Source organism: Sturnira hondurensis, unplaced genomic scaffold (assembly GCF_014824575.4).
Source record: "Sturnira hondurensis isolate 20B ecotype Veracruz unplaced genomic scaffold, ASM1482457v3 Scaffold0010428, whole genome shotgun sequence".
NCBI lineage: Eukaryota > Metazoa > Chordata > Mammalia > Chiroptera > Phyllostomidae > Sturnira > Sturnira hondurensis.
Window position 1 is genome coordinate 24,683,635 of NW_028083059.1, and position 72,089 is coordinate 24,755,723.

General features: G+C 36.2%; 1 protein-coding gene across 1 annotated transcript; it reads right to left on the reverse strand.

Annotated features, from left to right (window-relative positions):
• Nucleotides 1-4,445: 4,445 nt before the first annotated feature.
• Nucleotides 4,446-53,319, reverse strand: SAMSN1 (SAM domain, SH3 domain and nuclear localization signals 1). Its single transcript, XM_037059039.1, has 8 exons — nucleotides 53,164-53,319; nucleotides 33,095-33,166; nucleotides 29,681-29,830; nucleotides 25,634-25,763; nucleotides 23,405-23,556; nucleotides 20,351-20,557; nucleotides 18,072-18,222; nucleotides 4,446-5,330 (listed from the first exon to the last, which is right to left on the reverse strand). The coding sequence occupies exons 1-8, from the start codon at nucleotides 53,218-53,220 to the stop codon at nucleotides 5,134-5,136; spliced, it is 1,116 nt and encodes a 371-aa protein (XP_036914934.1). The 5' UTR covers nucleotides 53,221-53,319; the 3' UTR covers nucleotides 4,446-5,133.
• Between the last annotated feature and the right edge of the window lie 18,770 nt (nucleotides 53,320-72,089).

The window sequence follows — 72,089 nt, forward strand, 5'->3', positions numbered from 1 at the left end:
GTCATCCAAGCCCTCCGACAATTTGCGTCTGAAAAATCTGAGACTACTACAAGTCCGTGCCTGTGCTGTGGTAGCAGATGCCTGTAGTGGTGCCTCCACTTCATGTTCAGACATCAGTTTTTATGCACAATCTGCGGGCATTGTGCTGAGTGCTTTGCACACATTATTTAATTTAAGCAACATAGTCATATGAAATATTATTACTACAAGTATTTATAGTTTGTAGAGGAGAAAAATAAGCTCAGAGCATAAGTAACCTGCCCAAAGTCACGCAGTCCTCAAACCAGGACCTCCAATCTGTGTGTACATGTCAAAATTGGGTGTGATCAGATGAATTCATTCATGACATAGGAGGTAGCATAAAGTGAGAGTTACTTGAGTCTTATTTCCATCCCCCCAAACAACTGGACAAATTTACAGGCTGTTCTTTTGCCTATATTTAGCACTTATTCTTTTTGCTCTCAACTTTTACTTAATTTTAGCATGACTTCCCACTTCATGAAGGAGTACTTAAAGTCTGCATGCCGATTTGTTATACAATTTCTTTGCCTGTGGGGGATGGAAGTGCGTGCATGTGTGGGACGATGGACTATCTAAAATTTCTTCATATTATTTTTCTCAGAACTTATGCTTCTAACGGAAGTTTCTCAACATGAAATGTCATCAATTTGGTCTCACTCAGGAAGTTGCAAGGCACTTGACTGTAACCTCAGTGAATTGGATGTTCTCTAAAACCTGATCATCTTTAGCTGCCTATCATTTTTGAAGTTTTAAAAGCTGTTTTATTTCTTAACTAATTCCCTTGGCAATTAATTGATTAAAAAAAACTTCAGGGTGAAGATATATTTGTGTTTATATTAGCATAGAATGGGGGGAGAGGAACCAGAATTTAAATGATCTGATTTTTTGCTTTTATTAAAAATGTACTATGAGGCCCCAGCTGGTATGGTTCAGTGGATTGATTGTAGGCACATGAATCAAAGGGTTGCTAGTTCAATTCCCAGTCAGGGCACATGCCTGGGTTGCAAGCCAGGTTCCCAGAAGGGGGCACACGAAAGGCAACCACACACTGATGTTTCTCTTCCTCTCTTTTTCCATCCCTTCCCCTCTCTAAAATAAATAAAAATAAAATCTCTAAAGAAAAGTACTAAGAGGATTTTTATCTATTTACCTGAAATAGAATTTCTATAACCATGCATACTATCATAGCATACCTGAATTTGAATATTCCTGAAATCAAAATCATCATTGCATCCCAGCATGATTTTATAACTTTCTATACTGAAAATGTCAGGTGATTTCAATGGAAAGGCTGCAGGGAAATTTTAATGCAGATTATCTAATCCAAAAGGCCTGTATTGGCATAATATTGGGCAGCATATATGTCCCATATCTAAATGTTACTGAGTGAATAATAAACAAATGAGAATAAGACTCTCGCCAAGTTTCAACTAGACACACAAAGCCATTGTAAGCATCTTTAAACATTAAAGTATCAACCCTTGGGCCACTTTCACATTCACCCTTAAACGGTTCAGACTCATGTCTCTCAGCCACATGCCATAGAAGGTCTAAGTTCCTGAACTGCTTTACAGCTTTCGCTAAACTAGTCTCTACCTTCCTACTCCTTTTTATCCATCTTTCCATGGCCAGGAGAAAAATCTAAAAAAATGGTGAGGCTGGAGCTGCAGGGGACCAGTTGGCACTGTGAAGGCAGCAGCGCTCCCTGACTGTGGTGCACCTCTGCCTCACCTGCATCCTCTTCAGTGCTGAGCTCTGATGCGGCATCTCTCCACCACCTTGAACCCTGTGATGTCTCCACTTTCCTCCCTCCACTGCTCTTCTCGGGAGTCCAGTCTCTCTTCTTCTGCTTCCCTTTCCTCAAGGCCTCTGCAGCACTTCTTCTCAAAAGCTTTTCCCTGGATCCTTGACTGCATATCACATCATCATTTTGAAGGGATTGAAATTGGGGCTGAGTGTCATCACAAGAGATTTCCACCACTTTATAATCAACTAATTCTTTAGAACCGAAAATTTCCTGGCATCTTCATAACTCAATTGTACTCTCTTGACCTTCCTGAGGCAGCAGGTTGAGTAAAATTTAAAAATTATCGTCAGTGGCCCTGGTGTGTCCAACACATCCCTAGAATATTCAGTTTGGAGCGGTACCATAGCAGGAGGGGGCACAATGAAGACAGCATGTTGGAAGTTTGAAATCGAAACACTCTTTCCTGCTGTGGAGAGGGAAGTAGGCAGGTGCTTTACTCCTGACCTGGGCTCTGCCTATGGGATTAAAGCCCATGGATGTAGAAAAATACATTAGAGATTTACAGTATAATGTTGTTCCCCAGCACTTGAATAACACTTTGTGTTTCCTGATTTGTCCTAAGATCTTATGTCTTATTTATTAAAAAACAACCTTTCATGGAATGGAAAGTATTCACCTATAGGTTGAGTAGGTTGATCAAAATATAAATATGGAATGTGTTATATGAGAGTCATTGTTATATTCTAGGTACTCCAGTAGACATTTACTAAATGCTCACTCTGTACCCAGTGTACCAGACACAGGGATTAAGGAGGCTAAACAAAATAATGTCTGCCACAGTGAAAGTCACCATCTCATGGAGGACAAATGTCATACAAATAGATAAAATATAATGTGTAGGTGCTATAGTCAATAGATATACAGGTTGCTCTGGAAATGCAAAAAGGAGAACATCAAAGGAAATCCTGGAGGGCTTCACAGAATAAGTGACTTTTGTGAACCTTAAGAAGGAAAACAGAGGGCGGCTTCTGGATGTAGAAAATAGCAGCAAGCATTCCAGAAAAATAGATAATGTAAGAAAATTCACAAAAGAAATGGTGAATTTTCAGGGAATTGCAAGTAGATTGTTAGGGCTGGAGAGTGTAAAGTGAGAAGCATGAGAAAAAATTGTATGACTTATAGATGTAGGTAAAAGTGACTGAGAAGGACCTTGTATATCCTGGAAGAAAGTTTAAATATTATACTAAAGACAGTGAGAAGCCATCAAAAGATTTCAAGCTGAGTAATACATGATCTGATTGGCATGTTGGGCAGGTATTTCTGTAGGATCTGGGGATGATGGATTAAGAAGAAGGACGCTTGTAGAACAGGGGTCAGTTGGAAAGCTATTACATTATTTCACACATGTAATTGTGAGGTTACAAAGCAAGACAGCAGTCGTAGGAATGGATAGAAAGCCAAAAATATGAAAGGATTTCTAAAGGTGAGATGCATAGAACTTGATTACTCATTGAGTCTGTGTGAAGAAGATATATGTGAAACAAAGTGAGAAATGATTTTCTGCTTTTGGTAACTGGCTGGGAGTAGGTACTATTAAAGAGAGGTAAAGTAATTCTGGTGAAGATGGTAGGGTATGTACATGCAGTACTTGCCTCCTCCCACAACCACATCAATATTACAACTAAACTATGGAACAACCATCATTCAGAAATACCTAAAATCTACCTAAATTGAAGTCCTACAACTAGGGATTTAAAGGAGAAGCCACATTGAGACTGGTAGGAAGATGCAGAACAAACTGGTCCCATACCCACGTGTGGCAGATAAATATCAGGAGGGATGTCTGGGCTATGGGGTTCACCCCTGAGAAGCTAGGGGTCCCAGCCCCATAGCAGGTTTCCCAGCCCAGAGTTCCAGTACTGAGAAAAGAAGTCCCCCAAACTTCTGACTGTAAAAACCAGTAGGGATTGAGGTTGAGTGAGATAGAGGGATTCTGGAGTCCCAGGTGGTCCCTTGAAAGGAACCACACATGTACTTACTCTGACTCACTCACTCAGAACTCCAGCACTGGGACAGCAGCTTGAAAGGCAGCAGGGACAGGAACTGAAGTGTCTGGAAACAGGGCAGGGTCTGGGGAGGCAGCTTTCTCCCAGAGAATAGAATTGACAGAGGCCTATGTTCCTGTGATGAACCCTCCTCCAACAGAGCCAGCAGGTAAGTACCATATCTGAGTCTCCATCAACCTGGTTGTCACTATTTGCCTAGTGATTCCTTGAGACCTCACCCCACCCAACTTGTGGACCCACCGAAGCTAGCTCTTTCTGCCACGTGAGGACCCAGTAAGAAGGTGCTATCTGAAAGCCAGGAAAAGAGCTCTCACCAGAACGCAGCCATGCTAGCAACCTAATCGTGGACTTCTAGACTCTAGTAGAACAGTGAGAAAATAAATTTTTGTTGTTTAAGCCACCCAGTTTATGGTATTTTGTTACGGCAACTTAGGCTGACTAATACATAGAAGTGTTCAGGAAGTTTTGGTAACACAGATCTGGGGCTCAGGAAACCCACTGATCTGGAAATTATATATATGATATATGAGAGAGAGAGAACTGATTATCAAACCTTGTCTGGTAGGAGATATTTTGTTTACATATCTAATATGAAAATAGTGACACTAGTCTGGAAAATACCAAGTGAACATAGTTCATTTTATTTTAAAAATTAGGAAATTTTAAAATTAAAATTATTTACACTTAAAGGTGAAACAACTGTACAATTGTTACAATTAGTTTTACTAAAACAGAATTGACAATATATTGTCTATACTTGTATAACAGATAACAGTGAAGAAATCAACCAAAAATTACTAAAATCCCACTGTGATTAGGATAAAAAATATCTCCAGTATTAATTCACACCTTTCCAGTAAGTATAAAAATAAATGTAAATGCTTCTTGGAAAATTGATTAAACAGACACAGACTCTGCTGCTATTCATTCAATAATAGATACAAATTCAAAACTGGCATGTATGAAGACAGGAGGAGATTGGTGCAGAATTTATCATTTTGCACTTAAAAAATAAAGCTAAATGAGCTTACATGACACATACCAAAGATTTATAATAGACCTCTTCTAATACATGCATGCAACCCATGAACATGTAGCATATAAAATAATAAATATATATATTATTTACAATAATTGGGAATTTTAGAGATATGAGCTTTTATATACAATCATTCATATTAAAACATGTTAACTTTAGGTTGTATTTGCAAACACTTTTCTTTTTTTCTTATTTGATCTTTTAGCTCACGAAGAGTTAACGTGGAATGCAGCTGCAGGTGCAGAGTTTAGAATATGTGCTCAGTCACTGGCTTCTGTGATAGCAATCTTCTGCACCACGGCAGCCAGATTTCCAGACTCTGGATCTTCCTTGCCATTATCTGAATTTTCTGAGGAGATATAGCAACCAGAGTCCCTTGGGCAGTCATGTAGCTGTGACTTACTTAAGGAGATGTCTGGGCTTAGGGACGCAGATTCATTTTCTTGCTCTTCAATAGCTGAAAATGAAAAAGAGAGCAGCAGTTAGGCAAAGCAAAGTTTTATTCATGCACTCATTCATCTTTGGGCTATTTTAAGGGTTCCAAGCTTGACTTCATTACAATAGAAACTTCTTTAAATGATACATTTGCATATTTGCTTATTATAAAAGAAGTATTTACAAATATTCAAACCACTATTTTGTTAGAAGACAGAGTTTGACCTTTGTTGCTCACTTGCAGTTTCATGGAATTCATGTGAACTGCTTGCATAAGCAAAGATCAATATGGACTCTCATTTTACATCGATGATAAGTTGCCAAAGAAAGCAGATTGTACCCACAGTGTGATGGATGCCTTGTCCAAATACTCCTTAAAGAAACATTAGATGTTGAGTTTTGTAAGTTTTTTGATAAATTTTGGATATTAACCCCTTATCAGATATACTGGTGAATATGTCCTCCCATTCTGTGGGTTGTCTTTTGAATTTGTTGATGTTCTCCTTTGCAGTGCAAAAAGTTTTTAGTTTGATGTAGTCCCATTTGCTTATTTTTAATTTTTTTATATAATTATTTTTCAAGTACAGTTTTCTGTCTATTACTCCCATCCCAACCCACACCTTGTTCTCCCCCCTCCCTCCCATTTGCTTATTTTTTATTTTGTTTCCCTTGCCTGGGGAGATACATCAGATAAAATGTTGCTATGAGCAATGTCTGACATTTTACAGCTTATGTTTTTTCTAGGATTTTTATGGTTTGAGGGTCTAATGTTTAAGTTTTTAATCCACTTTGAATTTATTCTTGTGTGTGGCTCAACAAAGGGGTCTAGTTCGATTTTTCTGCATGTGTCTCCCAGCACCACTTACTGAATAAATACCTTTGGCCCATTGCATGTACTTTCTTCTTTTGTTGAATATCAATTGACTACAAAGGTGTGGGTTTATTTCTGGCCTCTCTAAAAAAAAACTGGGGGAAGGACCTGAATAGAAACTTCTCCAAAGAGGACATGCAGCTGGCTAACAGACATATGAAAAGATGTTCAACATCACTAATCACCAGAGAAATGCAAATTAAAACCACAATGAGATACCATCTCACACCTGTCAGAATGGCTATCATCCGTAAATTAACAAGTGCTAGAGAGGATACAGAAGAAAGGGAGCCCTCACACAGTGTTGATGGGAATGCAGACTGGTGCAACCACTGTGGAAAGCATGGAGATACCTCAAAAAATTAAAAGTGGGTCTGCTTTTTGACACAGTGATCCTACATCTGGGATTATATGTGAAGGAATCCAAAACATTAATTTGAAATAACACAAGCACCCCTATGTTCATTGAAGCAGTTTTTACAATCACCAAGACATGGAAGCAGCACAAGTGTCCATCAGTAGATGAGTGGATAAAACGACAATGAAACATTTACACAATGGAATTCTACTTGGCCATGAAAAAGAAGAAAAATTTGCCATTTGCTACAGCATGGATAGACTTAGAGAACATTAAACTAAATGAAATACGCCAGTCAGAGAAAGATAAATACCATATGATTTCACTTAAATGTGGAATCTAATGAACAAATGCAACTAACAAGAAAATAGAAACAGATTAATAGATAGAGAGCAGGTGGCAGATATGGAGGAGGGAGGTTATAGGATGGAGGGACTGAGCAAAAATACAAAAGGACTGATGTACATAGACAACAGTGTGGTGATTGCAGGGGGGAGAGTATGAGGGAGACAGATGGTAATGAGAAAACAATAAAAAAATAAAAAATAAACAATAATAAAAAGTAACATTAGAAGAAATCATTTGTAGTTTAAATGTATATTCCACACTAGTGAATAGTGATCTTTATGAATAGTTCTACAATAGAATCATAATTATGTGGATTATTGAATAAAAGATAACTGGGCAACAAAGTATAGTCGGACTTCAATTAGTTGGAATTTAACTCATAAAAAAGCAGTCATGGGGATGTAAAGTGTAGTCTAGGAAATATAGTCAATAATATTGTAATAACTATGTATGATGCCAATTGGGTGCTGGGACGATTAGGGAACGCTTTGTGAAGTATACACGATTGTGTAACTACTATGCAGTGCATCTGAAGCTAGTACAAAATAATATTGAAAGTAAGCTGTAATTTTTAAAAAAGAATATAGTAGTAAAAAAAGGACTTAGAGTATTCAGAATTTTTCTGAATTCACCTTCGTTTGCATTCACCAGAAAAATAGACATAGAAATCAGGTTACATTTAGGTACTTAAACTACAACCATTTCCACTGAGTCTGCCTTATTTAGTTTGTCTTCTCTGTCTTTTTGTAGTTCTGAATAACAATCATTTATGTTCATATTGGTAATTGTGTCGTCAAAGCAGTATTCTAGATTCAACTGGCATTTTGAAGAAAATATTAACATTAGAGTCAAAACAAAAGATATTTCTAAAGTAACCCTATAAAGTTTCACTTTGCTCAAAATTTTTTTTAGCATCAGCACTGTCTGTTACTGTGAAGTTTCTTTCTTCCCCTCCCCTGACACCAGTAAATGGGTATTTCTCTGTGTTGTTAGATGAGTTCCTCGGAGAAGAGGAGGATCTTGGCCCACCACTTCTTAGGTACATCAGCGTGTTTTTGTTCAAATGCCAGGGCTTCCTCCACTTGGACATTTGTAGAGCTAAGACTGGAAGAACCAAACACATTCTTCCCAAGTGGGGCAAGACCTCTGCCCCAGATGTTATATACTTCATCCTGTTCTAGTCAGAAGAGCCTCAGCCCTGTCTTTAAAACCTTTGGGAGAGGGAAATTGTGTAACTTTCCTCAATAAACTCTGATAATGCAAAAAAACTTATATTTAGGAAATCCACCCTTTATCTTGTCTACTCATCTGCTTTCTAAAATCATCTTCTAGACTCCAGCTAACTTGCCAACATTAGTTTATGGTCTGCTGTGTATGCACTTGTTATCAACCTTTGTTACAAGAGAGAATGGAGCCCTGTTGCCCTAAAGCATTCTTATATGTAATACACCGACATCTCTTCAATGTATCTAGAGTGGTACTGGTTATGTCCCACACACGGAAGAACTGGAAAAATAGTCACTTAAATTATTTTCTGTATTCTGTGGTTTGGATGAGCAACAACAGTTGAGAAAGGCTGGAAAAAAATGATGAAATCATTTCTTAACTCTACTCATCTTCAAAATGAATCATAATAGTCCTTTTCACCTTTTCCTTAAAGTGTTCATTTGCAACAATGAAACCACATTTATGCCATTTTCTGAATCTTTAGCAGATTCGACACAATTTTATTTAACTGTGGATTCAATGATCAGATGTTTAAATCTAGTGATGTTATAGCTAGTACTAGGTATAAGGAAGCTTAATTTTAATATGAATCTGTTGCATTTCTTATTTTAAAATTTTAGCTATCATGAAGCATTTTCTCTTTATTAGTCAACAACCTTTAGGTTTGGGAAAGTCTGCTTAATATTCATTAGTATTTAGGAGTACCTGTTTTACTTTTGTTTCCAAGCCCCCTTTGTGTGTGTGTGTGTGTGTGTGTGTGTGTGTGTGTGAGAGAGAGAGAGAGAGAGAGAGAGAGAGAGAGAGAGAGAGAGAGAGAAAGCAGCTCTGAAATGGGACTTCATTGTTTGAGGGAAAGCTGACTCCCCACTTTGGCCTGTCTATCTTAACTGCCACCAAAGTGAAATGAGCCAGGTTTGCGTTCTACTATCCAAGCTTTCCTGGAAAAGACCAGAGGCATTTGTCCTTTTGTACGCTTTCTGCTGCATCAGCATTGCTCACCATATCTGGAGTGTGATCCTCTTAGAAAGGTTTGTGGGGATAAGGCCATAGATTATAATTGGAGCCTATCCCTTAACACAAAATTAGCATTGCTGAGGTACTTCCCTTCAGACTGACATGTAAATGAGACTTGGCACAATAAAAACTGCTCCCAATAGCATGTTCAATTAGGTTGATTACTGATTGTGGGGTTCTCTTCTCAGTACAAAACTTAGGCTTAAAGTGCTCTGATTTCCAAAACTAGCTGTTTTCCTTTCTAAAAATAAGTACTTAGCTTGTTATTTTACCCTCAGAAGTGTTTATGCATTTATCTCAAAAAGTAAAAAAAGTAAATAAAATAAGTGAAAACCTGACTTTAGCAGAGAACATATCATTTTTTAATATTAGTAATAAAAATGTATTTGTTTTTATTCCCATCTAAGAAACAGTATGTCGTGTTCTCTAAATTCTAGGAATTGGTTTGTTTTAAATACAGGTTATTTATTGTGGAAACCCTTTATCTGCAATTTTTATGGAAAAAGGAAATAGTTTCTCACTATGCGCATTATGCAGCACAGTGATTTACAGAAGAGCAGCAATTTGCTCAGTGATTTCCCAGTGAAGAGAGAACACAACTACGCCTCCTCATGTGCTTCCCGCCAGGCTTGCCATGACTGCAGGCAGGCGATCAGCTGGAGACCCTCAAACGTAACTCTAAAAAGAAAAGGCAGGTCCTTGGGTTACATCATGGAAATAGAAGCTATATAGCATTAAATTTTTGTATTTTGAGGGTCAGGATTTTCTTTCTTTTTTTTCTTTTTTCACCCTGACACTAATGACAGAGATTGGCATAAACCTAGAACTTGTGTTATGGGTGGATTTTCCTGCAAAGGGGATAAATTCACAATAATGCATCCACATTTTCTTTCTAAGTCATTTATCCATTTCATGCGACCATGAAATAGAGTAAAGCTAACTGACCTACCTAGAAATGGAAACTATAACCTTTATCAGCTTTGTCCCATGGTCCAATCATCTGAGCTAACCAGGCAAGGAACATTGGAATAAGAAACAGTCTGCTTCCAAAATTGCACACTTGCCACCTTTTTTATGCCAAAATGTTTGTGATGTGTTAAGTTTGAAAATTAGTGTAGCTAATTTACGTATTCTATATGATCTCACCTATAAGTGGCACCTAATCAACAAAACAAACACAAGTAAAATATAACCAGAGACATGGAAACAAAGAACAAACTGACAGCAACCAGAGGGCGGGGGAAGAGGGATAGAGGGGGAAAACAGGGGAAGGGTCATCAAAGAATGTATATAAGGGACACATGGACAAAGCCAAGTCAGGCGAGATGGGAGGAAATGAAACCAACTGTACTTGAACAACAAGAGTCACCAATGGAGATAAAATGTAGCATGGTGATTAAAATAAAAGACAGCTGATATAATTATTCATAAAATAATTATATTGGAGTTGCTACACTTAATTAAGTATAGGCAATCTCAATTACACTAAATGTGAAGAAAGCTTAAAGGAAATCTAACTAGACCCTTATTCTGGCAAAAAGTCCTCATAACTTAAGGAGATAAATCTGTCCTATATTCACCTATGAGGAAGGGAAAGGTCCATTAAAGACATAAACTACTAGTTTTTGCTTGACTTCCCCAGGTTTTTTACCCAAATATTCTAAATATTGACTTTAATGTTTGCCTTAGGTGTGAGGCCTCTATTTCTTTGGGGCCAGTACCATAAAATAATATAATCCAGAAGGCATAAGAAAATGCCTGATCAACAAAAGTGGTCAATAAAGTATTTTTTAATTAAAAGAATATGATATTTAGATTAATTAAAAGGAATAGGAACCAGAGAAGATCAAATAGGGAATTTTGTTGAAACTCAAATGAAGATGCCTCTCAGCTCTGAATTCTCTTTTTCTCTAGCCTGGTCCCATCTCTCTAGAGGAAAAACCAGGCATAAGCATCATAAGATGGCTTAGAACCTCAGCCTCGTGTTGCAGCCACATTTGAGTTACTCAGACCAAAACTCTATCATTCTCCTGCTAACTCTGGCTGTACCGCATTTGTCCACGGGCAGTGCTGTTGGTGGAGGAGTATTCAGTAGACAATACGGGCCAACACCTAGTTATTTCAGTCTTGTCTTAAGTGCATCCTTAAATGATGTGAATACTGTAATTTTCTAATTATAATAGTTGGTATTAAGTTAATTTGAATACTGTCACATCCTTTGAAAAAACAACAACAAATAAAAAATAGGAATCTCTTTATGGAAAACCAACCAGTTGCTGTTCTACACCTTTCTTTGCACATATCTCTTTTTATCCCAGAATCATAGCCTACCCTCTAATGCGATGTGTGCTGGGGAGTAAATTGTTTTGCTCGCACCCACAGCAACCTCCACTCCTCTGTGCTGTCTGCTTCAGGAAGGACCCAGAGGCACACTCGCTCAAGAGCACAAGCACTCAGCACCCAGACAGACGGCACCATTGGGCTGCCACTCGGCCCCACCATGCACCCCAATGGAAGGCTTCGGTCCCAGGAAATGTGTACCCTCAGATGAGTTGCCTTATTAGACTGCCTACTTTGAAAATGACCAAATAATTTAAAAATTATCATTTTGTATTACTTAGAGACCTTGGGCAATCAAGTTCATAATTCTTTTTTTAAATTTTTAAAAAATTTTTACTTATTTATCTTTAGAGGGGAAGGGAAGGAGAGAAGGAGAGAAATATCAATGTATGGTTGCCTCTCATGAGTCCCCTGCCAGGAACTGGCCTGCAACCCAGGCATGTGCCCTGACTGGGAATCGAACCACAATCGTGTGGTTCGCAGGTCCACACTCAATCCATTGAACTACACAGCCAGGGCAAGTTCATAATTCTTATAGGTTAAATTAATCCTATTTACTTGATATGGCAAAAATTAATCTGTTATTTTAAAAATTATTATTTGACAAAGACAATTATTCTGCATGTTACTGATCTGCAGTTTGCTTTTACTATTAATTACATTTTGAACATCATGTCACATCAGTATGTATTTTATTCTCTAAATGTTGTCATACAGCTTCATGATTCACACACATTTATTTAAACTGATTAACAATGGAAGTTCATACTGGTTTTAGTTTTTAACTACAACTACTAGTAGTTTAGCTAGTATTTTTAGACATTTGTATGTTGAAGTTAAATTAATCAAATTCTTAAAACTGGAATTTTATGCACATCCCCCTTGATTAGTGTGGCTCAGTAGGTTAGGCTCTGTCCCACAAAGCAAAAGGTTTGACTCTCAGCTGGGGCATATGCCTGGGTTGTGTGTTCCTTCCTGGTCAGGGTGTGTACAGACAGCGGCAGATGGATGTTTCTCTCTCACATCACAGGTTCTCTCCCTCTCTTTCTCCCTCCCTCACCCTCTCTCTAAAAACAAATAAAATCTTTAAACTTGTCTGCACATTTTAAACTTTGATAGTTTTTACATTGTTGCCTTCTACAAATAACTCATTTAAATGCTGGTACAGACACATGCACACATGTTGAACACATGCATGAAACAACTCAAGAACATGCACCAACACCCACCTGCCTGTTAAAAAAACATAGTCATGAAGTGAGGTGGGTTGCAGGGGACTTTAAATATTATAACAACAACAACAAAGTCTTGTTTACTGTTTGACAACCCCTTCACTCCCTCACTTGACACTTACTAATCCTACAAACACTTGTTAGGGATCCTCTTAATGCCAAGCACAGAACTCGGGGCTGTGGGAAAGCCCATTGGAATAGAGGGCTCAGTCTTGTTTTCCAGGGGAATCATCACAAAGCCACACCTAGTACACAATCACAGGGCAATACAACAACACGTGCAGAGTGCCCTGCTTGAACAGGCAGTACAAGTTTTCTAGGTGACTGAGGCAAACAAACATTTTATGAATTTACTCTGGGAATCCTTCTCTGGTAGAAGAGTAAAAAGGCTTATATTTTATTTTACTTGGTTTTGTATCACACAAAATATGACATCTATCACAAATTATATCTTAGAAGTAAAACCAAAAAGAAATTTGAAGAAATTAAATTGCATAAGGCCAAACAGCTATGACTAGACACGACTATCAAATGCATGTTTGTAAATACAGCATAGTAAAATGCCTCTATGCCTTCTCTGTTCTTTGAATGTGGATGGTTAGCTTCTCTTTTTCTTAAAAGCAGTATGAATGTTTCTTGAATCCAGATTCAAATCATATGGCAAGCAAGTTGGAAACACCAGGTACACATGTCAGGGCTAGGGCACCAGACTACCCTGGCACACTGTCAGGCCAACTGCTGGACTGTTGTTTGGCATAACTACAAGCCTCCCCTGCTGGCGGCTCATGTTCCAGGTTCCTGGCTGGGCCCTGCCATTTGCCCTGCATCGTTTTGGGCAGGGAGGCAGGCAGGAAGGCACAACTGGGGATAGTTGAGCAATGAGGGGCCGCTGTGACCACAGCTGGTGCCAACGGCCTGGCACAGAGCCCTCCCTCCCCCCTTCCTCCTTATTGAGCACGGCAAGCAAAGGTTGCAGGTACCTTCAACATATACAGGATCTTGTACAGTTTACTTACTTAATTACTAAGGTTTTTTTCTTTCAATTTAAAATTTAATTATTGCTGTGTTAAAGGGAAAACAAGATATTTCCATCACCCATTTTCCCCAAGGACAACATTACACTTTCTCATAGACACTTAAGACGCATCAAAGTGTTTCTAAATGTGGGAAAAGAAGAACAAGTTCAGAATAAAGAGAAAATATTTGCTATTAATAGCAGTTAATTTATTCTAAAGAGACATTTCTCAGCAAGGCAAAGGGGTCTTGAGGGCTGTGTTTATGTAGCAATGCGCACACAAACACACACACACACATATGCTCTACTCTCTTTTTTTACTTGCTGGGAATATTTATTTTAAATAAACAGACCATTTTAAAATTCAGATGATAGAGAAACCTTAAAGAGCACAAGATAAACAAATTCTGCTCTTTGGCCTCTTCAAGAACTGAGTCTCGCCCCAGTGCTTTTTCTCCTTCTAACCTCATCTGGATCCCCCACTGAAAGCCAGTGACCTAGTTCTGCTCAGTCTAGTGCAGCTTGGGAGCGAGTTCAAAATATCCCTGTACTGGTCTCGCCAGGATTTCGGACCCCCGAAGTCATTCACCCTTAGAGATAATCCTGTGATCAGCTCAGTGCTACTTGCCAACCCTTCTGTCAGCTTGGGGGAGAAGCATCTTTACCTCCCGTACAGCAGTAACCTATAAAAAGTTTAATTCAGTTTACCTTTTCTATGTCAAAGTGAGTGCAATGCTATCCACTTTGGCCTAAGAGAGAAAGAAAAGGGCTCACTCTAGGTCTTCGGTGTCTGTTTCTGTGCCTCCCCCACCCCCCGTCCTCTTGGTTCCTCTATATGTACAAAAGGCTCATGTGGGGCTGTGGTCTCTCTACATTATCTCAACATTTTAGTTCTTGTTCTCAGCTCAGGCACTCAGTCTTTATGCTGAATGATTAGCAAATCAAAACATTCCAGTTCCCAACCCGAGAAGCCATGAAGCTCTAAACTAGGAATTTGTTGATGTTCCCAAGCTGATATCATCCAACGATCAGAATAAAATGCATATGTAAAATTCTGGCCAATTTGCATACCCCATTCTTCTACACACACACACACACACACACACACACACACATATACACACTAACTATTTTGAAGCTATGACTGTGGCATGTATTTGTCTTCCTTTTTTTGTATCCATATATTTAAGGTCTTTATCATTCAAGGTAAATGAAGGTTGTGCGTTTAATCTTGAACATGGTTGTAGGAGATATGATTCACAGAGTAGAAAATAGATAAAAATAAGCACATGGCAGTGCGGTGCCAAATCATCAGAACATAACATCTTATCTACAAATAGAAGTCATTCTTCTTTCTTTCTTGAGCAAAGCAGTTTCATATAAAATAAATAACTTTCAGTCAGAATAGCCAAACATGCAATATGCATCTTTTTGACATGTATATTCTAATAGTACTTTAGGCCATAAGATTACAATAAGGAAAATCCCTGTGTTGTGTATGGACAACAAACACTAGTTGAATCTGCATTTTTTTCCATTTTTCATCTCCCAGAACCTGGCTCAGTGAATGTATGTTTGTACTTGACTGGCTATTATTAAATGATCAACTTTTAGGGACTTTCGAGCACTGTTTTCTAAAGTTTTATAAGGGAAATAAATTGAGACATTTGTACTTTTTATAGAAAACACTGAATTTCACATTATGCTTTGAAGACCTTGTTTTGTTTCCAGAGATCAAAGTATAATAATACGTGCTTCCAGCATCTACATTTAGGAGACTAGATTCTAACGTGTGATCTTGAGAAAGACACCTACTCAAGTTTCAGTTTCTCTATCTTGCAAAGGAAAAAATTGGGTCAGATGGTTTTTTAAAATCACACCTACGTCTAATATGATTTCATGTACAAATCATAATTCTTTTTGTTAATCTAGAAAGTAGATGGGTATAGAGGGAGTGGGCTGAAAAAATGAAGGGCACATGGCACTGGACTGGTTTTCCCTCTGTGGGCCTCTGCTGGAAAGCCCTGCTGACCCCAGCTCTGGGGCCCCTTCTAGTCACTAGTGCAGGGAGTCAGGCTGTTCTGAGGTCTACGTTCTCACTTAAATACTAACTTCCACTTTTTGTGATGGAAAGCTAAATTGAAGCTGCTGAGAAAATTGGAAAAGTAGAATTTTTAAATGTTCAAATATTTATTATTCTTTTCATATGTACTAGTTTGCGTGTGTGGAAGAAAGAAGCTGCATTTTTATAGCAAACTGCCTGTGATTAAAACTCCATCTCTGCTACTTGTCTACCTCTTTGGCCTCTTTGAAACTCAACTCTGAAACATTTTCTTATCTTCAAAACAGGCGAAATACCTACATGGGTGGAATTGTAGAATAAAAGCAATTATGTACAAGGGCTCAAAATGTGCTCATTCTTCTCCCTCCCTCTACATCAATGTCAAATTATTTTGGGGAGTATTGACAATCATGCTGAACATTATCAATTACAAAAAAATCTACAGAATCTATTTCTTAGCCTAATATTGCTTAGTGAGGACACATATTTTGAAATAACAGGATGTGAAAAAAAGAAAACTGCCTCATTTGCTTAAAAGGTATTGCTACATCAATGTAAGCTGATCAGTTTTGTTTGGGTTTTTACTGTTGAGCACACTGGGTACTTAAGTTTGATCTTTGTCTGCCCGTGACCCCGTTCCCTCTCTCTTAGTCTGCACAACTCCAAAGAATGCACATAAACACCTTGGCTGAAGGATGAAATCAGTTCTGCAGATATCAAATTAATCATACATATGAAAGCTTTTTGAAAAGGATGAAGATCTATGCAAATTCAAAACTGCAAGATAAAAAAAATGAGATACAGTTTCTAAAGAAACAATAATTCCTACTAGATAAAAAGTGAGTGTATATAGACACGTGCTGTGCAACTGTGCCCATTTTGTGGGACATAAGCAGAAAGGCTTAGGGAACACCATGAAGGGACAGTCAGGAGGCCTGGGTCCTAAATACAACTTTCCTCCTTACTCTCCATCTGAGCCGTGATGTGTAGTGATAGAAAGTATAGCATAGCATCACAAACACTGGTCTTGGCTCTCCAATTGCTAGGTTCCTGAGCTTGAACAAGTTGCTTACCTTCTCAATTTCTCACGATAAAAAGGGGGGATAATACTACCTAACTCAAAGACTTACAGAGATCCTTAAAGAAGGGAATGAATGTGAAGAATCCCACATGAAGCTTTACTCAGAGAACATGTCCCAAAAGAGTAATGATTATTTTTATTTTTTAAAGATTTTATTTATTTATTTTTAGGGGGAGGAGAAGGGGGAAGGGATGGAGAGGGAAAGAAACATCAATGTGAGAGAGAGACATCCATCAGTTGCCCCTCCTATGTGCCCTGACTAAGGATCGAACTCGTAACTCAGGCACCTGCCCTGACTGGAAATCAAACCAGTGACATCTTGCTTTGTGGAATGATGCCCAGTCAACTGAGACACAATAGTCAGGGCTATTTTTATTATTGCTTTTGAAAGAGAAGTTTGAATGAGATGATCTAAGGTTTTTTGTTTGTTTGTTTGTTTTCCTCTTCAAAATTAGACACTCATCTTTTGTTTTTCTAGCAAAATACTTCTTGCGAAGCTTGGCAGGCCCTGAACTTAGGATTCTGGGAGCCTGACCAGATTTAGTAAGAAGAGTATGCAGACTGGGCAATTGTAAAAGCCAAAGTCATCCTATCTCTACAAACCCAGTTGGTGTAGCCAGTTTTCTGCCACAAGTAATTCCGCATTTTTCCTCCATCTTCAGTTTATACTTACAAATCACAGAACCATCTCAGATAATGAAATTGAGTGCTGAATATTTTTGCAAGCTATTATTATAACATCTGAAAGAATATTATAAACGCATACAAGATGGGACTATATGGTAATGAAATGAATTTTCTTGTGTGGCACAAAGACTCATTTGCTTAAAGCCAGGCTCTGCACTGTTCTACAGAAGCTGCATGTGACATTTCTCACTAATGGCTCTTGCCATCCCTGTCTATCTGCCTCTCTCTCCCTCAGCCTTTGGAAATGCAGGCATGCACTTGCATGTGAATTAATAGCTCTGCAGAAGCTCAGTGAGAGACCCAGAAAATTTCATTTTCTGAGTCCAATAAGGATAGCAGGGTCCTCTTCCTAATTTTATATGTGACCAGAGTTATTTTCCGAAATATAAAAATAAAATACTTATTTTATAAAAAATAATGCATTATCTCATTCTCAGTAAACTAAATCCAGACTTTGTTTTTAATTATTTTACTTTTTACATTAAAATGTGATTATCACTAGGGAGAAGAGTAGGTGCACAAACTTACTTTCTTCATCAAGGAGATTTTCAGCAGCTGATAGTAACCTCATCCTGTCTTCTGGGTTTTTAATGTTTAATTCAATGAGGTGACTCTCTTTTATTTCCTTTAAATCTTCTAGGGTCTCATAACCATTGAGCAAAAGTGTTGATGTGTATTCCTGTGTGGGAGAAAAAATATCTATAATATGAGCTAGTCAGACTCAAATGCCTTATTCGTAGTTCTCTGTAGATTTAAACAAAATGTAGAAATAAATATAGAAACCAAAGGTGCCAATAAAACTTTTGCTTAACTTTATTTCACTAGTACTAATTTCCCACATATGAACTCTAGGGCCTTTAAAAAGCATGTATTGTATAATTCTAAGCTTCTGGAAAGACATATACAAAGAAGAATATCTTAAGCTATGCAATGCTAAGTAATGGATCAATTAAATAGTTAGACCATTCACTGTATTTGGCATTTTTTCATTCTCAAATTGCTAAATTGACAAACCTGGCATATCCTTAAGACTATGAACAAAATGTCTCCAAGTGGAGTATTTTACAGTAATGTTTTTGAATCTACATGTCTTGTTTTCTTGATCGCAAAAGAAAGCTATTCTCGTTAATTTATTGGGGTAGGTTAGAAATGAATTTGAAACAGAATTTATATAAAAACTGAATTTGGGATTTGGGTTATAAACCAAAGAGATCCAAGACTTTCTATTTAATTAAAAGTTTTTTATTAAACTTTACAAAAGTGCTGTATTTGGGAAAAAAATAGTTTCCTTCTTTCAGCACAAGTATCTTGTCTATCATTTATATCAAGATATATTAGTTCAAAATTCATAGGCTTCTGCCCCGACCAGTGTGGCTCTGTTGGTTTGGTGTTTCCCCACAAAGAGAAGGGTTGCTGGTTCAGTTTCCAGTCAGGGCACATGCCTGGGTTTCAGATTCTGTCTCCAGTTGGGGCATATACGAAAGACAACTGTTTCTGTGTTTCTCTCTCACATGGACATTTCTCTCCCTCTTTCTCCCTTTCTCCCCTTCTCTTTAAAAATAAATAAATAAAATCTAAAAAAATTCAGAGACTTCTCATTTCAAAGTCTGCACATTATTTATGTAACCCCCGTTCCCTCTCACAGCATAAAAAGTCAAAGTGAGGTTGAATACTCTTCGACTTTCTCAAAAATTTCTCCCATTTTCCTTGATCATTGCTTCAATATCCTTATTTTAGTTATTAAAATTAAGTAAGAAAAATATAAAAGTTTTAATAATCAGGAAGAACCTATTACTAGTTCTTTATGTACCAAAAAAAAGGTGGCAATTCTTTAAAACAGATCCAAGAAGGAACACTGAATTAGACCAGAGAAAACCAAAATTCCCATTATGCCATAACCATCTACCTGTAGGTTCTTGACTAAGTTATGTCACTTCTTTAGACCTTGGTTTTCTCATAGATCATGGAACAAACAAGTAAGGGAGGCAAGATTCAAACTTGAACTTCCTCTTCCCAGGAGCACTCAGTTTGAAGGTACCAGTAGGAATATACAAAAACCTAGAGACCGTGTCTATCAACAGTAGGATATAGAGATCATTCAGGGCAAACAGTTAAGGAAAGTTTAATTGGATATTGCCTAATAAATTTCAAAAACTATCAAAGTATTACTGTATTAATTCTAAAATGGGTTGCAAAAATGTAAGTTGAGTGAGCTTAGGTATATTGGATATACACACTATTTAACAAGGTAGATATTTTACTAACATAATGAGAAAATAATTGGACTACAAATGTAGACAACCCAGTTTTCTCAACACAATTATTACATAAGCTTAATGGTTTCTGTTTCCTAACTAATTATATTTAAAACAATATTATTTACTTATTTTCACTCGACTCGCTTTTGATCTCTGCACTATAGGAAATACAATTTTCTTTTCATTATTTTTCTTTCACTTAAGATTTTTATCTTTAATCTTCACACTCTCCTTATCATTCTCATTTACAAGTTTTCTCCGGGCCTCTTATTTTCCTAGGTATTTTTTATTTTTTGCTACTTTTTCTCAACATTAATCTCTACTGTCATTGCTTAGTACCATTAGAGTTTAGTCCAGAGGAGGTTATATCAAGACTCATTCTTGAATAATAAAAATAACAAAGAAGAAATAAATCTGTTCTTGGAAAATAGATTTTCCTTTGCTACTAGTCATGTATTTTTTTAAAACAATTCTGTACAAAGACTGACCTACTCTCCAATTATTCTGTCTATATGCCAGGAAAATCAAATAAGCCACAGGTTTGCTAACCTGAAGGTGAATCTTCTCTAAGAATTCCTGCAGAGTCTTATATTTTTCTGTTCCACTTCTTCGGTGTGCCTTTATTTTCTTGGGGGCTGCTTCCTCTTCTGAGATGACATCCACATAAATAAATTTGAAGTTTCCCACCTTATTGTTTAACATTCCAGTCCACATCCCCATTGGCGTTTTGCAAATAATGTCTATGATGTCTCCTTTCTAAGGACAAAGAAATATGCAAATCAGATTTCAGAGCACTCTGGTGCCCTGACAATTGTCAGAAAGAATGTAATCATAGAAAATAGAATAATGAATGCATTGTGTTAAGGGATTCCAGGACAACAGAAGTAAATCTAAGGGGATGTTTCTTTTAAAAGTTTGAGGAAACTATTTCCTAATGATAATGAAGAAAACAACATGCTTGAAGAAAAACTCCTACATTTAATGACGGCTTTTTGTTTTATTATCATATCAATTTATCAACTTCATTTGTAGACCACAATGTAATTTTACATAAATTCATTTTATGCCCACAACACAATTTGTAGTTACCTATACGAGGTGTCATTATTACTCTAATTAATACAGACCCCCCCAAACATAAAATAGCTTCCCACAAGTTTATTGGAAATTAATGGCAGAAGCAGAATCCAAGCCTAAGTGGTTGGAACTAAAAAATGATTCCTCCTGTCAAAGCAACATATGTGTACTGAAACTCAAGCCATCCTTCCTAAAGTGGCTCTCATATGGGAGAGAAAGGAGAAAGAGAAGTCCGTGACTCTGTATTTCTAATTCATCTGAAAAATTTACTTACAGTACAAAAATAAACATATCTGAATCATTGCATTCATCTTACATAGTGAAACTGTGCAGAACTTTGTAAAAATCAAATACATAATAAAAATATGTGTGTGTACTAAGGATAAATTATTTTCTTAATTATTCTAGAGAAGACAATTCTTAGATTGAACTCCACCACAAAGTCTGAAGCACTAGTTGGCCTTTTTCTTTATTCACATTTGAGACTCTACTTGGCTACAGGCTGCCAATTATAGGCAAAAGTAGAAAACCCAATAGTGGTAATTATTTGTAAAGAAAATTGATATCTATGCAAATACAGTGCCTACATTTTAGAGACATAGTTATTCTATTGAGACTTATAACTTTCTACCCTAGATAAGACATTATGCTTTCTTATAGTTTTGCCATATTAAGGATCTACCCTCAAATGAACAAAGCATTAAGTTGGCCTACTAAAAGTATTTTTTCCTGCTGTTCTGGTCTTTCTGATTTGTAATAGCCTGCCTTTCAGACCATATGAGCTGTTCATCTAGTTCTTCCTTTAACCATAGGGTATCAAATCCTAGGTTCAATGGGATCAGCCAAGCAGACCCAGAAAATCCTGAGAAGCTCAAAAGGGAGTTTCTAAGCATGGCAGCCTTCTGCTGCATTCTTCCTATTATCTTTAACAGTTATAAAAATGTATTTTCCAGGGAAGGTCACCAAGCAAAGACTCAACTTCATTTTGGATAAGATCATTTATAGAAACATGAGAAATCAAATGTTAGTGGTAACTGTGGGATTCTTAATGTGTCTTACAAGAGCTCCACAAACATTGCTTTAGGCAGTACCAGAGTCAGTGAACGGACCTGATACGCAGGGAAGGTAGAAAGGTGCCCTGAACCGAAACATGTTCAGGTTATTCCCTTCTACTGACCTCCCGTCACGCCCTTTACTAGACCACCAGCATCCTTTCCCCAAGACAGGGACTAGGAAATGACTAGGAGGCTAATAGTGAGGAATAATGTTCTCTGCAATCCCCAGCTAGGCTTGCTTTGACTTGATGTCACAGAGTGGATGAAGAGAAGAGCTGTGTGTCTTGAATGTTAAATAATAATATCAATACTTCATAACTGATTAAGTTATTGCTTAACATTGGCTTGGTGTTGACAGTATAAAAATTCATAAATCCTGTCTTTTAGCTATCTAGCGCTTTCTGTTACTAAAAGGAATAATTTAACTTCTATAAAATATTTTAACTCTAAACCTTCTTCTGTTTGTGCTATGTAACCAGCTCCCCCACTTGAGTAGGACAATGAAAATGAAGGATTTCCCATCCATGATCTTATTGTGTTATATGACACAAGGGACAATGCAGATGTAAGTAATGTCCGCGATTAGTTAATTTTGTAATTATCTGGGTGTTTTCTGATTTAATCAGGTAGGAGCGGTTAAAAATAAAGGGATTTGAAGCATGAATGAGTTCTTCTCCCGCAGGCCTTAAAGAAGCAAACAGCCATGCTATAGAGAGAGGGCTGGCAGCCTCCAGGGGCTGAGAATGACCTCCCATCAAAACCCAGCAAGAAAGCCTGAGCTTTATTCCTACAACTGCCACTGAGCTTGGATGATGACTAGAGCCTTAGGTGAGATGACAACTTGATTTCAACCCAGTGAGACTTTAAACAGATAAGCCATGCCCAAATTATAGTCTACAGAACTGTGAGCTAACTAATAAGATATTTGTGTTGTTTGAAGTCCCACAGTGTGTGTAGTTTGTTATACAGTAATAAGCAATGAATATAGAGCATAAGAGTAAGAAGAGGGAATTCGGGGTGGGGAATATCATTGGTAGAAAGATGTTTGGTTATTCAAGGTAACCAATTTAAATTCTGAAGTTGCCTGGACCAAGTCTGATTCCCAAGGCCTTTGCTCTGCTGAACTCTTGCCTGGTATCTCCACCTTTTCTTCCTTTGCTTGGCTCTACTATTTTCACTTCAAGAATTATCAGGCAGAGCTGGGTACCTGCTTTTTAGAAAAACATACATAATTCCACCTTCCTGGATAGGCTATAATTCTGCATTATCTGTGTAACAGTAACTTATGCTAATAACCTCACAGGATGGCTATTAGCACAGAATTCCACCACAGTAAACCAGTCCCCAGTCCCACTGTTTGGAAGAACACACTTACATCTACTCCCCCTGGTTCTCAGGGCTTATGCTTCTGGAATGAATCACACAACTGGCATTGGATAGACCACACAACATGTAGATACGATGTACACACCTTGATTTTGAGGGAGTCAATGTCATAAGGGCTTGGCGTGAAATCAGTATGCACTCTGGCACGGCCACAGAATGGTCCAGAGTAGGAGCAATCATCATCTAGTCGAAAGCTGTCCCGATTACTCGTACCATCCGAACAGCTTGTTATGCCACCTGGGGAAGGCAAAGCAGAGGTTAACAGTTCTCACTGAAGGTTCATAACATTCTGAACCCTCATCTGGAAACAACTACTCAGGGGCAATGCTCAAGCACTGGAGCCCGCCCTCCTGTCGAGGCTCTAAGTCTCCGCCTTGTTTCTGCCTCCCAGTCACTCTCCATCAGCAACCTCTGTCCTCTAAGCCCCTTGTGACCTTTCTTCAGCCAGCTTGACCACCCTCTCCTCAAGCACTAACCCAAGTACCTTCTGCCTTTGGTCTCTGTGATTTGTGATCTGATCCAGTAGAGGGGTGTTTTGGGCATTGGATACTTGTTAAAGGAGCAGACAGGATAGATTAACTCCCTGTACAAACCAGATAATTTTGTACAGGTGGTTTTCAAAACTGTTCTAAACTGCACTTTTTAAGCTTTTTCAAATTTTTGTTTTTTTGGTCCACTTCATTTTTGGCTTTGAACCACAGAGGAAAAAGAGAAAACTGATTCCATTTTGCTACTTGTCTGGGGGCAAGAATGGTTCCCAGTGAAAGAAACTCTCAGTTTCCCCATCGCACTTTATTGTCATCTCTCCCCTTCAGTGTGGCCTTTTGGTGCTCAGTTCAATGATGGAATAACCTCGGTTTCTCTACCATACATTTCAGTAACTGTGGAAATGAGGTCAAGATTCTTAGGGATGCTCCATATTGTATGTGAATTGGTGTAAATGAAAGGTGAGTTCCAATTACAGAAAGGAAGTTGTATGTAACAGCTAAGTGGGTCACCATCTACTTACACCTTCTCTTTCATGACCATGCCAGGCCCTGGCTTTATATGGCACATTTATATTAAAGCAATTCTTTCTGCATTCAGCATCACAATTTAGAATTGTAAAACTTCCAGTGGAAATGAATACTAATGATATCTGAATTTCACACATGCAAAATCTTATCCTTTAAATGTTTTGCAGTAGCTTTTTTTTTTTTTTACAAAACAACTGTTCTACAGCCAATAGAAATAAAATTCAAGATATTTGAAACATCTGGTCTTTGATCTACAACTTCAAATAACAGAAGCAGTTGATTTTAAAAAAATGAAAAATCAACTTTGCAAAAAAATTTTAAAGCCTTTAAAAGATTAGAAGAATGTGTAACAGTATGCATATAAAAAGTGATAAGCACACTACAATAGCAGTAGTTTCAACCAAATATTATAGCTGAATATATGACTGAATCCTGCGTGATATTCTTCTTTAAAAAATGTCAGTGTTTTAAGAAAATTCTTATTGAATATGTGCTTATTCCTTTTTGTAACCTAGTTGGTGATATTCCTACTTTTTAAATATTTACATATTTTTCACTCTTTACTCACTAATGTTGGGTGGAAACCTAAAAAGTGAATGTCAGAATTGATGTAAATGACAAATGTTTTTTTAGATTTTTTTTTTGAGGAAAAGAAAGGAAAATGTGAGAGAGGGCAGGAGAAGAGGAGAAGGGAAAGGGAAGAGGGACAAGGAAGGGAGGGAAGGGAAGGGAAGGGAAAGAAGGAAGGAAGGGAGGAAGGGAGGAAGGGAGGAAAGGAAAGAAAGAGAAAGAGAGAGAGAGAGAGAAAGAAAGGAAGAAAGAAAGAGAGAAAGAAAGAAAGAAAAGAAAATAGGAAAGGGAAGGAAGGAAAGGGAAAGAAAAGGAAGGAAAAAGGAAAGAAGCGAGGAAGGGAAGAAAGAACAGAATTTTGTTGTTCTAAACACTGGAAGCTGTTTTAAAAATTTTGACCCAAGATAATGCTAGTTCAACCCAGTACACATTTTTATTTTAGAGATGCATTTTTAATCACCCAACATGATCTTTTGAGGCAAATCCCCAAAAGCCCTACTGATCACAGTGTTAAAAATTTCAAATAATACCTATCTATTATATTAAGTCCATTTTAAACAATAGCAACACTTTATATTCAACACATCATACGTTTTCACTACTTGTTTTACAAGGTAGCTGGAAACTTGTCAGTAGTTTGACAAACCAGTCCCCAAAAAGCAAAGCTGTTGTTTCTAGTTCACTTAGATCCCCTGCCCAGGATCTTTTTTCTTATTTTATAACCTTACTTGATGAGCTCCGCCTGCTGTAGAGACTATCCATGGAATCACTGGCTTTGAGGGAGAGCTTTTCTGTGTGTGTCCCAATTATGGGGTCACTGTTCCGACATGGGAGGTCATCCTCTCCATCTTCTACATCCTTCAGAAAAACATATCGGGTGTTAAGATTGGATGACTGATTTCCATGGAGATGTTCACTGTGTGCATTGACTTAACAAACAAGTTACAAATTAGCAATAAAATACTTAGAAATCATTAATCTTAATCATTCATTTTCTAACAAAACATTTTGTTGTATACTTGGGAAAATTATTTAGACAGAACATTCCACATTATGGAATTCAACTAAAATTATAATGGTTCATTTTTTAAAATTAGGGTGAATATTGTATCAAGACTATTTAACCAGAAAAGTTAGATTTATTGACACCTATGCTATTTTTGCTACAGAACTTTTATTTCTCCACATTCTCTTTATCACCTATTTACCACCATTACTAATCTTTTGAGAGCTGATATTAGAATTTTAAACTCTGCATAGTTGTTTCATGTCAGTTGCTTGCACCCCACCAGATCAGTAGATATGAATAAAACATGCACACTTTGCAATTCTAAAGCAAAGCTTATCTAAGAAGCTTCACAAAGCTCATACCATGCTTTCTACCTAGTCAAGTAAAAAGCAAATCTTGCATAAAATTAGAAAGACAGACAATTTCAAAGCAAATTACATCTGCTAGAAAACATCTCAAATGATTTCCATATTTAGGTTGTTTGGACAAAAATCTATGAATTTCTTAATATTCATCAAAATATAATTTAATATTCCCGTTTTTGAGCATTTCTAAACATTAATAAAGCTTCAGAATATACATTTGATTTGTACTCAATTTGATTCTCTGTATTTACCCATTCCTTTGTTCATTTGCTCAGTCATTCACCATAAGTTTAGAGAATATTTTCTAAGTACCTGACACTGTTTTGGGAACAAGACAACAGGGCCCTTGCTCCAGTTAGGTACATTTTAGTGTGTTAGGCTGTATGTGAATGTGCACATGTATAGTGTTTGAGTAGGTGTATGTAAACAAAATGAACAAGATAATATTTGAGAATAATAAGTGCTATGAAGAAAATAAAATTGGGTGATGAGAGAGAATTAGCTACTAGGATTGGGCTGGGCAAAATTTGTCTAAATTTAGATAGAGTAGCCTGCAGAGAACTCCTCCATAATTTAATATATGCTCTAAATTTTTTACCTGAATGATGAGAAGATATAACTTATGTGAATATTTGGAGACAGTTTTTCAAGCAAAAGGAACAGCGAGATCAAAATAACTAAACTCAGAATTAACATGGGCTATTCACAGGGAAAAAATAAGAAAGGAGAGTGTTAGGATATGAGTTAAGAGAAGTAGACTGGAGCCAGGTCAGCAAAGCTTAACAGACCACATGTGGTGGCTGTGGAAATGTGCCACTCAGATTTTTTGCTGAGGAGCCCTTCTTTACCGACGGCCCCGCTAGTGCCTCTTTGTATCCAACGCTAGGTTTGCATGGGAGCTATGCTACCTTCCAATGACTGAAATGCTGGGGTACTAGCTGAATACTAGTTGAGTCCATTCTCATGGGATGTGGGGCTCCTCTAATGTAGTTAGAGGAAAAGGGTAGTTCAAGGACTCTCCATCAATGTGGCCAAAGGTTTCTCAGAACAGGGTTGAAGTCTGAGACTCTAACCAGTTCTCCCTCCTTCCTCTGCTTTCACTGGTGTCAGGCTTTCCCTGCCCAGTTCTTCTTTCTCTTCTTTATTCTTCATAGGCATTGTTTCCCCTAAATCTTTGGCATATCTGTTTCTATCTTAGAGTCTGCTTCTCAGACTGAAATGAACACGCCATAATAAAGGAATGCATTGTGAAGGTATTATAAAATTTTATCCAGGGGAGGTATGTGTTCTGAATTTTATGTTTTCATAGATTTTTTTTTCACGTGGAGGATGGCAGTGGAAAGAGTAAAGAAAGGAAACCAATTCAGTGATTATTATACTAATCTAGGCAAGAGAGGTTGGTTACTTAGTTTAAAGCATGAATAGTTTACATGAAGAAATTAGGGGCTTTAGATATACTTTGAAATTAGAACCAAGTAGATATGCTGATGAGTTGGTGTTAAAAGTGAAAAAAATAAGGAATTATTAGGTTTTCTCCCTCTCTTGCTTCCTTCTTCTCTTCCTTCCATTCATCTGTTTGTTCTTCCTGGCATCTAGAGTTAGGACAGTGTTGTGTGTTGGTACTGGGAAGACTGGAAACAATTTGTTTGCATAGCATAAAGAATCAATAATTCGGTTTTGTATATATTAGGTTTTAGATATGCATTCAAATGATGACATTAAATAAGCAATTGGTTATGTAATAAAAAGTCATAGCTAGAGATGTCATTGTAAAAACAAACTCATGAGACTGGATGAGAGAGAGTAGGAGAAGAGTGCAGATGCGGTAGAGCATCCAGGAACAAGCCTCAGGAAGTCTTAATATTTCGATGGACAAGATAGAGAGCAGAGCTAAGAAGGGAAACTGAAAAATAAAGAAGGCCAGTAGAAAGCCTAAAGAGCTTAAGAAAAGTGAATGTTTCATATATAATGGAATCATTACTTATATGAAATACAGCCGAAAAGTAATTGAAGAAGAAAGAAAAGTGGCTACTGGATTTGGCAACACAGAGGTCAGTACTGACTGTGACAAAGGTTCTAATGGAGTACTAGGTGAAAGTCCTGCTGAAGTGGATTCAAAAGAGAGTGAACATTAAACATATTTATAGGTCAATGGAATAGAACTGAGAGTCCAGAAAGAAACTCATATATTTATGACCAATTGATTTTCAACAAGAGTGCCAAGACAACAAATATGATGGGGGAAGAATTGTCTTTTTCACAAAGTGTTGAGGCAACTGGATATCCACATTCAAAAGAATGAAGTTGGATTCCTACCACATACCATGTAGAAAAATTAATGAATTTTACACTAAAATTTAAGAATTACAAGTATAAAACTCCTAGAAGAAAAGATAGGAGTAAATCTTTTAAAACTTAAACAAATGGTTTCTGAGATAAAATACTAAATGCACAAGTGATGAGGAAAAAAATTAGACACATTGCACCACCTCAAAATTATAAATATATTTGTGCTGCAAATGACACCATCAAGAAAGTAAAAAGAAAATCCACAGAATGGGAGGAAATTGATGGTATTGCAAATCATACATCTGATAAAGGACCTGTATCCAGAATATATTTTAAAAATACTTAAAGATCAACAATAAAAAGACAAGCCTATTAAAAAGTGGGCAAAGATTTCAATAAACCTTTTTTTGAGGAAGATATACAAGTGGGTAATAAGCACATAAAAAGAATCTTAACATTAGTCTTCCGAGAAGTGCAAATCAAAACCTCATTGTGATTCCACTTCACACCCACTAGGATGGCTAGCATCAAAAAGATAGACAATATCAAGTGCTTACAAGCATGTGAAGAAATTGGAAACCTTATACATTGCTAGCAGAAATGTAAAATTATGCAAGTGCTTTAGGAAACAGTTTTTCAGTTTCTCGAAATATCAGAGTCACCATATACCTAGGAGAATGAAAAAAAAATATTTCCATGCAAAACTTTGCACACAGATAGTTATATCAGCATTATTTATAACAGCCAAAAAGTAGAATATGTACAAAAAGTACAAATGTCCATCAACTGATGAAAAGATAAATGTGATTAATGTTTTATTGCCAAACATTATTTGGCAATAAAAAGGAATGAAGTACTGATATTTTCTACAATGTAAACTATATATGTTCTTCATATACTACATGTCTGTGATCTTTTTGAACCTCAGTTTCTTCTATTAAACAGGAGTAACAGCACTTTCTTCCACCCAACTTCTGGGCACAATTATCGAGGGAGAAATAGATGTTGAAGTCCTCCATAAAGAATAAGCATTTCTACATCTAGAAGAACATGTTAAACATTTTAAGAAAAATTTAATAGGGAAATAGAAGTGATTAACAGAGTACACTTACCTTTTCCTCAGAAAGGGCTTTGATGTACTTTTTAGCCACTTTTTTCTTCATTGTCCAAGAAATGGCTCTCATCTTTTTACCTAAACCTTTTCCATTATTTGAATTTTTAATTTGTTCTCCACTTTCGTTCATGAGTTCCTCCTCATACACCTAGTTAGAATTGTTTACAAAAGAGAGGATGATAAAACAATAAGAAGCATTAATCCTAATATTTCTCTATAAGATAAAATAATGCAACAATATAATTAATATATTTTATAATGTAACACATATTACAGTATACAAAGAATACATGAAATAGAATATATTCATCACATCACCTTTAACTACTTCTCGTATTTCCCTTGCTCACTATAGCAATGTTTCTCAAAATGTGGCCCCCAGACCAGCAACATCAGCATCACTTGGAATGACCTGTGTTGTAACAAATGCTTCCAGTGATTTTGAAACATGTAAAGCTTAGAAACAAGCGTAATCAAGTACGGCCATGTCCGTCCTGCTGCTTCCTCTCCGCGTGTTCCCAGCAATGTTTGCACTTGCTTTTGCTACTGGCTTCCCTGGAATCCACAAATGTATTCCTTCCTTCATCCAGGATTCTAATCAAATACCACGTAACAAGACAGCAGTCTCCTGGTTGATAACGCTATTTAAAGTAGCTCTCACTTGTCCATACTCCCTGGACAAGTATACTCTGATTTATTCTTCTTCTAAACATTTAATGGTACTTGATAATATATTTGTTCATGTGATTATTGCCTGAGTTTCCCACTATGCTGTGTGTTCTATGAGACTAGAGACTACCTGTTTTACTTATTCTGGGTATTTATAATACTTCTAGGAGTATAACTGACACACAATATATTTTGAATAAGCAAAACTTCTCACGTAGAACTTTGGAGTGATTTTTTTTCTTGGAGAACATATTTGGGTGACATAGCCTTAATATCTCAGGTTTGTAATAAAGAACTCTTGAAGGTGATCTAGTCTAGTGTTGCTCACCACTCCAAATAGGTGGGCAGCTAGTCATTCCCTGAATATAAATATCATGGAAACTTCTACTTAGTGAACTTGAATATTTTAATATGAAGGTTTAACCATATAGTTAACACCATTATTAATCAATACTACATTTTGCTTCATGTCTTACCCCAAAGTACCTGTGATAAATATGAATGGACAGCCAATTTAAGCCCTCATTGCACTTTATTAATTTCTACATTCAAGGTTATAAAGACAAAGATTCTCTGCTTAGTTCAAAAAACCCTCAATGAAATATAACTTGAAAATGGTTTGAAATTTTAGAGTTAGCCTTTTTCTTCTCTTTTCTCTATTTAAACTTTATCTTCATTTAAAATTACAAATTAAAATAAAAAAGAAAGTATATTACTTTATTACTACCTATGTTTATTTACCATTGCCTAAACTTTAACAACACCACAAATAGTTTTAGATTTTTATATCATTCTTTTCAGAAGCTTTAAAGAAACTACCTCAACAGGTATTTTTGATTTTAACATGTATCTGTGCTGCTTTCTTTCTTTCTTTTTTAATATTTTATTTATTTACCTTTAGAGAAGAAGGGAAGGAGAGAAGGAGAGAAACATCAATGTATGGTTGCCTCTTGTGAGTCCCCTGCTGGGAACTGGCCTGCAACCCAGGCATGTGCCCTGACTGGGAATCGAACCGCAATTGTGTGGCTCTCAGGCCCACGCTCCATCTACTGAGCTACACCAGCCAGGGCCTTATGCTGCTTTCTTTCATAGCCTGAATCACAATTTTATTTAAAAATTTATTTATTTATTTTGCTGTTGTTTTAATCATCTCTCCTTAGACTCCAGGCTTCATTAAGTAAGGATTTTCATCTGTTATTGTAACAACACTTTCTGAGTGCCTAACAGAAATTCTGTCATAGAATAAATATTTGTAAAGTGAATAAATAAATATGTTAAATGAGTGAATGAATGCTAGATTACTGAAAATGTGCAATCTACATTATCAGGTTCACTAAACTTTCACAAATACTAGGTCACTATTACTAGTCGGTGAACTTGAATGAGCCTGAGAAACTTTTTAGGTTAACTCTATAGTTATAAACTTAATAACAATGGAGTATAGCTATTTATGATTATGGAAAACTTAAGGTTTATACAATATGTTAACTGAAAATAAAATTATGTAGGGCTTGTATGCATATATATCCATATATGTCTCTCCATAAGCCTGTGTACATAAACTTATAAATGGATAAAAGGGAATGCATATAATATATGTGTATAAAAGGGGGTACATTGTATACACATGCATATGTAGTATGAATAAGGATATTTATAAAGTAATGATAGATGTCATTTTATTTTCACATTTTTGTCTAGAATAATTATTTAAACATATTTTAAAATAGTATAGATAGATGCATGTAAAAATCTGAAAAGTATTTTGAGAAATTAGATCCAAGAAAGGAAAAATTATTTATAAAAAATAAAAATAAAGATACACTAATTAGAATGAATAATTAAAGGTGAGTAAAATCTAAAACCTATTGCTCTAAACCACATGCACCATATGTGGTACACATATGAAATGCAGAAGATTTCCTTCAGCTGCATTTAAAGCATTGATGGTTTGCAAATGTGTGTGGAATGGGCACCACTGAGACGTTTCAATGCAGGTGGTAGAAGTGTGAGTGCGATTGAGAAGGCGTCTTCTTTCCCTAGGAAATTTACTATTAAGCTATTTAACCATCTCCTGAGTGAAAGAAGGTACACCTAATAAGCCAGGCGGTGAAAGACAAATACCATATGATATCACCGTTAACAGGGATCCAAACAACAAAACAAACAAGCGAGCAAAATATGACCAATGACACTCAAATATGGAACAGGCTGACAGGGTCCAGAGAGGAGAGGGAAGAGAATCATAGGGGAAAAGGGGATGGACTCACATGAACAAGTATAAAGGACACATGGACAATAACTAAGGGTGGGGGGCGGAAATGGAAGGGAGGCGGGGAGCATGGGGCAGGGGGCGGGCAGGGCTGGGAATATAAGGCAGAAAACTGTACTTGAACAAGAATTAAATAAAAATAAATAAATAAAATGAAAAAAATGGAAAGAAATTTAACATACATATTGTTTAATGGTGGAAATGCTCAGGAAATTAGGAATTGTCTGCGTTATACGTAAGTCTCTTCTTAAGTTCATGTTCTGCCTCCCAAACATCGGTTAGGCTTTTTAGAGAGCTCTTTGCTCCCACATGGTGCTTACTAGGTACTAAAGAATTGTTTGTTCATTTATCGTGAAAATATATGCAAGGCAATGATTTTAAACATTTGCTTTTTACTATACTTTACAAAATTGATAGTGGCTTTATAATTTTTCATGTTTGCATTATTCATAAAACATAATAAACACTAACCTCTGTTGAATCATCCGGTTTTGATACAGAATTATTCCGAAAGCGGTCAAAATTTCCAAAGCTGCTGCTGCGCTATAAAATAGGAAAGAAAGGAAAAGAAAAGGAAGTTTAGGATTTGTGCTTTTACAGTTAAAAGCGCAAAATAGATTATGGTTCAATAAGCATTAGTTATGCAAACACATTATTTTAAAAAGTTCTCTCTAGAATAACTAAAGGCACTGAAGTTATAACTATTATTAACATTGTAATTTTACAGTTGATAAAGTGCCTTCATGTTTTGTGCTATAGTGTTAAAAACTTTGGAGGAAAACTATTAATTTTTTATTTTAGAATGCTAATTTTGCTCATAGGAATGGAATTTGTTACTAACCCGACAACCAACTGATAAACAAACAAGAAAACAAACGAAAAAGCATCTGAGTACCTGGAACATTATACCTCATAAAGATCATATCTCTCAAAAAAATGAATACAAGTACACTTCTACTGTTAACTCCTGCTAATTTGTGAAATTCGCTACTTGATGTCAGAAAGAGAAGATATACACATATACCTATTAATAAAATAAAAACAACATTTAGGCACGCACCATTCAGTTTTCAAGTAAAAATGAAGTTTTCCACATTAAACATGAAATTACAGTGAGACCTCAAATCAATTTTATTCACTGGTTTTGAGGAAAAAAATCAATTATGTTAATAGAAGATTTGTTTCCTTGGTTACTTTCTGTCTTGCAAAACTAAATATTTATCTCATGCAATTTATTCTATGCAGGCAATTATAAACAATTTCTGATATGCTATAAAGTAAATGACTCTCCAAAACACATTTGCAAAAATCTTTAGAGTCATTTAGCCAAAAATTGATATTTCTTCAGTCTATTTAATTTTATATTATTGTTTGGAAAAGGTAGATATTTGATATTACATTCTTTTGGTAACCACGAATCCAAGAATATGTTCTATCTTAAGAACTTACTCTCATTTTAAGCTTGTATTTTCAAAATAAGGTGGTGGTACTGAAAAACAACCTGGTGATTAGAAACACTGATGATGAGAGCCAGTAATCTATAAAACTGTATTGTGCTTTCAGATGTCACAGCCCACTTTAGTTCAAATTAGCATCAATGACTCTTAGTCCTTTCAAGCACTCTTATACTCATCTCTCCCCAACAGCTACCTTTAAAACTCTTTGCTTCCCTTTTAAATAAGGGAGAAATAAAAAGGTGAAATAAAAAGGTCCTGACATGTGACAATGGGTTAGCTTGATAGACAGTGTGATACAGAATATACACTCTAAGGATGATGGCTATGTTAGACACAATTAGTGCCTTTTGCTGACTTGCCACTCCTGCTGAACAAGCCCTTGAGCTTGTGGCAAGAGGAGAAAAAGAAAAAGGCTGGAACTGAGAACCACACTGGAAAATACAAAGCCTTTTCATGCACAGTTTGCTCATCGGGAGTGACTTCCCAAAGCATTAATCACTCCAACTTGCCGAATAGGTATTTCCATCAGGTCATCATTGCCCAGAAATCACACAAGGGAATTGAACGCAGGGTTGTACTGCTTAGGAACTATCTGAACACAGAGAAATGTGTTATTCTTTTATATATTTGAAAGAGGCATATGGACTATTGGAGCCTATGCTTAGAGCAAATTCGTAGCCTACCTCCAGCCTGCATGCTGCCTACTAAACATGAATGAGGGTTACAGCATGATTTCCACCACGGATAATAGGGTCATGTTGCCCAGGAGGGTACAGAATAGGCTTGCTTCAGCATTTCTCTGCACTATCTTCTGCCATTAAGTAATCAATAATCACCCCCTTTTAAAATTAATTCCCTCTCATTGTATCAATAAAGAGAAGCAGGTTTAGGAGGAGTAGTTTAAGAAGGCTTCAGGCCTATTACTTTGGATTTGTCAGTCATCTCATTATGAATTACTCAACAGTTTTAAGCGAGAGGAGTATAATAGCAACCCAGGCCAAGACAACCTTAAGAAGCAAATCTATGTGTTTAAAATTTTTCATCATTCTCTAAGTCTAAAAGTGACTTTCTGAGATGGCTTTCTGGTATATAGGTTATGGCTGATGATGAAAAAGGGTTACTATCTACTTTGAGGTGTAGACAACAGACAGATTTATAATTTCTCTTCCAGTTAAGTTTCTAACGAAAAGATGAATCATGTGGTAGAAATTGGTTTCATAGACAATAGTATTTTATAAATGCTAATGTATTATTGGAATATTGACAATTTTGCATGGCATAGTTGTAATGGATTAGATTTAGCAAATATTATTTGTGACGTAAGCTCCCATCATGACAGAAGTTATATATATACTGTATATATATATATATTAGTTCTGCACATATATGTATGTATATAAAGAGTAACTTTAATAAAATGCAATTCAGATTTTAGATAATTTTTTGTTTGTGTTGACATTATATCATATTTAGTCTTTAAGTAAACTCTATATAAATTTATAGTCTCTTGCTGTCCAATTAAATACATTTGTAAAATGGCACAACACCTGCAGAGGAGCAAAACTAGCAAAATTACCTTTTATTTGCCTTTTGACCCAGCAATTCCAGTTCTAGACAGCTATACTAGAGATACATTTGGATATAAATTGATTTACACATCACCATTCATTGTAAAACTTTTATGTTATCAAACAGCTGTAAAGCTCAATGTTCATGATCGAAAAGGGACTGATTGGATGACATATGGTAAAACAGAGGACTTGTGTGCAGCTGTGAGTAATTGAAATATATCTCTATATGCCGTTGTGGAATGACCTCCAGGACACAGCGTACATAAACAATAGCCCAGTGAAGAAAAACGTACATAGGGGGCTGCAGTTCTAAGGGGGAAAATACATAGTGTTTTAATATAGGCAAATATCTTAGATGTTTCTAACAGAAATGGGGCATAAGAAACAAAAGAGATGGGAAAACATAGACTTCTCTGAATATATCTTGCTTTATAAATTTGACTTTAAAACTATGTAACTGTTTCTCATATATTTTACATATTTATAAACAAAATTAAATAAAATCATCCTTAAAAATTTCAGATAAAAATAAAACAAATGAACTTAATTCCATATTTATTTATTTATTTATTTATTTATGTATTCAACACTCAATTTATTCAACAAGACATTTTTAGGGAGTATAGTATATGCCAGGTTCTACTCTGGGAGTTGTGAGCACAGCAGTAAATAAAACAGTTTTGCCTTATGGCAGTTATAGTCTAATGAAATGGTTATATTAGCAAAATGTTTGAACTTACTTATATTTCTCATATGACTAGCACTGGAATCATTTAATAATTTTATAAATCATCAAATTGTATTATAATTGCTCTTTTCTTTGCTTATTTTTCCCGGATACTTTATCTTCTTGAGGACAGTTTCTCCCCCAGTGGCCTATGAAATATCTAGCACATAGTAAGAATTCAATAAAGTGCACTAAACAAGCAAAGTATAGTTCCATATTTAAATGGTGGCTTAGATAGAGGAATTATTTTACGTGACTTTAAAAAACAGTAGGTAGACTGTCCAAAAGACAAAAAAAAGACAAACTAAATTTTAACCTGTTTTTAGTAATCATATTGCTATTAGTAATATTGATATATATTTTTAAAAGTTGAGGGACAATGAAAACAAGTACTGATGTCAATGACATTTGGCATTGCAACTCCCTGTCAGAACTCTCACAGTTCCCATCTCGTCAGACCACAGAGAGTGTAAACTTCCAGACTACTGCTGTCAGAACAGCGCAGTGACCACACTGAAGGTACCCTCACTGGAGCAGACTGTATCCAAAGATGTGATAATTTTATCATCAATAAATGTACCTGAGCTATATTAAAATACATCTAATGTTTCAAAATTCATGAGTTCCTAATTGTACTAAAAAGAGAAAATCCAGTAGTTACCTTTGGAAATGTTATATATACTTCTATTATTAGAACTGACACGTAAAGGGAAAGACATTTGATCTGTTTTCCTTGTATGGAATATATTTCAGAGTAACTACATACATAATGAGGAAAAATATATATGCTATTCTAATAAATTAAGAATGATGAAATTACAAAATTACTGCTTTCTACTCCCCAAATGCAATAATGGATCCAGGAAGTGATTATCAATGGCTACTCAGATGACAAAAAGAGAGAATCAGAATTCCTACTTCATAATACAAGTGCCTAATACCAATGATGAAATATGCTTTAAAAAAATCAATCACACCACGCTCTCTGCATTTCACATCCAGGTTAAACACAGAGACAGATGAGCATGTTAAATAATACCAAGAGAATGCGGTCTGTCACAAAAATTTAAACAATGAGAAAATCTACAAGACAAATAAACTGATTTTAAGCTGATCAATAGAAAGGAATAAAAGGAAAAAGAAAGTATAGATTAAGAACCTTTAAGAGTGGTATCAACCAAACACAATCTATGGATCCTGTTTAAATATAGATCAAATAAACTGCTATAATTAAACCATTCAGAAAACAACTGAGAACAATTTTTAAGTAAATAGCTCTTCGACGATGTTACAAATTTTTATTTGTAATTCAACCTAATCTAGGGAGGGCCGGCAAGTGTGTGAAGTGTCTGGGCGTAAAGAAGACACATGCCCGGCCATTATTTAATGATTGACTGGGTGATGGATACATGGGAAGTGTACCACTCTCTACTTTTACATGTGCTTGAAATTCTCCATAATAAAATGTCAGATCATAAAAAAAAAGAAATGTACCTACATGAGAGTTGAAAATAGTTTACAAAATGTTGATGTGTGAGAATAGGATATATGGGAAAACTGTACCTTCATCTCAAGTTTACTGTTAATCTAAAGCTACTGTTTAAAAAAATAGTCCTAAAAGACTTAATCCAGGTGCCTCTCGCTAAAAACAAAACAGAGAGAGAGAGTCAATGGTAGCAAGTTTCAAAAGAATACGTTTGTAAAACTATCCTTAGTATTGCTTCAGTCATAGTTGTTTAGAAGTAAATGCATATTTAAGGAGAAAATAGTGTTGCTTTCTAAATTTGTTTTAGTACAATTAATTTTCTGATATAAATGTATGCTATTGGTTTGCCTTTTGAAGACTATCTGAGATTACAGGGTGAAGATGACCTTCTTCCATATGGTCTTCTTGGTTTCCGCAGAAATAGGGCTGAAAAAGTCATTTATGGTGCTTGAATGTGTGTGTGTGTCGCTACACGATGCAACATGTGATTAAAAGAATTTATATGATTTATTTTTTGTGAGTCACATTTCTTCTCTAGTTTTAACAATTCTAATTATTACAGATGATACAAAGCTGACATTGTTCTTAGAAATCGTCTTGTCCTTCTCCATAAGAAAACTGTTACAGGAACCAGAACTTGGAAAAAAAGTAAATGTTTTTTAGTTCTCCACCCTGATGTGCCCCTCACTGTGCCGTTCCATTACAAGGTTTTGATCCTTTCTTTATTTTCAAAGAAACTTGCTCTCTGAGCAGGATGGAAAGTGTGGAAAGTTGCTTGGTAGAAAGAATGGTACTGAATAGACTTCTTACGACAATGACCAGCCTAAATTCATCAGCATGAAGGAGAATTAAGTCTTTTTTCAGATGTGTAAATCATCCTTTTACAAAAAAAAAGTTGATCTTTGTTTTTATTTCTAAACCATCTACCATCTTTGGGGTTTTCAAATAAATTCTTACCCCCAGCATGACTTAATATTTGGGTAAGGCACTGATGGAAAAGTTTCACAGTCTATTCAAGGAAAAAAAATTGCATATGTAAGTCAAACATGCCCAGTATTTTGAAAATACTGGCAAATTAAAAACTACATACATGCTGTCAGTGAATTCTCACACATCATCTCAATGTTGCACTTAAAGCATTGGTTAGTATATGTTCTACAAGATAGAAAATTCTGCTTATATGAATATTCTATAATAATAGTATGTTATTTCTCATAAGCTTGTCAGCCTTGATTCAAAGATATTTGAGGATTTAATTGTTCTAACAAACTCAGCTGCTAAAATGTTTTCAATAGTGTGAAACAAATTTAATTCACTTAAAATAATCAGTTAGGATTGCCTCGGTGTTAAATAATTACACTATCCTGTGGTGCCAATTACAGATGGTTGTGTGGCGCATCAGGGGAGCTAAGGGCAAAAACCAATCAGAGCTGTGGAACATGGCCTTCAACTTAAACTTGAGTAATCAATGCTCAAATACATATCAGTGCTCTAAATATTTTCATGCACCTCTAGGTTCTCAGAACAAGTTAGTTTACTTGATCTGTCTGGTTCAGCATCTTTTCTATCAGCTGCAAAATATTTTAGATCTGGAAGTCCAGATTCTGACTCCACCATCATATTTTTAAACTGTGTCAAAATTTCCATGTTAAAGCTTTACTTTCAGAAGTTGATGTGCCACGAGATGTTTTCTGCAAATTCAAACTGCCTGAAGGAAAATTACCCAAAGGAGGGAAACTATAACTAACAATCAATGCAGAATGAAGAGTGGTTCTTTATATCAGCCTATTAATGTAACAAAAACAAGTTTTATGAGTAAAACCAACTCCCATATTTAAAACTCTCAACTGTACCGCCCCATGATTTATTACTGTATCTTGAGACTTACATTTGCATCTAAAGACGGTAAGTCACGCTGCACTTTTAGGAACTGAATAGACATGAAGATATTCTTTTTTAGTTTAGGGAGTTTTTAAAGTAAGTAGTATAGCTATGTCTTAAAGATCTTATTTTTAGGTAAAAAGCATAATGTGGCAAAAGTTCAGTCACTTGATAAAACTGATTCTTACAAAATTTTATTTATTGTAGAGGAAATGATAAGCTTTTAAAAATGTGACCCTGATCAGGCAAGAATCTATCCTGGAGGAATTTACACTTTATCAGTGGCATTTACCAAATTACTTCAGTAGATAAGAGCTAAACAACAGTACAATAATTTTTTTAAAAAGTAATTACAGATGGATAGATTTATGGAGGTTCCAGAGGTACAAACTTCCAGCAAAAAAAAAAAAGAACTAAACAGAGCCACACTAATATGGATGGTATACAAATATAGAAACAATTGCTAAAAGCAGATAATATTTATACACAAAAAAATGAATCAAATTATGTAAATAGATGTCAACTTGGAAATTTACATTATCCGATTTACAATACTAATTTGTAGTGACTACTTAGTACATGAAAGGCATTTTGTGTTTATGTGCCTGCTATACCTACAAGATGTATAGTCCATCTAAAAGAGAGGTCCGTTAAAATGATCACAGATTATGGGGGTAAAATTAGTTGAAATCGATACAATTTGAATTTGCTTAACCATCTTTGAAAATTACTTACTCTAAGAGGTTGTAAAGTTATTGACTGAGGAATTCTTTAGAAGTCACCAAATCCAAATATGGTGATTGCTAAAATGATGGTAAAGTAACAAAAAGGCAATGAAGCACACACAATTTATTAAAAGGAGTCCTTCATTACAAAAAATGTGTCTAATACAATTATCTCCTGAACTATTAAAAGAAGAGATAGAAAAATTATCTCTAGTGAGCACATTGAACATAATCATTTTATGTTGTATACTTCTTACAAGAATATTGCATAAAGATTATCTATTATCTGGATGGTCTATCTCTCAAAACCAAAGTTGGCAGAAAGTTTTCCAATTCTTGCATCACACGGATAATTTGAAAAGACCTTAACCAAAAACTGTGTTAAAAAGCATTCTGAAGCCACTTTCAGGCTGAGAGTTAAAGAGGTCGTAAAGAGATAGTATGTGTTTTGGAGAAGATAGTGGGGAGAGGAATTAGAAATTATACATTTCGCCCTGGCTGGCGTAGCTCAGTGGATTGAGTGTGGGCCTGTGAAGCAAAAGATCACGGTTCAATTCCCAGTCAGGGCACAGGCCTGGGTTGCAGGCCAGTTCCCAGCAGGGGACACAGGAGAGGCAACCAAACATTAATGTTTCTCCATAAAATACCTCTCCTTCTCTCCTTCCCTTCCCCCCTAAAGATAAATAAATAAAACCTTTCAAAAAAAGAAATTATACGTTTCAAGCATTTATTACTCCTACTCTAAGTTGTTTCCCTGAGCAAATATCCATTACTAATTTGTTTTCTAGGCAGTTTGACAGAAGGCATGTGATACCAAAGATGAATAACTCAAATTTCCAGTTATAAAAAATATTAATGATCTTCCTATAAATTCGGAAATTAACTTTTATTATATGCACATTGAATTGTTTCCATTTATAACCAAATATTAATTTGGTTTAACTTTGGTTATGAATTTTAACTCCGGTCACATTATTATAAACTATTTTAATCCTAAAATTAAGCTTTTAAAACAATAAATAATTCTGCATAAGTAATTTTAAAAAGAAAAGTATATGGAATATTATGCTAGAAGAAAGCAATAGTTATTTAGAAGAATAATTTTGAATTACTAATCACAACAGGCCTTACTACACTGACCATAATCTTAAGCATCAAATATTATGGTTTTCTTAATAAAAGCCTATTCTACTATTTGCTCTACCTAATAATGAAAATATATCATGTGTATTAGGTATAATATCATTAATATAAAAGTAAAGCTATTAAAAATATAAGAAGAAATTATGTCTGTTCAATTTTATCAAAGGGATTGAAAAAACATTACTCCCTCCCACTATTCCATATCGCAAAAGGGATTTTTAAAAAGCAGGAGGAACATAATATTAGATGAATTGAACTGAATATTCTCTCTCAAGATCTTAGGCTCAGGCCTTTTTTCCTTCTCGGTAATCAGAGAGGAAAAAAGACTTTTCACTAGCTAACACATGGAGGAAGAATATACAGTACTTTTAAGTTCTTAACATATTTTTAAATATATTTAACGGGTGAATGTGTTGACTCAGACTCATGTTACTGAAGTATACAGGTTTACCAGTCAAATGTGTATACCACTAAACCCAGTTGTTCTGGTTTTAAAATAAAAAATAAAAGTATCACAAAGTGGCACACATTCATAGTACCCACTGCTTTGAAATCGTGGTTAAATAAAGGAGTAAAAATGAAGTGTGAAAACTTGAACTCATTAAACAAAATTTCCCATCAAATTCTCTGGGACAAAAACTCTACCTTACTTACTTCCATTAGTCTTAAATGTCCTCTCCATTCCCTTGGCCTCTGGGTATATAATAACACTTCTAAATATCTCCCGAAGGGATATTTTAGTCATGCAGTAATCTCCTTGAACACAAGTAATGACAACAATAAGCTAATTCTCAAAAAGGTTTTTTTAAGTCATTTTTACTACTTTTCAATGAGTGCACTTGATGCATGATTCTGGTCCCCTGATTAATGGCCAGCGGCCGCCCAGAGCCCAGAGCTGTAATGTTTCCAGGAGCCTCCCTCCAGCAGAGCTTGGCCATTAATCCAGTGGCATATGTCAGCTCGGCAGAGCAAGGTCACTCTTCTGCTTCAAGGGGAACCTTTTTAGGAATAATAAAACTGACAGAAAGTTCTTTTTTGCATGCTTTATGCCACCTGAGGTTGAGTGCTGCAGTTAATATCATAAAGCTTATAAACATTCCCATCTCAGGCAGTACCCGCTGCCACTGTGCTTAGGACTTTAAACTTTTTTTTTCTTAGTAAAAACAGACATGTTTATGTGGAGCAAATATATGATATGTAATCCCAAACAGGGAAGGAATAGGTGGAAAAAAATTCTAGTAAGTTCATGCCAGGATATTTGGGAGAGACTTTTGGGTTCTCTAAGTTCCTCATTGTCTATTATATTTATTTTTCTTTCCATAAACTTGTATTTGGCTATATAAATATTTCAGTCTATTGAGTGGTTAATAGTGATATTGAAATGTAATAGTAGTGGTGGAAATGAACTGAGTTTATGATAATTCCTAAACCAAAAATACAGTGTTCAGTAACCGTGGAACACTTATCTTCGAGAAATTTTATTTTTAAAAGTACAAACATTTGTTTCATTGATAATGGCTGCCTTACAATTGATAGATAATTATAATGAGCTATCTATTATCTTAAAGTAATTTGAAATTTGTATATGGCCTGATTTAAAAAACATGGTGATGGTTGTATAATAACTAACAAAATAAAGAATATATGTTCATAAGAATTAAAAAATTAATATATTTAATTGTTTACTTAACTTAAAAAATCAAAGTTGCATAGCTATTATCATGTGAAATAGTTGAAAAAATATTGAGCCAAATATCCAGATTGCCCTATCATTATGAATTATAAAATATAATTTGATACAAAGTAAATCCATTTTGAAACTTATTCCAGGAATTTAAATTACTAAAATTATGAAAAGTGTAGAAAAGAAAGTTTATTTTTTGTTCTCATTTTATGTATACAGTGGAAAGGTGGGGCCAACTGGAAACTCAGGGCCAAGTTCCTGGGCCAGGTCTCCATGGCCAACATCAGGCTCTAATTTTAACAAGTATAGACAATTCTTTTCCAAGCTTTTAGAAATAAAGATCCTTAGAGGGGGACTGAGTCATAAACTAAACTGATAAGTTACCGAAAATGGCAATACCACGTATTGATTCGTTACAAGAAATTTGACTGCCAAGAAAAATGCATACTCTTGTTGACTAATCAACAAATTGTCTCCCCTGGGAGAAATACTACATAGGATACGGAATCATTGTTGGGAGTTTTTGTGCTTAGTATAGGGAATTTTAGTCACGGTATAGGGAATTAGATGACATCAAGGGCTACAGAGACAGTTATAAGAATCCAAAAGAACCTATCTCACCTAAGTGAACAAGTCTGCTGAACCAAATGGAATATTTATTTCAGCTGATCTGGATTGTTTTTCAGACACAGTGGGAAATTTACATTGTCCCACTTATTTTTAGGCTTCCTGAAAAGTAACACCTTTTGCGAATGTTTTCTTCTCCTCTTCAGACAAATTACATTATAATTTTTTATTATTTTGTTTAATTTCATTCTGATTCTAAGAATGATTACCTTATTTTACGTGGGTGTTGCCCAGATTTTTATCAGTGACCCATTTAAAACCAGTTTCTTGAAGTAGACTACTTCTTTAGATGACTAATATCATCCATTAGTCATTCTACACTTACGGTACTTCTGTTGAGAAGTCACGGCTCTGTTCCACGGTAGGAATGCTTTTGATGGTAACCATAGCATAAGAGAAGGTACATGGAATGTGAAAGTCCCACAGAGTTCCATTCCCCTTGCTTCCCAACAAAAATTGCACGGATACGAAGACTCATTTTTTGTTGGTTACTCCAGTTGAAAGGACATAGAGAAATAAGCTATGGTAAGAGCAACAATACAGGTATGGAACAAATGCCACTGAAAATAGAAAGGAGGGTGAGATTATTATTCAAACGTGTATTATGTGCTAGGAAATTTACATGTGGTAATTAACTTAATTCTCACAGCAATCGTATGTGACATGTTCTAACTCATTCCCTTCTTCAGAGAAGCACAAGAAACTCAAAAGAAGTTTAATAAAATGTTCAGCATCCCCTTATTAGAACATATCAAAATAGAATCTTAGTTTATGCCTAGAAGACGTTAGTTCGTGTGCCCTACTGCTTTGCCCTCTAATGCACTGCCTTGGCTAACTGGTGCAGGTTTTCTTCAGGGAGTGAGAATCCCGTGAGGTATTAAAAGATAGCTCTGAATTCCTGAGCTGGAAAAAGTAAGAAAAAGCATTCTAGGCTATGGAAAATAAAGAGGAAAGCATGAGGGTGGTCAGAGCCACTCACAGATGAGGTTTGGATACACAAGAAGGCGCAGGAGTGGTCATCCACACAGGGTCAACCAGGGGAAAGGCTGCAAGTCGGGAGCAAGCCCACAAAAGAAGCCTGGAACAGATCTGTCCATTATGGCCCTCAGAGGACGCCCACCCTGCCAGCCCCTTGATCGTGGACTTTAAACTTCCAGGCCTGAGAGAAAATAAAGTTCTACTGTTTAAGCCACACAGTTTCTTGTATTTTGTTATGGAAGCCCTAGAAAACTAATACAGATGAGGTGAAAAATTCCAAAGCTCTTCATATGAGGGAAGGAAGGGGACAAGGCAGCTCTGTTGACAAATGGCTATATCTGTGAAGGAATCACTTCATTTACCACTCACTACTGGGAACTTAAAACCCTCCTCTATTCTTATTAATCAATTCTTAATGGAAGACATTTTGGTTCTCTGCTAAGATGCTAATTATGAAATGTCTTGTTTCTAGAACTTCACCTAAATCCTTAACACTAAAAAAGAAAAGAAATGGATCAGTCTGGTAATACTAATTTGGAAATTTAAATATGTTGAGTAGGTACTTCATTATATATACAAAAAAAAAACACCCAAACAAACAAAGAAAAAACAACCCAACAATGTGCAGGGGTAATGAAACCATTTATCTCTGAAGCAAGGTAAGAAAATATTAAAGAGATAAGTGTCTCATTAAATTAATTTTAAACAAAGCCAGTGTATTTGTAGTCAAAGTAGTGACTTTATCCTCTTCTACAGGATATAATATCCACTTTTCCAAATGGCAGTCTACAGTGCCATTGTCTCTCTCCACCATTTGTCTCCTGACCTTTCTATATATTGTTTGGGCACTGTTTCTTCTTTTTGTTGTTGCTTATTTTGCTTTGTTTTTAATTCAAGTATAACCAATCATTTAGCTCCAAACCTTTCTTTTGGTACTTGCTGGCAAAAAACAAAAACAAAACAAAACCTGATTACAGATTCTGTACAATGGGAAGGCTAAAATTAATTTCTGCCTTTTTGGAGAGAAATTTTTGAGGCTAAAATTATTTAACTTTCAAATTATTAAACATGATGAAATGGGGAAATTATTAGTTAATCTCTTCTGTCTTGAGGTGCCCTAGAAATAAAAATTAAATCCAATAAAATACTATTTTGAAAAAAAAAGCAGAAGCCTTTAGGAAGTGGCACATCCTTCTGACAGTGAATTTCTGCTGACTGTGAGCAGAGGAATGGGGTCGTTTCTCCTTGGAATGTGGGCACGAGCTGGAAGCCAGAACAGCACAGCGTGGTGGTAGCCTTTCTGTTCGCCACCTTTCAAGCATTGTATACAAGCAAATTATACAATATGCACAGATTCACCCCAAATTCAACGTCTCTTAACACCCACCCTTGCCACTTCCCTAATCTGAGCCACATCATCTCTTAGTGTCTGGAATTGCCTCCTAATGGGTCTCCTCTTCCTGCTTCCTCAGTATATTCAAAACACAAAATAGAACAAACCCATTAAAAGGTAAGCCAGATCCTTCTCTTCTCAAAGCCTTTCAATGCTAGCCAAAAATCCCCAAAATGACCTAGATGGCGCTCTATATTCTGGCTCTTTGTGACTGACTACTCTTCCCCATGTGTGTATCTGCTTCGTTGTTCCACAAAAACACCCGGGATGCTCCCAGCTCAAACTTTTCCTTCTGCCTGGAATATGACTTCCCCAGCCAGTGTCAGGGCCAACTCTTCCATTTTTTCCAGGTCCTTTTTCAAATGTCTCATTTTCACCAAGTCTTCCCTGGTCCTTTGTACTTCATAGTCCTCCTTTCTTTCTTAGCATGTATCACTACCTAGTGTGCTACATTTAACCTAGTTATCTTGTGTATTACCTGTGATCTCTAGGAAACAGAAATCCTTTCAGGACAGCAACCTCAGTTTTATTCACCACTGTATTCCCAGCCTGTGGTCTGCCAGGTGTGTCCAACCTGTGGCCCATGGGTTACATGCAGCCCAGGATAGCTGTGAATGTGGCCCGACACAAAATCATAAATTTACTTAAAACATTATGAGATTTTTTTAGTGTGATTACATGTCGCAATGTATTTAATGTGTGGCCCAAGACAACTCTTCTTTCATCTTGGCACAGAGACACCACAAGGTTGGACACCCCTGGATACCATTCACAGTAAGCACTCAATAGATATTGTTACTTTGAAGAATGAATAAATGGATGGATAAATATATTAATGAATTAACTTCCAAGTCTTTTGACAACATTAGTAGGGAAAAATGACTTCAGATTGGTAAACTCTGAACGTTGTTGATGCTCAGATACATTCTGTATGAAATAAATCAGAATACTTGAAAATGGAATGCAATCATCATTGATTCTTAAAGCCCTTTGGTGATTTACATGTGCAACTGAGGTTGAGAACCATCAATGCAAACACCATTTCCAAGCTTTAAAGTACTCACAGAACTCCTGGGTACCTTGTTGCAATGTATATTCTGATTTAATAGGCCTGGGAGAGACCAGAGAATCTGCATTCTAGCAAGGTCTTGGGATGGCAGTGCTGCCTCTCTGTAGGACCACGCTGTGGAGCAAGTACAGTTACCCATATTTAACTCAGCCTCGATGGCCCTGTGACACCTTTCATTGTGGTCTATAATTTGTTTTCTCCTCACTTGTCTTATTTAGTTTTAGGTTTGCATTATAATTTATCTTAAATATTTCTTGGAAAACAAATAGACATAAATACTAAATACATAAATGAAGAGAACCTCTGGAGAGATCTTGTGGCTACAGAAGGGGTTAATTAATAAAAGTAAAAAATAAACATTTACTTCCATGCATCATTTTTTAAATGGAAAAGTGAATTTAAAATATTGGCTACATCGTATATCACATGCTATCTTTGAGATCACTTTGGAAAACCAAAATAATCAACCTAATTCATATAAATTGAAATCTGAAAATTATACCTCAGATGAAGAAGCCAAAAGAAACTCAGGTTTAGAAGAAGAAAAACTTTCCCATTTAATCCCAAATCATTTTCTTTTTTAGTAGCTATGATAACTTGGGCAAAATATTTCACGCCTATGGTACTGTTCTCTTTCCTGTAAATTACAGGAAAAAGATAATGCCATAATCCCCCTGAGCAAATGCCTTTCAGAAAATAAGCATCAGTGCATATTCACTTCTCTTCTCTTATACTAGGTTAGATAAGAGTTAAAATGTATCTTAACAGTCTTGATAGAAAAAGCAATGAAAAAACCTCTTTAATGCCAAAACTATGTGTCATCCTTGTCTAAAGCATAAATTTGCACAGCGGGCAGTGCAGTGAAAACAGCTCATAATCAACTCGTCACCTCTTACCATTGCTAGGATCAAATGCAAGCAGGAAGGAATGCCACTTCAGTCATTGCTCGTGAAAATTAGCATCTGTGACACTAATGGTGTCTCATTTACTATGCACTGTAGATTTTTTTAAATGATAAAAAAAAGGTTTTTATTTCCAGAACTGCCATCACTTCATGTTCTCCTTTAAATAACAGCAGTATTTGAATTTCTTTTACTTAAAGAAAAACCTCTGTTAAAACTATCGATACACATCATTAACCCAGCCAAAAAAGGCCAGTTGATTCAGTTGCAGAATTTTTATTTGTGTGATATACTCCTTTTCTATTTTTGAAGTTTCTAACATATTCCCCAAACTGGAACAAAGGTCTATTATGTAACAACAGGCCTCTCTAGGGGTCTTTGCACGATGTTTGAGGTATAGGTGTTCTTTTTAAAATGAAACTTAAACATGAATGTTATATTTACACATACACATACAAACTTTCTGAGGTACATACTAATAGACTTGCTACCAAGAATAATAAAAGGGCATAACATAGTGAGCATTCATACATGAACTAGTCTACATACAGTAGACTCAAGAAATTTGATTCGGTTTACAGGTATTTATTAAGAGCCTATTACATTGAAAGTATTATTCCAAGTGCAGGAAGGAGTTACATGGTTACTCTTACCTCAATATTAGGTCATAATTTTTCTTTAACAATTTGAATATTTGAATATTAACAAAATTCTTATTGTTGTTTTACAATAAGTGTTGAATCTTGTGTGAACACCTGAAGGGATTTTGCAGGTGAAATTCGAGGATCTCTAAATTCCTTTCCAACTTATACAGAGGCTCTTACAAATATGTTCTGTCTAGTTCTAGTTTCCTTAAAATTTATCTGGTAATTAAGACAAATAGAAATGATATCTATAGTACCTATGCTTGTAATGGCAGTGTAATATTTAAGGACAGGATTACTGAAAATTGACATGTGCATTTATATCATATAGTTTTATCATTTGCCTATGTGTTTTTGTTCAAATTAGTTCGCCTCCCCCATGACTTCTCCTCTCTAAGGGTGAATAAGAATGATTCCTTTATAGAGTTGTTACAAATACTAAATCAATTAGTGTACAAAAAGACCTGAACACAGTACTGGTATGTAATAAACACAATAAATATGGAAAACAAAAGATTAACCTTTTAGTTGGAAAAGCAGTTAAGAAAAATTATGTTCTATAATGTAAGACTTTATAGAGCATAATGATATCATATCTTATCAAATATAAATCGTGGATATGTTTAAATTTTTTTAAAAAAATCATAATTAGTAGTGGGCACTTATGATGAGAAAGTAAAAACAAAACTGAAGAAGGAATGTAGGGTATAGCACCTTGCCTGCATATTAACCAAGGCTATTTTTGATCAACTAAATATAGAATAGTTAACAACTATTTATAAAATTTCTTTCTTAATTTGGAATATATCTACACACTATAGAGACTTCTGAGACACAAACTGAACTTGTTGAAATTTATTAACATTAACATTCCAACATTCATAGTGGTTTCTCTTGTCATAATTTTCCAAGGCTTTTCCAGTTTCCCTTACAAAATATTTCTGGTCTTTCCTTCAGAACCTACGCTGTGAATATCTTATAATAAATATGAATACTGTTGGCCTTATTTACGAGCTATTTGGAAGAAAGAACCCATATCAAAAATAAACAAGAATAAAGAGTAGAAAAGAGGACACATTGGTGATAAAATTATACATGATAAAACTGTATTTTAACATGTGTTTTGACTTCTTATTTTGATTCATGGACATGTTTATCAGTATGTCTTATGAACATAAGAAAGTAATAAATTGTTTTGGATATAGGACAAATAAAGTCTACTGCTATATTTTATATTCATGATTGTTTTCAATTCTTCTCACAGCTATAAGAATTATTTTTAAATACTGCCCTGGCTGGTGTTGCTGCGTGAATTGAGTGCTGGCCCATGAACCAAAGAGTTCAATCCCCAGTCAGGGTACCTGCTTGGATTGCAGGCCAGGTCCCCAGTAGGGGGTGTGCGAGAGGCAAACACACATTGATGTTTCTCTTCCTCTTGTTCTCCCTCCCTTCCCCTCTCTCTAAAAATAAATAATTTTAAAAGAAATATTTTAAAATACTAATAACAAAGTCTTTCATAATTTTTATCTAAGGTATTACATTAGGTATAATATGTATTTCACCATTTGAATTGGGTGCTAGGTCACCTGAAATAAAACCCACAGTAATTAATATGAACTAGGTGGTTAAATAATAGTTCCCTCATTTTTAATGTTGCTCATTGCCTACTTTAGTATTTGCAATAAAACACAAGGAAATCTCTCTAAAAAATTCTGAATTAGTACAGCATAGGGAGTGTAAGTATCTGAGTTAAAAGGTGGGATCACTGATCTGGTGCGTGGTTAATCCGAGTAGTAACAGTGATTCTATGTATTGAAGGCTGTTTTCTTGATGGTTCTATTTTGTCTTTCTAGACACAGGGCTTATGCTCCCTTCTGGTAGATGAAGGAATTTGCACTCTTCATTTTATTACCCACATATTTGTAGGATTATCATGACATCCATCTGTGACATCTCATGGCTTCTCATCTTTTTCCATAAAATGCATTAAGAAAATTACCTGGTAAACTAAATGTTTCTAGGGCAAAATTACAGTATAATAATTGGGAAAATATTACCTCCATATTAAAAGGAAAGGATTTAGTCAATCTGGAATATATGAAAAAAGTACTTGTTTATATGCAAGTACAAAACTCTTTAAATTGACACAGAATGGAGAAAGAATATGTGGTACATACGTACAACAGAATATTACTCAGCCATAGAAAGGATGAAATGTTATCATTTTTGACAACAAGAGCAGACTTAGAGGGTATTTTTCTAAATGAAATAAGTCAGAAAATACCATATGATTTCACTTATATGTGGAATCTAAAAAACGAAATAAATGAACAAACAAAATAGAAACAGACTCGTAGATACAGAGAACAAACAGGCAGTCACTAGAGGAATGGGTATGGGGCTATGTGTGGAAAAGGTGAAATGGATTAAAAGTACAAATTGCCAGTAATGAAAATAGTCACAGTGATGTCAAACACAGCATAGGGAATATAGGAAATAAGATTGTAATAACTTTCTGTGGTGTCAGATGGTACTAAGCTTATTGGGGTGATCATTTTGTAAGACATGGAAGTGTCTAATGATATTGCACATCTACAACTAATAGAATGTCATACATTAACTGTAATTGTAAAATAAATAAATTTAAAAATGTATATAGTATAAAACCATCTCTCCAGAAAATCGGAGTTCATTTACAACAGAAGCTAATGTTTCCAAAGTAACTATATTCTGTGATATATTATGTTCTCAGTTGTGTATTTTATCTTTTTTTTTTCTGGATAAGGAAGTCAATAAGATGAACAATACTCCATATGTATTACAATAGTTTCTGAAATTAAGGCAGGTGATAATAGGCTGAAATATCTTTTTGAAAATAGTTTAATGACATAGTAACTCACTACATAATATATGAGATATTCTAACTTTGGATTTTAAATACTTGGAGGAAAACCACCACTTCATATTAACTTTATGATCTTCCTAAATTTACTATTATAAACTCAATATTATTGCATTTAATCAAGTAAATTTTATATTAAATTAATATTGACTAGAAAAGTAAGTGGTACTTTTAGAAACTGTTTTGTACTCTTTGGGAAAATGTTACCTTGAATTTTTATTACTTAGGGGGAAAAGACAGAAATTGTGATGTGTTTTCCCGCTGTATTTTTCAGTAAAGGTACTTGCTTGTCTGTCCTCTATCAGGTCTTTGTGTCAGAAAGAATTAATATAAAAATAATTTTTCTTAGTTTCCAAAGATTGGAAATCATTTATTTTGTTTCTTTCAGAGAGGCTGTGTGTAACTTGCAAGGAGTGTTAAAATACTGACTATCTTTTGATGACACATCAGTACAAAAGTTCACAATCAGTTCCCAACTCCTTTCTCTCAGAATAGGTGCCAAGCATATAATAGCCATTATGGTGATATATCAGTCCTTTCAAAAGACATTTTAGCTATTATTTATTCACAAACATTTAAAATGTTAATTACATAAAAAACTCAAAAAATGTACAAGTATTAGAAAAAGTCTCTCCACCAGTACTTCATAAATTAGTAACTAACTTAGATAACTACAATAGAATTTAAACTTTGGTATCTTATGCCTTATTTTTTTTTTTAGTGTCAATTATGGTCAAGACAAAGAATAAAACAATATGCCAAACAGAACCAATTTGACAAATTTACTAATTTATGGGGTTTTGACGTATCCCAAAACACAATACAACCTCTTCCTTAGTTGAAAAGAAAAAATAGAAAATAATATCTACAACAAGCTTTCATATTTTAATGTTAAAAATAAAAATAATCAAATATTTAACCAAAATATCTATTTTAAAGCCTCATAATTAAACATGCTGTGAGAAACTGAGCACTTAAGAGATGAAATGCATTCAGTTTATTGTTAAGTAGACATTGACAAGTTTAATGGCATTAAAAATGTGCAAGAATATTTTATGATCTCAGTCTTTCACAGAAAAGCCACCAAGTTGACTTCCATGAAGGTGGTACTCTGAGCTCCAAGTTCACTTAAAGATGTAAATGATCAAATATGAACTATAAGATAAAATTACAAAGACAATAATTGTCAGGTAATATTTAACATGAAACTTTGCAATTATTTTTTTTATATTTGCCATGAGGCATTCAGCCCTGTGATTGACTTTATTTATGATTGACAAAAAAGAACTGTGCATGTGTGTATTCTATCGCATGGCTTAGTTTTGTTGGACTGTGTATAAAATTGCCTTACCTTTGGCTTTTGATGTTTCTCCTTCTCTGAAACATTGGATGGTTTTCTCTTCAGCATTTTGAATTCAGACTCGGAGTGCACTCTCTGTCCTCACAGAAACAACTGAAGACGGTCGGCAGTGTGCCGTCTATGAGAGTCTTGGGTAAGTGAGCCTGAGCCCCGGGGCCTGCCACTTCCTCATTTGGTCAGGATATGACTTCACATTTACATGAGTAAAGTTGTTGCCTTTTTTTTATAGTCATTCTTTGGTAACTCTTTAATGTTCTGTTTCTTCTATATTCTGTGAGGCAAATTTCTAAATTTTACATGTTGACATGCCTGCAGTTATCATAAGAACCATAAGGATTGCAAAGTAAAATTCATTTTTTAGTTTATATAAAAATAAAAATTATAACAGTTTCTATGGGTAGAGGGAAGAAAACATGTGAACCAATAAATAAAATTTAAGGTGTGGGCTTTTCAGTTTAAAACAAAATTAAGAGAATACTCAGGGCAGGTAATTTTACATTTCTAAGTAAATTTTGTTAGAAGATTAAATAAACTAGACTTTATAAAATGGTAGTCCTGACCTGGCTGGTGTAGCTTAGTGGATTGAGCACGGTCTGTGAACCAAAGGCTCACTGGTTTGATTCCCAGTCAGGGCACATGCCTGGGTTGCAAGCCAGGTCCCCAATGGGGGCCATGTGAGAGGCAACCATACACTGATGTTTCCCTCCCTCTCTTTCTCCTTCCCTTCCACTCTCTCTAAAAATAAATAAATAAAATATTTAAAGACAAACAAATAAATAAAATAGTCCTAGTTAAGACATGTATCATATATTTAAAAATAGGGTATAGATAAAATTTATATAAATATAAAAGAGAATCTGACTCTGGAAGTAAATAGTTATAAATAGTATTACTTATATTACTGCGTTGTAAAGTCCTGATTAACATGGAAATCAATTAAGCATAGCCTTCAATTAACCATTTGTCTTTCTGCCACAAACTGCAGTGCCATACCCTGACTATTACTATTCCAGGGATGACCCAGTGGATCAATGGTACCTTCAAATGAAGCATCCGGACTCCCTATTTAATAGGTCTGGAATAGAGCTAGCATGGCTTAGAAAGACTTTCCACATCAAACTAAAGGGGTTAGCATTCTTATTATGTCAAAACAAAGATACCCAGGAAGGAAAAGCAAGAAGTTCAAGCTTTCTTGGTAATTAGGGCTTTACAAAAGAAAGACCTGTCTTTCATGTCTGAAACTCCAGTTCTATTAAAATAGGCCTGCTATGAAAATCAGCCTAGATTTTGGTTTATAAAAGTCCTGGGCTGATGAGCAGTGGGGCCACATTCTCAAAGAGCAGCCTCTCTAGATACCAAATCAACCGCCTCTATCACCCAGTCTCCCCCATGCCCAGTTCCAGTGTTCAAATTCTACTAATTTGTGTAACAAATATTGAGCTGTCTATTGTGTGCTGTCTTAGAGTATATTGAGCCTCTTGACTAGCTAAAATATTATTTTTGTTATATAACAGAACTGAAGAAATACATTTATCAAGATTATGGTTAATATGCTTCTAGGAAGATATCAAGAGCAGAATTGCATTTTCAAGAATTCTAAGGCTGGTATTTGCAAAGTAACGACACAAAGGTTAACACCCAAATCTCACAGGACTTTGAGGTTGGGTAATTACCTAGAAGTACGCTTTCTTTCAGACTTTCTGTTTGGGTTGAAGTTAAGTCAGTGTCCTAAGTACATGTTTTATTTCATCTTCAGAAATTGAAACTCATGAAGAAATATATTTATTGACTGAAATATCTCTGTGTCCTCATTTCTTCCTCTGTGGATAACAATTTAATTCAAGTGTGAGTTCAATTAATAATATGGGAATGTTAATGTGCTTATTCCATGTGAGGGTTCTGGTGAGGATAAAAGGAAATACCAATTAATAACATACATACTATATGACATCATTTAATTAACCTTTTATGTCAAGAAATGTTTGTGGATCGCAAAGAGTCATGAGCTTTCAAATAGCTATATTTGGGGTAACATTTACTATAGATCATACTCTGACAATGACAACTAAAGAACAGAGACTTTAACTGGTATCTAGGCATTTTGTCATCGTTAGTACTATAAAGAATATTTAAAATACAAATAAAACCAAAATCTTTTACTTCAGAATTACAGGTGAGAGAAGCAATTTCCCAATTTTCTGCTCAAAAGTGATGTTTCCTAGAGAGTAAAAAACATGACATTTGAGGTCCTATTACAATCTGTATTTAACTCCTTGATCCTCAGAAATTCTCAGGTGACAAGATAGAAACTGTTTATTTCATGGAATTCTGAGTCCTCCAAGATATGGGTCACATAGACAGAACAAGAGTGAGGTAAAAACTTCGCACTGAGCATACCTAATTCCCATGATGATTCAACCACCAAGCCACACGTTGCTTCAGGCATGTCCTGAAACAGGGAAATTGCAAAAGAGCAGAGACTTAGTGCCTTGCTTCCACACATGACCTTGACGGGTTTAGTGCCCAGACAGAGTGAAACAAGGTTGGGGCTTTGTGGCATATATGTTGGTTACTACTCCTGCGTCATACCGGGTGAGTCAAAACTTTAAGGAAATTGCGATTAAATGATAGTTACCTCCGTGTGTTTTATGAGAATGTAAAGTAAGACATAAAAGAGTTGTTTCAGCAGTCTGGAAAATATTTATTGGTAGGTTGTTAAAACAATCAAATTCAAATCATATGTATCAGAAAAGTATACATATGACAAAATGCTGTCTAATGTCTTTGCTTCTGCATCTTCTTTGCCTGATGACATCTATTTATATCTCTTTGCTTCTTACCATCAAGTTGAATAATAAAATTAGATAGTAACCTTCGAGTTAATCCTAATCTATATGTTATCTCAAGACACATTTGTTCACTGGATGGAGAGTTTTCAAAACAAATCTTTAAAAATGGAGCTGGGATCTTCACATTGCCTTAACTTTTACACCTTCTCCAGCTTGTAGGCTTGGTAACAGTGAATCTAAGGCTTCTATGTACTGAATATTTCTAGGGCAGCCATCAGGAAAAGCTATTTAGTAACTATATATAAATGGAAAATGCTTCTGACCTTACCTCAAATACATTGTTGGAGGAGAAAAACAGAAAGACATCTTTTAAGAACTTGAAAAATAAGAAATAAAATTGTTATCATGGAATACAATTTGAAATGAACGATGCAAAATAGAATAGATCGTATTCCATTCAGATGTACAGAATGTACAGAATTTAGTCACTTATGATACAGAAAAATCAAAGTAAATCATGAAAGCAATTTAGCCTCGACAGTTCCTTTCTTCTTTCTGGCCCCTTCTGAGCAGGCTCCTCTTTAGAAATTGGGAAAGAGAAACTTATAGAAAGAAGGACAGTGGGGGTATGTGTTCTTGCCTGTTTATAGCCTGTTAGAAGTAGAGATCCTACACTATTATACAAATCTATCCCCGCCAGGATTTCCATGAGCTAATACATACTGGAATCTAATGAAATTCGATGTAGTTCTTTACTCAATAATTCAGATATTCCTTTCAAAGCCATATAGCCATACACAACGTACTAGGCATGGCCCCTCCTCTAAATATCTAGATTTTTGTTATCATACGGTAGAGAAAAACACGTCCTTGTTTAGAAGTGGGGGGGTTATAGAGAAATGGCAGGATGAATGTTCCCCTAAGCCTATGGTGGGGTGAAGAGGTTTGGGGGAGGGTGGCTTCCTTATGAATCACATATTTTTCAGATTCTGAAGTTATTTAGCCATTCTGTCTCTGGAGTCTCTCTCTACTAATCCTTTTGAGTAAGAGATGCAGCCCCTTCCCCAAGCTCTTGAAATCTCTTCTGATGTCTTGTTAGTTGAAAAAGTATATAATTTGCCCCAGTCACTTGCTCTAGGGAGTGATGAACTCAAGCTTTGCAGAAAAAATTGGAAGAAGAGAAAATTATAATCACACTAACAGGGTGTATAAAGAAGGGGAACCACTGAGGTTTGTTTTTCCAAAAAAAAATCTTGAAATTAAGTATATTTATTAAAAGAATTAATTTTCTTTCAAGAACCTATATCAAGTTTACATAAAAATGAATTATTACCTACAAATTTCTCCTTATGATATGGTGCCTTGCCTGAGTTTCACTACGGAGTTCTTACACATTCACTAGCAGTGATAGTTGTAATACCAAAACCACTTAGGAAAGCTGGAGTGGTGTCATTCTGCCTTATATAGGAAAAGGAAGGTAACAGAAATGAGTATTTTTTTTCCTAGGCCCTTTTTCTCTTTGCAGTAATATCAAACCATCGATTTACAAAGTTTCTGGTCTCCCACCAGATGGAATTAACTAGAGATGTCTTTGGAATCACGCAATTGTTTGTGTCCACTTTGGCGGGTACAAGGAAGGAACAAACCTGACACCGGAACACAGGGGTAGTATAGTAGCATACTGCCCCAGCTGGAGTCCAGCAGGCACACTTACTGGTGGGAAGGAGGAGAGATGTTCTTCCTTTGTTTTCAAAGCCGATTCATTTGAAAGAGTGAACAAACCGCCATGATTAGGTCAAATGTATTAATCACTTAGACCTTCAGCCTAAGACACATTTTTTTCTAATACCCAACCCTGAAATAAATTTACCCAAAACACCCAAGATATAGTACAAATAGAAGGATTCATACTTGCTTTCCTCTTTTCTTTCTTTAGACAATCATCAAATAAAATACAGGTGGAAGAGATGAAATACAACCAGAAGCTGACTTAGAAACTTACACAAACCCTAAAGAATCTAAAAAAATTATGCTTTTAATGTAAATTTATTTAAAATAAAGCACTTGGGTATTGCTTTTTAAATAAGGTGACAGTCATACTGGTAGAAAGTCCCCAAGTGGGAAAAAAAAAGTTAAGAATAGTCTTTTCAAAACCCACAAGACTGGCTGCCTATACATTATTCATTTAGCTGTGGTCATGGAGAGTATCCCAATTTTCCATAAAATCCTCTTGGCCATGCTGCAAAATTGTGGCATGAAGATTCAAAATGCCACTAGACAGAAGGGCAGAGGTTTTTTTTTTTTTTTTTTATCATAAACCATGGTGTTGGGTATTGTTTGAATGGGAACATATGACATGTGTGGTCAGATAAAGGATACCAAAATGTCAAGAGGCAAATATTAATAGTATCCACTCAAGCTGCTGAGCTCAAGAAAGAGAGAGCTTTGACAGACTTTTAGTATCTTGATATTCCTGACAAGATGATTCATCACATGGAGATAGGTGAATCAAGTGATTTGAGCACTAGTCACAGAATATCACGTTCCTGAAGCCCTGCAATTGCTATTTCTCACTATAGAGCAATTGCCATTGTGGTTAATTAGCATGTGTCCCAAAACAAGGGTTGACTCTGTGTGCTCAAAACATGATGTTTTGGAGAGAGAAGAATAGCTGGTGAGTCCCTGTATCTCTTGTGAGACCTCTTGGGAGAGAGCCTGACCCTATAACATTATTTCTTATTTTAAATTCCTACAGAGATGATGTAGCACATTATCTCATTGTCTTAGTTGTAGAGGAAATAGAGAATTGAGATAAATAAGAAGCACCAATGGCCTAAAATGAATGGTCTAAAATGAATAGCTTGGGTGTGCCCATAAGTTAGGTGGGGTAGAGCCTCTGTGGATCTCCAGGGTGGATCACACAGTGTTGGCCAGGTTGATGGAGTCTCAGATATGGCACCAGCCTACCGGCTCTGTTGGGGAGAGGGCTCAGCAAAGGGACAGTGGCCTCTGCTTGCCCAGACGCCAGACACTTCAGTCTCTCCCTGTGTACCACTGGTGCCCTTCAAGCTGTCACCCCTGTTGGGGCTCAGACGGAGGGAGTCTGAGTAGGTGAGTCTGTGTGTCAGTTTCCTAAGCGGAACTACTTAGGGCTCCAGCAGCCTCTGGTTTTAGCAGCCAGAAGTTGTGGGGACTTACCTTCCTGTCACTGGAATCCTGGGTTGGGGGGCAGGGTGAGGGTCTGGGACTCCTTGCTCCCAAGATATCCCTCCTGAATTTTTATTCACATGGTGCAAAGGGGTGCAAATGCAGACCAAAGGGCCAATTTGGTCTGCATTGCACCCCTTCTACCAGTCTCAATGGTTTCTTCAGCTGTAGTTACCAGACTTCAGGGCAATTCGACTTCTGACATTCCCGAGTGATGGTTGTTCTATATTTTAGTTATAATTTTGATGTGGTTATGTGAAGAGGTGAGCCATGTCTGCCTGTGTTACTATCTTGACTGGAAGCCTAAAAAAATCACTATCATTTTAAGTGCTTATTACTAAATCCTGGTATTGTGCTGTGTGCTTTATACATGTTTGCCATGTAATCGTCACAAAATCTTCACAGTACTAACATTACCATTTTCGACTTCCAGGTGAGGTTAGGTAGTGTGTCCAATTTGCACATCTGGGAGGTTGTAGAATTAGGATTCAATCCAAAGCCTCAACTTGTAAACATCACTCTATATCATAGTTATGCTTTGCATACCTGAAGACCTGGCATGACACAGAATTTATTTGGCCATAAGGCCAGGAATGGTTAAGGCTGGGTAAGAGTTGAAGAGAATGTTTCAATCAATACATGTGTATAAAAATTTGAAACCAGTAAATAGGCAACCAACCTAGAACCCTCTTCTTTAATCAAGACTCAGAACCACAGAACAAACCTGCTACCACTTCATTTCCCTCCTGCAACTCAAGCCACCTTTTGTGATTCTAAAAAAAATGAAGAGCCCCCTTGATACCAGTTTAAATAATTATTTTCTCTAATCTCCTGCTTATATAAATCAGCTTGGGGTCACAGATTAGACTTGTCCACACTGTATACAATTCCTTCAGTTCTGAAGTTTCCTGCTCATGGCTTTCGGGTAAGGTATCCGTGTATGAACTAATATTATTTTCGAAGTTACTACTATAAATGTATTCTATTTTGTCCTTGATGTGGAGCTATAGCTCCCCAATTTATGTTTCTAAAAAGTATTTATTATTCTCTTGCCCTTTGGCTATTAATTTGACCAGTGTCTCTTGCCTCAAAGTAACACCAAATTGTGGTCATAATTGTCACATCTCTGTAACACTTTTCCCCTCAACACTTCTCAGTATCATTTTAACTTTGGTAAAAAATTAAAATGCTTACCCTAAGAGATTAAAAAACAGAAGCTCCCTGTCACATCTTTTTCTACTCCCAGACTTATTATTTCAATTCTTTTTCTGATCCCTCTAGTATTAAAATCATTTTTCTCATTAGTTAGATTCATTTTTCTACATGATAGGCTTGTACTTTCTTGATTTATGTATTAGATATTATCTAATGATTCCTGTTTTTGTCCTTGAGGATTTTACAGTATTTTCATTCTCCAGCTCCCTTATAAATTATTCAGTTGAACCATTAGTCATTATTTTTTAATAATGTTCACGAATAAGTGAAATTGTGCGTAGTGCTTTATGTTTCCTTTGTCCCTTTCTGGAGTTTATGCTTTCTCAGCTATGGTTGGTCCCCTGTGTGGTGTTAATGTATCCCAGATAAATGCCTCAACAAATATATCAACCTACTTGTTTTAAATGTTTAAGTTCACACATTTTACTTATAATTTCAAATTCTCCAGTATTTTAGATTTTTTCTTCCAGGGTGGTTCAGTTTTTATGTAAGTATGTAGTACTGATGCTAAAATGAAAATGGAAATTCTCAATCTTTTCTTGGTTTGGACTCACTCTGACTTGAATCTCACATTATCATTTTTGTTACTCTCTCAGCTGCAGAAACACACCTCCCTAGGAGAAATGTCCCAGGTCCCAGGTGGCAAACACAAGGACTGCAGGCCAAATCCAGCCCTCCATCTTGTTTTGTCTGCCTGGCACCTGGTTCTAACCCTCTCTTAACTGTTAAGGAGCAGTTACATTTATTCAGTCCTAAAATTACATTCGGCCCTTTGAAGGCAACCGGGAGGCTGATGCGGCCCCCGATGAAAATGAGTTTGACACTCCTGTTCTAGGTGCTTGTTCTAGATTCTTTGCATTTGAATACTGTTTTAACATGAAATAGGATTCTAGCCTCATGTTCCCTCAGAATACAGGAGGTCTCTCCAATGTCTGCTATCCTCCAGAGTTATTGTTGAGAATTCTAATGTCATTGTAATTTCTGGCTTATGGTATAAGGATCTCTCTCTCTCTCTCCCCACTGCCCCCCTCATTGTAGTTTCCTTTTATTCTTGATATGGGTATTTTTTCATTCTCTGTACTGCTCACTCAATGATTTTCAAACTGGAAACCCATAACCTTTGTGTTTCTGTGATAAATTCTTCATCTCTCTCTCTCTGTTTTGTCTTTCTGGAAATATAATTAGTCCAATCAATGTTAAACATTTTTGACTGATACTATCACTCTATTATATTTCTATGCTTTCCACTTTTAAAAATATTTTTGGTTTGTTTTGTACATAATTTTATTCATTAGCCAATCATTTTGAAATAGCTATATATTCTCTTCCATTGCTTTGTTAAGAATATCTCCTCCAATATTTATTTTTGTCACCTACATAGTTTCATAATTATATTTACAATAAATATTAAGCCAACTCTATATTTTAACTGATTCAAGGGCTTATTGTCAACCTTTGAGACAATGGTTTCATAATTTGCAAGTTCTTTATTTTATAATTTGTAATTTTTCAATTACAATTGGTATACGATATTGTATTAGCTTCAGGTGTACACCCCAGTGATTAGACTTTATGTAACTTACTAAGTGATCATCCTAATAAATCTCACATCAATCTGACACCGTACATAGTTATTAGAATATTATTGACTGTATTCCCTATGCTGTACTTTATATTCCCATGACAACTTAATTCTGTAACAACCGGTTTGTATTTAATCCCTTCACTTCTTCTACCTTTCCTCTAAGACCCCTCCCATTTGGCAATCATTGAAATATTCTTTGTTTCTGTTCTGCTTGTTTATTTTGTTTTTTACATTTAATTGTTGATAGGTATGTGTTTATTGCCACTTTATTGTTCATATTTTTAATTTATCTTTCTTATTATTCTACTTAAAGAAGACCCTTCAACATTTTATTTAATACTGGCTTGGTAGTAATAAACTGCTTTAGTTTTGTAGGAGTTTGTCTAGGAACCTCTTTATCTGTCCTTTGATTCTAAATAATTGTTTTGCTGGGTAGAGTACTCTTAATTGTAGGTCCTTGCTTTTCATCACTTTGAATATTTCTCTCTAATCCCCTCTGGCCCGCAAACTTTGTTAAGAGATCAACTGACAGTCTTATGGGAACTCCCTTATAGGTGAGTTACTGATTTTTCTCTTGCTGTCTTTAAGATTCCTTGTTTGTCTTTAACCTTTGACATTTTAATTATGATGTGTTTTTGGGGGGGCCTCTTTTGATTCATCTTAAAAACCTTTGTACTTCCTAGACTTATATGTCTATTTTCTTCACCAGGTTAGGGAACTTTTTACATCACTATATTTTTTACACTGATTTTCAATTCTTTGCTCTCTTCTTCTGGCTCTCACACAATGCAAGTGTTGGTATGTGTGAAGTAGTCCAGATGTTCCTTATACTACCCTTATTTTTTCTTTTTTGCTGTTGTTGTTATTCTATTGGGTTTTTTTTTTGCATCCTTATCTTATTGATCTTTGAATCCAGTTAATGTATTCTTTATTTCTGTCTGGGTTTTTTTTTTTTTTTACATTTTCTAGTTCTCTTTTTATGTTTCCCATCTTTCTAAGTTCATCTTCTCTATCTTTAAGTTAATTGAGCATCTTTATAACCAGTGTTTTGAACTCTGCATCTAGGAGATTGTTTGTCTCCAATTTGGTTAGCTCTTTTTTCAGTTTTGTTCTCTTCTTTTATTTGGGACATGTTTTTGTCTTCTCATTTTGGCAACCTTCTTGTGTGTTTGTATGTTTTAGGTAGAGCTCCTATGTTTCCCAGGTATGGTAGTGTGACCTAGTATAGTAGGTGTCCTGTAGGGTCCAGTGGCATAGCCTCCTCAATTACATAAAATAGTCACTCTAATTGTGGTCCCCTATGCTGGCTGTGTACACCCTCCTGTTGCAGCTGAGTCTTGATTACTGCTGACCCACTATTGGGAGGGATTTACCCATAGGTCAATCATCTTCAAGGGCTTGTTGTGACAAGTGACTTCTTTGGAGGATCACCTATGCAGGAGCCCATCCCATGGGGCAGAACTAACTTCTGTAGATTTCATGTATCTGCTGAGTCTACCCCTTGAGCTTGTTGCTTGTGGAGCATTTGTTGCTTGAGTTTGTTGCTTGTGGTTTCATGGTGCTTCCATGTAGTCTGAAGCTGTCTACCAGGTGTGTTGGTGGTGCGGCCTCTAGGGAAGTACAGGCCAAGGTCAGCTACCACCTGTGTTCTGCCTGGGGCCACCCATCAGGAGCTACAAAGCAATCTGTAGATGGCTATTACTTGTCTTGGGCAAGAAGTTTCCAGGAGAAACCAAGGTGTGAAGCAAGGCCTGTTACTGCTTGTGGTGGGCCTGGGGTCACGAGTGAGAGGTATGGGGCACACCAATGTGAAGTCTGATGATGCTTGTTTGAGAGATCTTAGTCTGAAACATGAGCCAACACAGGCCATTCATATGGAAAAGCCACTGGAAATAGCTTTCATGGGCCTGCAATTTGTGGGGGGAAGGTTCTCCGGGAATCACCAGGGTAGGGCAAACAATGCGATCTAAACTGATGGAGATTAAGATATGGTGCCTGCCTGCCAGCTCTGTTGTCACAGAAAAGGCACGGTGGCCTCTGTCAGCACTGTGTCTGAGACAAAGCTTCCCCCCAACTCTCACCCTGATGCCAAACAATTCGATTCTTCCCTGTATTTCCCTGGTGCCTTTTGAGCGCTACCCCAGTGCTGGAGCTCAAAGCAAGGGAATCTGAGTAGCTCCATGTGTGGGCTTTTTAAGAGGAATGCCTGGGACTTAGAAGTCCTCTACTTCCAGGGTCCCCCATCTCCAGGCCACAGACTGGATCTGCTCTATGGCCTGTGAGGAACTGGGCCACACAGCAGGAGGTGAGCGAGCAAAGCTTCACTTGCATTACTTCCTGAGCTCTGCCTTCTGTTCCCCTCTCTCAGTCTGTGGAACAATTGTCTTCCACGAAATCTGTTCCTGGTGCCAAAATGATTGGGGACCACTGCTCTATCTTACTCAGCCATGATCCCTACTGATTTTTATAGCCATAAGTTATGGGGACTTCTCTTCCTGGCATGGGAACCCTGATCTGGGGCACCTGGTGTGTGTCTGGGATACCTCACTTCTCGGGGGGACCTTCTAAGCTGAGATATCCCTTCCGATTTTTAACCGCCACACATAGTCGTGGGACCTGCCCATTCTGAGTCTCTGCCCTTCCTACTAGTCTCCATGTGGCTTCTTAACATCTTAGTTGTAAGAGGTCTGTTCAGCCAGATTTCAGGTTTTCTGAGTCGGGGTTGTTTGTAGTTTAGATACAATTTTGATGTGGCTGTGGGAGTCTGCAAGTACCACTTCACCTATACCCCTGCCTTGACCAGAAGGCTTACTGTTTTTGTTCTATAAATTCCATTGGTTTTTTCTAATTATTCTAAAAGTATTTCACTAATGTTTTATTTTGTAAAAGTTCTTTCTGGTCTCATTTCATAAAGAGAGTTTTTAAAATAAAGCAGTGAAAATGAATAAAATCAATTGACATGCAGCAATATAGATGACTGCTGGAAATACAAAATTAGGTGAAAAGAAATATCCAAAAGAATTAAATATAGCATAATGCTTTTTTAAAAACCCACATTTACAGCTTTTCAAAACATCAAATAAGAGAATGAGAGACACAACATTTTGTGTATGATTTAGTTGGGTGGAGGAAATCAGGGAGATGGGATGAGATTTCAGCATAATGGACATAGGTTATTTTCTAGTTTTTTAGCTTTTATCGCATGGATGTATTTTAAGATATTAAATATTTTAAAGGGATTCCTATTAGGATTAAATAAAATACTCTAATTAAAAAGTGAATGGCATATATGAAAGAGAAAGAAAGAAAAAAGAAAGAAAATATGTTTTCTTTATCAGTTATCATTTTTATAATTTTCCTTCTGTCTCCTGCCTTGCCTTTGTTTCTTTCCCATATCGTTCTTCTGTTTACTTTGATCTCTGTCTTTCATATTTGTGGCTTTATTCAAATACCTAGTGATCTTGGCTGTTGATACATCACTCAGAGCATGCTATGAAAATCGAGACCGGGAAGCTCTGTGTAAATGGGTGGATGGTCCCATCTTCCTGGTGAAAAGAAAGTTCATCAGAAGACCCTCAAATGGCAGTTTTTGGAGTTCTAGTCCCTGAAAGCATTTAGGTGTTAATTCTTTCATGTCCTAGGGAGGCTTTGGAGGAGAGGGATTAGTTTTCTTGCAGCCTTCAAGTGTATAAGCTCTCAGGGAGTCTGTGGTACACATTGACCCACACATTGCAGCACCCTCTTCTGCAGGTCCTGAGGTTGCCACTCACTCCAGTCCTCCATTCACCTTCCACTGTTCCAAACACTAGTTGGCATCTATTCTCCTATCCTTTCATCATGTCTTTGTTTCTATGGGTTTGTGTCTAGTAAATGTGTGTGGATAATATACTATGTCTGTCAGGAAAATGCCCAGCCGCTCAATATAATGATAGCAGTCTGCACAACATGGATGTAACCTGGCACCCAAGGAGAGTGGACTGGAATGTGCATGCATGAACTATACCACTTCATTCTACCAGTCATTGGGGGCAGTAAACACTGTTAAGTGAGCATGTGTGTACTGTATGGTCATTGCATTCAAAATGATTGAATGAGTAAAGTAAAAAAATCTATATCGAATTTTGCATTAAGTTTGAATATTTCTTTGTGGAAACTATTCAGATGATTCTGAAGGCTGCAAATATGGGCAACTGGTGATTGCAGCCTCATTGTGACATCATACCCACTCATGTATCACGTCTCATGCATAGTTTTTTTGTGAAACATCAAGTCACCCAAGTGACTCAGCCACTCTATAGCCCAGATTTGGCACCCTGCAACTTCTGGCTTTTCCCAAAACTAAAATCACCTTTGAAAGAGAAGAGACTTTAGACTGTTGATGAGATTCAGAAAAATGCAATGGGTCAGCTGATGGTGATTGGAAGAGCCGTGTGAGGTCCCAAAGTGCCTACAGTGCTTTTGCAGGGGCCTCAGGTATCATTTTCCTATGTACAGTGTTTCTTGTGTCTTGTATCATCTTCAATAAATGTCTCTATTTTTCATATTGTGAGGCTGGATACTTTTTGGACAGGCCTCATATTTAAGCAAAGTGAACTTTGGCCAATTATATTTCTTCACATTTTATCCAGCTCTGACTCTCCTTTTCCACTCAGCCCTCTGAAATATTTGCATCCGTTTATCTTATTTGATAAACTCCCAATTATACGGAGCACGTCGCTAATTACATAAAACCGATTTAAGACATACTAGCATGTCTACTAGCATGCATCGTGGGAAGACGGCAGAAACACCCACATGAAGTGTTTCTTTGGGAGCTCATTGTCACATTTCAGCTATTGCTCTCTCTACATTTTCAGATCTTCTCCCAAGCTCAAACCTACAGTATCCTGTGAAATAGTTTGTCTTTTCATTTTTATAGGTAATATAAAATAATAAAATGCTTAAAATTCTATTAAAAAGCTTCCAAGTAATTTTTAAATTAAGAATGCAATTCAGTATCACCTGTGCTGTGTGTGCATCTTCCGTCGTAGCTGAAAGAAAATTCTCTTTGTAGTACAACCCTGACAGAACAGATTGAACCAACTTCACATCATTTTTTCCAATTACCTTTTATCTGAACACAGTACTCTTCACACGTACTGGTAAAATCCCCTACTTAATTCATACTTCTTTCTCCAGAAGCATAAGAGGAAGGTAGACTGCTGATCGATAGACCATGATTCCTGCCTTTGCCCACTGAAGAAAAATGTAATTAATAAAGTGTCGCTGAAGAGATACATGTGGACTTCCTCTCTTCAGAAAAGCTATTCTTAAACAGGAAGAAGAAAATTATATTTCCTTTCTACCTTCACTCATCAGAAAAATTTATAGCAGATTCAGGAGTGAACAGATTATTTTTTAGAGCTTACCATTTGAAACTATGCCAGTGCTGGAAAACTACAAAAGATAGTAATTGTACAGCCTATTTATTTAAACAATCAAAACCCCTTGTGTGATTTTAATCCCCTCAAATTTGACTACAATATAATTATAAAATAAAAAACTTTAACTGCATATCAGTTTAATGAATAGAATGAATAACCAAAGAAAATAAACAGAGTATGATTGGGATAGACTTTTAACGTAAGAAATGTTTACCGTGGAAAATCAAATTTCATAATGTTATGAAAACATATACACATCACATGTATACATATATATATGTGTATAGGTACACATAAATGTTTATACATGTATGTGTATATATGTTTATGTTTATTTAGATGAAATTCTATCTTTCCCTTTTCGTACAAAGCATAATGGAAGAGCTTCTTAAGAGCCCGGGTATGTTGTAAATAGGCACAAAGTACACTCGCCAACCCAACACACAAGAAGCGAAGTTTCCACAGAAAGCGTGAAGCCACAGTGAGGCACAGCTTCTTGAAAACACTCTTGCATTCTAGCTTGAAAGCATCTGTATTTGTCATTTCTGGGAAGGGAAAACTCAGGTAATCATTTACAGGATTTTGCAAGTATGTTACCTGCAACTAAATTCCATTTTTCTTTCTAATAAGAAAACATTTCATAACTTTTGTAACTATACGGTGAAAAATGAAAGAAAAGTCCATTGTTTTTTTTATGTCAATCAAGTAGTATGGTAAACCAAATAGCCAAGCTTACATATGTTCCCAGAAGCTCAAGAAAATGAATTAACTGAAAACTAACAACTAGTCGGAGAGAAATCAAATTCCCTCTTTTGTTTTTAAGGGCATGGAATTCTAACTACCCAAAGTGGTCCCTACATTCTGGTGACTTGTCCTCTACTCTACAATCCTGGCCCAGGCCCCCTTTTCCTTGTGCCACCCGTCAATGGAGGCCCTGTGGTGGAATTAGCATGTGTGGACTTCAGAGGACTGACACAAGTTTGAGTTCAGCCAAGCCATGTAAACTTGGCTCCAGCACTTGACCTGAGTTTCAGTTTCCTCATTGGTAGAAAGAAAAGTAGTATTTCCCTGTAAGACTGTTGTTGGGATTAAATAAGACCATAGGATAAAATTTCTAACACAGAGAAGCTTGTAACAAATGCTATTTTCACTCACTCTCCTTCACATACAAAGATGAAGAATATGAATTTCTTAGAGATTCAAGCAAGACCCACTCTCATTTAGATGTGGTCACAGTGTGACCCAACTTCCTGATATCACGTCCAACCTCTGACTTTCAAAGCCTGCACATCATATGTCATTTCTAGTTTAATCTGATGTTCCCTCACTGCCATGTGTTATAATGACATTTGAATATGCTGCTTATTCCCAGGCACCAGCCAGGGGAAATTTCTACAGAGAAATTCAGTTCTGCTTTTCACTTAGCTATGGTGACAAGCATTTAACTATGGATATGTGATTGCACTTAAAACAAGCTCCACCATTTCCTGTGACTAGGAAGGCCTGGATCTCTGGCCTCTGTCTGTCCTGCACTCTCCTCCTTTCTTTCTCTATCACGCTGTTCTTTTCTCTGTGCTCGGACACCATTCAGCTCTCCACTTTGGGCTTTTGGCCAAGCTCTCTCTTCTGCTTGAAGTGCTTTTCATATGGCTGGGCCCTTGTCATCCTTAATGATCAGCCTCCATACTACCTTCACAGAGGGCCTTTTCCAACTAAATACATATAGGTGCTTGATAGGTTTTTCTGCTTTTGTTTGGTTGGTTGGTTGGTTTACCTCTAAGGCAAAGAGAAGTGATATTGCTAGCTTTGACACAGAACATGGCATAGAGAAAGGCTCAGAAAGTGTTTGTTTAATGGAGGAATAAACTCACGACTATAGGTTTGCATACCACCTTCTTGAATTAACAAATATCAAGATAAAAATCTCAATTCACACCCCTCAAAACCAAACGGGATATGGCAAGGCAGAATGAGTGTTTAACTAGACATTATCAGAAAAAAATCTTTAAAAAATTTTGAGACACCATAAACCACTTAAAAAATACTTTCTCCTGTATGGAAAAATCCATAAGACATGTCACCATACCTTCTTAATGATGGTAATGATCTACTATTGATTTATATAATATTTTTTCTTATGGCCTGGAGACCTTTTAACATAAATTATTTTACTCTAACAGCTTTCTTATGAAGTACTGATCACAAATTTATGCATATGGGAAACTATTTGAATTTCTTCTTCTACTAACTGATGTCCTCATTCCAGGACGTCTAATTCTGAGCCTGTGAGCTTTTCTGCAAATCCTTCACTTAAAGAAAATACATTCTTACCTATTGAAACAAAATTGTATTGTTCCGATCTCTGCTAAACCCCGGCCCACTAATTCTATGATGAGTAGAGCCTGACTTGAACTTAGCAACTCATCATTAGGGAGATGCTGCCTCAGAAAACTACCACTTCTCCTTTGAATGAAAAAAGAAACTTTCTTTACAAAATAATAAATAGGGGAAAAACATGGATTTTTTTCTAGTTCTTGGTACAATCAGTATGTCATATGGCTCATGCAAAACTCACTTCTTTATTTCAGGCAGCAAAGGTCACCTTCTCTGCTGGCAGTTAGTAAGTAAACAGAATTCACTCAAACTCAGCCTGACAAGGTACTACCAGTTTGGGAACTGTAGACATCTGTTGCTGCCCTTTAAGTGACCACAGGTTTGGCCACCAGATTGGGAAATCTTATGATGCTTTAAGACTTTTCTTATGACTGACTGTTGTGAGGAGGACTGGCAGAAGCTCTCTATTAGTCAAACATAGAAAAGATTGAGTGGGACTTGAATGTCCCATGGGCACAAGATTTGCTTCTGGGCTCCTGTCATCATTTTCTCATATTTCAATATATAGAGGAGGGGCCCTTTCTTATTTGTTTAACATTTATTAAATGTCTACTGTGGGTCTGTCACTTTACCAGGTATCAAAGATGGAAGGTGTGGGTAGTGCCCTCCAAGAGTTAATAGCTTAGGGGGAATACAGGCGAATCCATAGACAATAGAAATCCAATGTAATGTGTTTGGTATCTGTCCAAGGTGAATAAGCAGGGAAGACATACAGGGTACATTGCTGGGTTTTTTCTGGAAAAAACATAGAAAATTTTCATAAAGGGGGCAATATTTGAAACAATGGTGAGCTAATTAAGAATTTACCAGGCAGAAAGGGAAAAGACAGGGACATTCCAGCCATGAGAAGAGCAAGTACTAGAACCAGGGACATAAGAGTGTTCGATAAGGTCTGTAAGTGACGAGTGACTTCTTGCAGCCAGTGCGTATAGTAAACACGGAGAGAGACAGATGCGGAAGATGGCAGTTGGCTGAAGGCTGGGCCACGAAGGATTTAGAGGCCCCATGTAATGGTTGAAAGCCCTAACCCCAGTAAGTACCTCAAAATGTGACCTTATTTGAAAACAGACTTGTTGCAGATGTAATTAGTTAACATGAGGTATTCCTGGAATGGGGTGAACCTCTAATCCGATTTGACCGGTGTCTTTAAAAGAAGAAGGGCATTTGGACACGCATATCACAGAGGAACGACCATGTAGAAATGCACAGGGAGAGGACAGCCTTCTGAAAATGGCAGAAGAAAGTTGTCCTGCTGTCACAGCCACAGAAAACCTGGAGCTACCAGAACCTGGGAAAAGCAAGGAAGGATCCTTCTCTAAAGGCTTCAGACATAGCATAGCCCTGCTAGCTGTCCAAAGCCTTGGTTTTGGACTTCTAACCTCCAAAGTTATGAGATAATGGCTGTTGTTTTAAGCCACCCAGTTTCTGCACTTTATTATGGTTGCCCTAGTACACCAGTAAGCCATAATATAATATAATGCAGTTAGAAACATACTTTACACTTTAGGTGATATCATAAAATAATATTTTTGTAACATTGTCAGTGACAGTTTTCAGTAAATTAGATGAAAGATACATTGAGACATGTTTTACACTCATTACATTATTTATTCATTTAGGTGAGTACAACATGTGTCTCAGGAGACTATGAGAAAAGTGCAGACTGGGAAGCAGAATGCCTCAGCACCGTCTTCTTGCTCTCTAGTGATTTCTGTCACTTCAGAAAAGAGATATCACTTGTAAAGTGTCTGTGAGTGCATTTATGTTGCTTGAAATACTGAAAACATACTCATCTTCTGTATTTTAATAGAGTCTATTTAAACTATGTAAGATTAGAAACACTCAGAGAGTATATAGCCTTGGAAGGTCAGAGTTCAAATGCCACCTACACCTGTTAGAAAGAAGCCATTTGCTTGCGTGAAAGCTGCCCATTATCATCATAGTTCATGACATTTCTAGGAAACACACTTAGCAGGAGTAACAGCTGTCCTTTAGCGTCCTCAGTATTGACCCAAGTGGTAGCATGTTTCTTAACAAGGTTTTTACTTGCACAGGAGCAGACATCCCAAGATACTGATATAAACCAGGCTTTCCAATTACGATAAAGATTAGGGAAAATAATTCTGGGAACTCAAATAACTTGTTACTGGAAAAATAATTTTACTTATTAGGTGGGTATGAGAGTTTCAACTCATTTAAATTAATATCAGAATATCAATATCAAGATCATTTTAATTGTTTGTATCATAGTATTAACAGTGTCATTGTTCATTGTGATAGTCCCATCACTAGATAAGGTAGTGT

Excerpts from the sequence above, each read along its gene's own strand:
- SAMSN1 (XM_037059039.1), bottom strand. The coding sequence starts at position 53,220 with ATGCTGAAGAGAAAACCATCCAATGTTTCAGAGAAGGAGAAACATCAA. Across the intron at positions 18,223-20,350 it reads TAGAGAAGATTCACCTTCAG|GAATACACATCAACACTTTT; the intron begins GTTAGCAAACCT and ends TCTCCCACACAG. Across the intron at positions 5,331-18,071 it reads AAATCTCCTTGATGAAGAAA|CTATTGAAGAGCAAGAAAAT; the intron begins GTAAGTTTGTGC and ends TTTCATTTTCAG.